This window comes from Dreissena polymorpha, chromosome 13, assembly GCF_020536995.1.
Source record: "Dreissena polymorpha isolate Duluth1 chromosome 13, UMN_Dpol_1.0, whole genome shotgun sequence".
In the NCBI taxonomy this organism is placed as follows: Eukaryota; Metazoa; Mollusca; class Bivalvia; order Myida; family Dreissenidae; genus Dreissena; species Dreissena polymorpha.
This window is the reverse complement of record NC_068367.1, coordinates 11,967,510-12,039,598: the sequence shown is the minus strand read 5'-3', so window position 1 is coordinate 12,039,598 and position 72,089 is coordinate 11,967,510. Positions and strand designations below refer to the sequence as shown.

The following is a 72,089-nucleotide window of genomic DNA, read 5'->3' as shown; positions in this document are numbered from 1 at the left end:
CATAAGCAGCATACAAACTGTCTTTATGCACTAGTTGAAACTCATATGAACAATTGTTTAAATTTTTTGGAAAAAAGCTGAACTTACAAGTTTACATCCATTTACGTTTAATTGTGAACCCCACAACTCATGTGATCCTGCACCCTGAATTGCCATCCTTTGTAATTAATGCCGATTCAAAAATTATTGTTATTTCATATGAACATTTAAGATTAAACTATACATTGTTAGGATCTTGAAGGATTTTACGAGAACGTCATGTGTCTATATCACTAAAATTGACCTTTTTGTAAAATTATGTGACGTCATCAATAGTCATTTCCAGTCAACATGCTCTTTTCGCTGAGAGGTTCAATACTACAGAATTTGTCTTCGATACACATGCCATTCTAAATATAGATGATTGACGTCATCGCTTTATACCGTGCAATATGTGTTGAATCAAATGTGCATACATAGTTCACACAATAACAATCACTGATTGGCCATATTAGGCAGAGTAGGCAACTGCCTGTGTGCCCCGCGACTTAAAGGGGCCCCGCGAGACCGCGATGAAAAAATATGTTTTACTTACTTACCTAGCCTAATCTTATGACTTGACTAAGCCAATTATTTTACATCAATGTTATGTTTCGATTAAAGGCTTGACATCGCGTTACCAAGTGGCACTTAGTGGCTTATTTATTATTTTGCCAAATGTATTTTTTGCTGGTGATTTCGTTTTCAATATGTTTATAAGGAGGCTACGGCTGGGGTAGAAATCAACACAGTGCTCTTTCACCCTATGAGTCTAGGCGTGTGTCCCAAACGTTTCACTGCCTATTGGCCACCAGACTGCTAATCCGGAAATCCGCAAGAATGAAATTATTTTGAAGGAGCATTGTTTCCATGTACTCGTGTATCAAAACCACGATCAAAACTAGATAACTAGACTTACATAATTATTAACATTAGAACAGTTGATCGACATCATTGGTGTGAAGCTGAATGCACATTCTGAATGAATAACAATAAGAAACAACACAATACTGTCGTGTGTGAATAACATTTTGATATACTTTCAGATTTTCATTCAGTCAACTGTTCCTTGAACATTTACGTCAGCAGAAACTTCCATGTATCTTGCCAATAGACTTTCAACGCCGTCGGCGCTCTCGTCAATAGAGCGAGGCTCAATTTAGCTATTCGTTGCTCCATACGATTAATTTTGTAAGATTTGTTTCACATTTCTTAAGATAAACAATGTTTCTCTTCGATATTTCTATCACCGGTATACGTTTGCCATGATGTTTTCTTCTGGTAGGTATTTGTTTTTAAATATGTAGTCAACGCACAGTCTAAACAGACTTTTATGAATTAGCCTCTTTAAACTAAACGTTCGGTACAATACTTATTGGCTCTAAAGTTGTTTAGTATAATCACTGATACATCTGTTTAATATGGACTGAACTTTTAACAGATTGCTACAAAATACAATACCTGACCCCGATTACTCGTGTTTTATTACATATGTTTAGCCAGGAGTAGCAAATGCTCTTTTTTCAAAGCGCACTGGTTTGCCAAAATTGTATTGATGCTAATTAATATGCGCCGTGCTCTGTGAAGAGGCTTTTGATGCATGTGCGTCAAGTGTCGTCCCAGATTAGCCTGTGCAGTCCGCACAGGCTAATCAGGGACGACACTTTCCGCTTTTTTTAAAGAAAGTCTCTTCCTGGCAAAAATCAAGTTCTGGCGGAAAGTGTCGTCCCTGATTAGCCTGTGCGGACTGCACATGCATTAAGCTCCCTTTTCACAGAGTACAGCCCAATAATGTATTTATCAACAAAAATCTTTGTTGATATAATGCGTTGGTTGTAATCAATCCTTGGTGAACCTTTAGAGTTAAGGAGCCTTTACACGTTTTGGTAAATTGACAAAATTAAAAAAAAATGTTTTAGATTCTCAAATTTTCGTTGTAGTTATGATATTTGTGAGGAAAAAAGTAATACTGAACATTTACCATGCTCTAAAATATTCATTATATGCATCTTATGACGCTCTAAAAAACTGGAAATAATGAAGCGTTGCAACGCGAAACAATTGAATAATTTGGAGAGTTCTGCTGTTGTTGCTGTTATATTTTGTGATACTACGAGGATTGCTTATATAAAGTATAAAATAGATCACTCAATGTATGACCACGGATTGTCGAGTTGTCTAAGCGGTACACTTACTCCAGGGGTCAGCGGTTCGAGCCCACTTGAGGTTTACTTTTTTTATATTTCTTTTATTTTTTACTTGAGCTTTTAAGATCCAATGTTTAACATAATACATTAACATTAAAAGCATCAGTGAGTGCACTTTTGATTTCAAGTAAAAACAAACAAACAAAAAATGAAAAACCATTACATCCATAAACTCACACGTTAACATAGTAAAATCTTTAGAATTCGAATAGTTTAAATATGCATATGACAAAATTATGAAACAGCTTCATTAAGTAAACATCCACATCTAGAAGGTCACAACACAACGGAAAGATGAAAAGTAATATTCTGAAAACAAACAATTCACAACTTGCATTAATTAAACAGATTCAATATAGCGGACATTTAAACATACCAATAAATCAATAAATATAGACGAAGAATGGTCTCCAGGGAGTGAGATATTTCACGATGCTTAAATCACCACGTTCACGTATAAATCACATAACTCATCATTAAAACACGCATTAAAATCACAATATGGAAATAACGGAAAAAATAAATTAAGCTCCTTCAGATTTAAGTGCAAATCTTCATCCATTGAAATTCAAGCATACAAGTAAATCATTTCTATCAAGCATGTACTGAATTGACATTTTTATTAGATGATATTTTGCACACAGCATCGTCAAGGCCTGTTCTTTAAAATGCATTGATTGAGTCGTAATCGGAGCTACTCTGTCAAACATTTCAAAGTCCATTTCAGTTTTGATTCGTGTTTAAATTAAGAAATTGCAACACCTTAAATGAAATCAAGAATTAGGGCAATAACTGATAAAGCGTGATAATATGCGTATTGATAATAAGCTTACAATAATCCAGTACCAATATACTTAATCTTTTTGGAGGGCAATGCTATACTCTTTAAAAACCTGAACATCATTTATAAGAAGACACAATTCTCTGTGTGGGCACTTGCCATGACTTTATTTTAGAATGTTTCTTTGTGCATGTGGTATGGAAAACATTGACGTTTAACAGAAATGCACTCATTTGCTTGAAGGTTGAATACTACATGAGCCTTTGACAGATGGCGGGAAACCCTCATCCACTGGTACGAACCCGGTAAATAGATGGCTGTAAAACAGTGACCGCAGCTTCGCATCGAGTTCTTTCTTGCATAACGCATGACCCCCCCTTTTTTATTGTCTAAATCATTGCGGCTTGGAATGCTCTTTAAGAAAAGGTATGGTTATGGGGGTCTTTATGCGCAAAAGTTTGACTTTATTTTTTGTTGAAGTTATTGCTTTTACATTGAATTTGTGTAGGAAATCGTTTGGTATATTGTCACCATAATATATTATATTAAAATATGTGCAAATCTTCTTACAATAAATGATCTCAATCTTAATGTTTTATTTATGTTCCATGTCCAATATTGACGATTAGCATACATGCCATAACAGCGGTTTTCCTCTACATAAAGTTGGTACCGTAAAACGGCATCATTCCCAATGAGACCATTTTTCCCAATTTCAAAACTAAAATTTCCAATTTCAACATAAAAATTCCCAATTCACAAAAAAAATCAATTCACAGAAAAAAAATCACAGAAGATTTGCTTCTGCACATGTTGATCCTTTTTGTCAACACATTGCAGTCTACACAATGAGGTCAGTATACCGGCTAAGCGTGTTTTCACAACACCCAACACTTAATCCAGTTTTGTTTGGATTTTCTGTTTACTCAGTACTGTATACACAGTACAATAATGAATCATCGAAAAGACCGTTACGATAAAGATACAAAATGTTTAATGGATTTTTTTTTAATTTAGTTAAAATGAATGACACAATTTTAAACCAAAATTAAAAGATTTCAATTGTCTCTACGCTACATAGTTTTTACACAAAAATCAATTCGCCTACGCTTTCCATGCACAGTTTCCATGCCGTAACGTGACGTTTTAAATGAGCGGCTTAATTTTCGCGCGCTTTTGTCGAGACAAAGGAAATATGCATTTGTAATGTTTATGTGAATTTTGATAATGTTGCATTAACATGAAGATTAAAAAGTGTGTTTTGGATTACAAATTTAATTTCGGTCATTTGAGAATGCAACCAAACATTTACAGTTTTAGTTAATTAATCTAATGATTATTGTAAAAACGTATACGTGTCGAAATAAATGTTTTGACAATATTAAGCATGAAATGTACAATTTCCACGAGGAATGCAGCAGGTTGCCATGATCAGCAGTCTTCTAAGTAACTGCCATGATTTTTTCGTGGAGGAGTACACCGCAATGACTGATAAGTGTGGTAAGTATAGCAACGCCAACACACTGCCACAAAACCACTGACATTATCGATTGATAGTGAAAATGTGTTGTTCACGCACAACTGATTCACAATCGTTGGCATCATAAGTGCCTTGGAGCCAGACTCTAATACTGCTCGTTAAGTATTATGTAACCAATTTTGGTGAAATATGAAAACAGCCAATCAAATTATCGGTACTGAAAATCACTCGCGCATTTATAAAATTTGGACTTTAAAAATTGGGGAATATGTATTAAATATCGAGTCCAGTGCATACCGTAGTTGTCAGATATTGATAATATCAGCGTTTCATCGATGGTCAAGTCTACTGACGCAAACGCGGTTCAAGCAGAGGCATGTCATCCTACGGAACCTGACGCTTCGAGTCCTGATTTAGACAGTTCATACTATCAAGCACGGTTTCAGTTAAAAGAGTGTTAAGTTTAATAAACTAATTGTTTAGTGGTAATAGAAACATCATCAGATTTCGTAGGAAATCACTCACCGCATCGATGTCAATATGCAACTTATTATTTGTACATGTTTTAAAACGTTTCCAGCATAATTAATAAATTTCCCAATCTGGATGAAAATACCGCTAATTTTCCCAATTTGACCGGTACCGGTAGCATTCCCAAAGTGGTGAGGAAAAACGCTGCATAAATTTTCAGACCAATCACTGGACAATGAGCTCAATTTTCCGGGACTTTTGCCGATTTTCCGGGACATGTATACATATAGCGACATATATAGACATATGTGCATTTTTGGTACGCTTTTTTCGAAAGCCTACAGTATATGAAATACACTAGATCTATTAACGTCAAATTAAACATTACTACTTCCGTTACCAGGCACAAGCAAAGTGTTTTTCGTGTTAGAAAAGACCACCAACTTGCTTTTGTGTACATGTCACATCATCTGCAAGAAGAAAAACTAAGAGTTAAGTGTATAATTTCCTGGGATACATTTAAGGTGTCCGAAAAATAAGAGCGTCCGAAAATCTAGTGCAACAACGGCAAGTCACAATGGTGCTAACATTGCGAACGCAGTTCAAATTCACTTATTATTTGTATTGTTATAATTACTGGGGGAACAAGACAGAAATAAACCTAGTGAGCATGACAATTTTATATGCTTAATTTTTTTACTCAATTTCTTTGTCGGTTAAAACGTGCGAACATAACCTGCATTTAATTTTTAACTCGACGATGTTGGATTTCAAATGTGTGAACAATTCCTTTGCCCTTACGCAGAGGGAAATTATAACGTAGTATATTAAAGCCACTTAACAACCACATTAAACAATTCCGCCTTTTCGGCTTGACTGCAAACGTGAGACAATCGATATGATAACAGGACCCCTGTTAATTGATCGATTTTGACACGTAGCCTGGTCACCTTTTTGGTAGGCATTGCCGTGGAGACGCTGCGGATTAGTGGGAACACAGATTCATTTGAGGTGCAGTTAAGCCTAAGATAAGGTACATGTATATATGGATTTTGTAAACTCCGGGACATTTGACAGATTTCCAGGACTGCGAGACACGTTCTTCATTTCCGGGACTATCCCGGACAATCCGGTACGTATGACATGTATGAATTAGATAAGATTCAAACAATTTGCATGGTTTATAAGATGCTCATATCTTTTCGATCTTTTTGGGATTTTCGTAAAGTGTGCACCCAGCCACAAAAACAGTACATTTAAAGTATCAAAGAAGTTCAAATAAAGCCCCCTTTTGGAGTACCATGTACATGCAATTAAGTACCAGCTTCATATGTACTACAAACTTTCAGCAAAATACTAACAATGTCCAGGTGGAAGTACACTTGGAGTTCCGTCATAAATATTTAAATTATGCTTCAAATATACTTCGCCCAGGGAAGCATTTTTAAAGTACACTTCCTGTACTAAATATTCCGCCCGGAATTGAGACGGAATTTTATTGACAGTTACGCCTGGAAAATTGTTGATTCCGCCCGGAATATAGTGGTTACAAGAAAGAATGTTTTCCAGGCGGAAATGAGGCGGAAACGAGGCGGAAATGGGGCGGAATTTGGGGCGAAATATGCTAATGAGGCGGAAAGATTTCCGGGCAGAAATTATTTTTGCACGTGACACGGGACGGAATTTGGGGCTGAATATGCTAATGAGGCGGAAAATATTTCCGGGCGGAAATTAGACTGGGATGGAAATTTCCGGGCGGAATTTATTTATTGTGAATGATTCCGAGGGGGGGGGGATTATGAGCTTAACTCCGATATATACATAGGTCATGAAGCTGCTGATGGATTGACGTACATTAAGAGGTCACAAAAGCTAAAACAACTTTTTAAAAATCACAAAAAACATGCACCTTTCAATCTTTACCCAGATACAGTCAGTCATTAGACAAACCTGTTTTGCAGATGACAACATACTTCATTGATCGAACAAATTAACTCATTCACTGCTTTAATAAACGCAATACATTGACTTTAGTGAAATAGTGGCTTTAAACTAAATACTTAAAAATCAACAATTATATGCTTGTTGGTTCACTAAAACATTCACTAATTTAATTTAAGGTATACAAAAACTTTATCTCAGGACCTCTAATGGAGCTATTAAACACTAGGTTTCTATTTCACAAATGACAAATATCTCGATATGGCAAAAAACATTCAATAAGATATATATTAGACACCTTTGGCTGCATTGTGTTTTTTATTCAACGTGAAATTAACTGCAAAGATAACTGGCCTGAGCATTCATTTTAAATGTTATAGTTAAAACCACCCGCCAAAACAGATATTACTGTTAAACAACTATAATAAACACAACAATATAAGAAAACAATACAAAGTAAATATTTAAACAAACCTATTTAGTAGTTCAGAGCACTTAAAAAGTTCCATCATATTATCACTGAATCACTCTTTTCAGCCTTTTTTACACACTGAATGTTGACTTCCACATTTTACTTAATTATTTCAGAATGCTCATCAAAGTAAGATTAATTCATCATATTATTAAAACTTCAAATTAAGAAAGTCCAATCATTGCTTTGAAACTGCATTTCAAATGTTCAAGCTAGTAACAGTTCTTGCAAACACCCGCTCTTATTTTCAAAATTCTGACTCACAATAAATGAAGCAGTGTCTGTCTTATCAGGCTGTATATGAATCATATTACCCATGAATTCTTTGTTTACAACTGGGGGAATACAAAGATAACAGCCACCAAATTGACACCATAAAACAAAACACTACTGATAAACAGGGATACATTTACTGCATTTCACAAAAAAATTCAACTTGCATCATACATCCCTTAATCAAATTTACTCAGAGATATTTTAAATACATATTAGTAGATTTACATGTACTTTAAATGTTGTTAGGTAAAATAATCATAACAAAGTGATTTAATTAAAATGTCCTATAAAAATAAGCCTGAGCCAAAATATATATAAATTCATCCAGAACAGTATATCTAAGTTAATTATTTTCCTCCAAATTTTGAGAAGTGAAAACTTGCAGCTGAATTTGTGGATTAGTCCCTATTTTTTCAGTCATTCCAGCCTTAAATTTGTGCATGGGTTAACTATTGTATGAATTGAATATAAATGTTATTTTCCTTGTGTTTCCTGCAATACCCATTTAGAAAATGAAATCAGAACTATGTTTATTAATTATCTTATAGTCCCATTTTGAAATTCTTTATCTATTAAGTCCAACATTGTGCCCCAGAGAAATGTATAAGCATGAAATTCCGCCCGAGTTAATTTTCTTAGTCAGAAAATTCACCTTAGATAAATGTTTAAGTATGAAATTCCGACCGAGTCTTATTTCCGCCCGGAATTGCTAATGAGTTCCGCCTGGAAAAAAATCAAGAGACATGGTTTTTTGGGGGCGGAAATCAATTTCCGCCTCTAGTCCGCCCGGAAACAATAGTTTCCGTCCCAATTCCGCTTCATTTCCGTCCCATTTCCGCCCCAAAATTTCGTACGGGCTTGTAATATAATGATAGGAAATTAAGTAAAATATTTGGGTTTACTTAATGTAAGAAATATTGAAAATTTTATCAATGGCGAGTAAACATGACAGTCACAAAGTGCAGTCACAGAATGAAAGATTAATGATTTAGATATGTACAAGCTAGTTCAAAATATTGGAAAAGTTTATCAATGGATGCAAGTTTAAAGAATAGTATATTTAAATATGGTGTTTGTTTAACGACAATAGAGGGATCGAAGCTGTTGACACAAGGCCTGGGCTGTGTTTGCATTGGTCAAGCGGGGTTGTTTGTACATGAAAATTCCACATCATACGTGTAAATACTTGAATAATAACTTCTCCGGTCCCAGGTTGTAATCCTACCAACCAGCAATAAGCACGTATAGAACACTGACCAATCGAACTTAAAATTGAGTTTCATGAGGTAAATGTTTGATAAAAATAAGGAGACCGCGCTGAGATCTTGAGGTGTACGGATCGAGAAAGATCCAATCATGTAGCCATTGATCAGACTGTATTTGTATAACTGGAAAATATTAGTTATGTTAGACATTAAATTGGACTAGAAACTGATATATGGTGTTGTTGAATATTTCATCCCACATTATGCAGAGAAATTAACATTAATAGAGAGGGACGAACTTGTCCCATGCGCGATACAGCAAAATGGTAGTTAATGCAAATCTTGTCATCATGGCAATACGCGCATGACGAGAAATCGAATGATAGGCTACACACCAATGATTTAAGAATGATGAACATTGTTAGTAACTATGTGTCGTCCATGAACAATGAACGATTACGCGACAACTTGAAGCACATCTGAAGCTGTCCTAGCTCATACTGGACAATGAAATACCGTTGAAGTATCAATATTGGAAGTACCACTGAAGTATCACAGAAGAACTATAGTAAGAAGTACCATTGACGTATCATACCAGTACAACTGAAGTACATTAGAAGTATATATAGAGTATGATTGAAGTACATTTTAAGTACCATTTAGGAAGTACTATTGAAGCATTACATTAGGTAAAACAGAAGTACATTTAAAGTACAATTAAAGTATTTATTCAGTACAAATGAAGTACAATCAAAGTATCATTTGGAAAGTACTTTTGAAGCTCTCGATCATAAGGTATAACAGAAGTACATTTCAAGTATCTCAGAAATATCATTGAATAACCAAAAAGTACTGAAACTAATTCTCAGGATATATCTAATGCTTTAAGAAAACAAGAGCACCGCATAACAATGTGTTTATACACCTAAGTTCATGCTTTAATCAAAATCGCAAGCTTTTCTAACATGCTTGCGAAAAGCTTGCAGCAAGCTTACGGAGGAAGCTTGCGTAAGCTTAGAATTGGAACCTCGCAGCAAGCTTGCTGATAATTCTTGTTTTGCAAGCTTGGGCAAGCTTGTGATTCATTAAGCTTGCGCAAGCTTAAAATTGGAATCTTGCAGCGAGCTTGCGCAAGCTTGCACGAGCTTGCTGATGATATTTATTTGCAAGTTTGTGTACAACCATCCAATCTGAAAAAAGTGAAGAGTACAAAATAAATTAACAATTTATATTTTACGGTTTATATTCCATAGTACTAGTATATACATATCTACATAATTGACACATTTGAACATTTCAACAAGTAAGTGCCCTTCTAGCATTTGCACATTTACTGTTAATTATGTCATTGAAAGCTGAATCGGAAAGGCACAGTGTACCATTTTCTTTTTTAAATGCATTTAACACAAAATGTTTCACAGCCTGTGTGGCAACACAAGGCAAACATGTTGTTGATATTCAAGTATAATTGGCCTTCCCAGACCCATTGGTGCTGGACTTTGCAAGTTGTTCCCTGCTGAAAAGGACATCTAGCAGAGCAATTGTTAACTTTTGTGGATATGGCTCCAGCATGCCGTTTTCGTGAAAGTTGCCCCTGAGTAATGTATACTTCGTGCTCTGGATGAAGGTGAACCTTTTTAACACCATAGCTCTGAAAAAAAAAAGAAAAATTAATACCACTGAAATGTATAGGTTATTCCTTTTTATATCCTTTTATTTCAATAAATGTGACTGCAACCATAATTAGCAGGAAGCAATTTCATGAGTTAAAATATTAAAAGAATAATTAATATGTTTCATAATAATGCTCGATTTTTGTTTGAAATTGTGTTGTTTTTCTTCAAATTGGCACACAACATTGACTTCCCATAATCCTTTTACATTTCCCACTGGAACACATACATAAATATAATTCAAATTATATTATTCAATAATCTAAATTAAAAAGGAATGCAAAAATAAAAATATAAACTTTTTATGCTGTTCTGTAGTTTTCCAAAAGCACAGAAATTTAGGGAAGAATCATCAGAGACCAACACACAGTAACCAGCCACTTTGAACCTCTTTAACAAACTTATTGTTCATTTCCACACTGTATTAATTACACAATGTTTTTTCACACAATACTCCCTTACTATCAGAATTGCATGGTATTTTCTACACTACAATTTTAAGTCCTCATGTTGCTTGGAATTATACCTGCAATTTAGGTCAGTCAGCTGTTTAAACCTCTTGATTCAAATAAAAAACTTCCTGTAACCAAACAAAAGCCTGCTGAGCAGTTGGTTTTATAATCAGGTTCTTGTATGAGGGCTCAGCATTGTCAGGGAATTTTGGGGCTGCATAAAACCAGGTACAGGTCAGTTTGGGGTCAGTGTTTATCCGATTAAACATTGTCATTTATGTATCATTTCATGGAGTTTGAGACTGGGAAAATGTGTTTTAGAAATTTAAACTACTATACATTTCTATTATAGTTTAACATGCATATAAACTAATGATTCATTTTGATGACATAAAAACATAATTTAAACAGTATTGTGTTAAACATTTAAAATGATGAAAACCACCAAATCTTGTTATTTATAAAACTTTAATGAAATAATAATTAAAGAAGAGCAAAATTAGCCAAAAATAAGATAAATTAAAGGTGAATTGAAATATCAGCAATAACAATTTTAAGTCCTCCAATCTATGAAGGTATATACCATTGGAGTTCCACTTAAATATAAATGAAAAAGTTTCAAGTCTTTAAAGTACAAATGGAGCCCCTTGTATGCGTGTTAGATTCTCTAAGTGTCTAAAGTATCATTGAAGCATAGCCATAGTAAGTGTTAAATAAGCAATATTTATGAAGCATCAACAAAGTTCCTAGTACTTCCCAAGAAGTCCTGCGTGCTTCAAGTAAAGCATGTGTGTGTATAAGAAAGTACTACTTAAGCCCCTGATGTATCATTCAAAGCAGGCTTTGGAAGCATCATTGAAGTTCTTAGGACTTCAGATGAAGCAGGTCTATTATCAGAAGCACATTTGAAGTCCCTGAGGCTTCATTTGAAGAACAATTAGGAAGCATAATTAAAGTCCCTGGGACTTCAGATAAAGCAGGTCTATTTATCTGAAACACGTTTGAAGTACATTTTAGGTATATCTTAAGCAGGGGACTTATCTAAAGCGCATTCTTCTTTTCTGGCTGGGATGGATACAAGATCACATATAGAAAACAATAACAAAAAATGAATATAATTTATAACTGTCAGTGTTACTGGGTCATTGTAAACAACACATTTCATGTTTCGACAGTTCAAATAGCTTGTTCGATGCCACCTAGTCCAACTTGTTGACGCTCTCAAATATTAAGCTACTTTTTATATTGGTAATATTTGGAGCGTACAACGGCGGAAGGACCAGAACAATGGTGGAAAGTTTTCCTTCTTTGTCTATATTGTTGCGCAAGGATTTTTAGCGCAACATTCAAGCTCCGATATCAGACACTTAATATCAACGGATTGCAATAATATTTACATACCTATGTAGATAATTCATTTCTCGATAATGTTCCGTAAAAATTATGTAATGACACTTTGAATTTTGCACGCCTGAGCAATTGATATCTAACCACTATTCAAATTTTCAATATCTCTCGATTCGCTCGCTGTGTAGATATAAATCGATTCTGTCTTTTCGTAATTGAGAATTGGTCTCCCATTCGGGAAGGTATCACGAGTATCCCGGGTAAAAAGCGGTCCGTCTAAAATGCGTATATGACTCATATCCGCGGATATGACCGAAAAGTGCGGATATGGACGAATATAAGCAATATCGACACTTTTTCTGCAATGTTCATGTCAATGAAAAATACACAATATGTATTTAATATGCATAGTTAAATATCTTATATTTGATTGTTACTATATATTATATTTTATTGGTACGTAAAAATATGCACGTTATTTTATTTATTCAAATGAACAAAGGATATCGTAGTGATACTTTTAAATGTTTCAAGAATGATTATAACTAGTAAAGTTGCGCTGTTATTGAAAAGCAATGCATGTACCGCAAAAGTTTTAGATTTTTCGTTAATATTTCAACAGTTCATATTCAATATCCCGAAAAGTTAAAATACGAAGCCTATATTTTAAAGATTAATATTACAGCTGTTACATTCACTTATAAAACATAATATTAACGAAAAATCTAAAATTTTAGCGTGACATGCATTGCTTCGCAACAACAGCGCAACTATAATGGTTATAATCATTCTTGAAACATTTAAATGTAGCACTACGATATCCTTTGTTCATTTGAATAAATAAAATGACGTGCATATTTGTACGTACTAATAAACTATAATATATAGAGGACATTTGTTGGATTTGGTGGATTATCGATTTTAAAGTGATATTATGTTGGAAAAATGATAATGTCTATTAAATTGTTATATTTTGAGACAATACTAACATATTTAATACATATTGTGTATTTTTTTATTAAACATTGCAGAAAAAGTGTCGATATTGCCTGTATTCGTTCATATCCGCACTTTTCGGTCAATCCGCGGATAGGAGTCATATTCGCATTTTAGACGGACCGCTTTTTACCCGGGATACTCGTGATACCTTCCCGAATGGGAGACAACTTCTTAATTACGAAAAGACAGAATAACACAGCCTCGATGTAAAGCATCTGGTTTAACTGTGAAGAATAAACGGCGGAAAATACAGTTTGCGTTCGTCTGTCGTGAGCGCAGAGCTTTATATAGTAAAGCGATGTTATTATACTTTTCTGGATTAATTGAGCATTTTTTGTTTCTATAGTGACAATTTAAAATTTGCAAGTTCTGATATAAATAACATCATTTATTTGTATACGGTACATAAATAATAGTGATATAGATCGTACAGTATACCGTCCTTTGTAACGTAGAATGTAAGAACATATAACAACACAGGCAGAGGTGTGAAAAAGACATGCAAAAAAAGTTGCTGAAACTAAGAATACAAACAGCACCATACCATACTTAGGTAAAAGTCGGTGTTAAAAGCTCATGTTAAATAAAATTGCGCGTACACGTTACACCGTAATGCCTTCTTCTGATTCAGGTTGACTGGTCCCTTTTCACCCTTATATAATAGGGGCCGACATTCGGCCCCTTCCTAATTGAAAATAAGGTCATTTTTTCCCAAATTGATAGAGAAATTTCCCAAAATGTAACAAAAGACATATTGGTCATCCCCCAAATTGAAAGCAATGAGCTCTATTATGATTGAGAATGCACCACAATGTGTCTTTTAATACTTCTGCATAATAAAAAAGACTTTGTTTCAAAACTTTTTAAAACACGGTCTTCCCAAAATGAGCAGTTATCACGCATGAAATTCGCAATTTGAAAGGCTTAAGGGCCTCTTCCCAATTTCCTGATGAAAAGCTCTGGTTGATATTTAGTTTCATAACATGTCGAGAGGTCAGTGATTGTAATGCAATTTAAGCAAAAGTTTAACTCAAGAATTTATGCCTTTCTAACTTCTATTCGACAATATTTGAGGTAAAAATGGACTTCTGAACTAAAACTTTATGAGTTGGTAATGTTATTTTGCAATTTTACGCAACTTGATGAAAATTTAAACTTTCTGGTTTCCACCACATAATTGGTCCTTCGCCAATTAGACGTTTCAAAGAATTTAGCCCATTTAAAAAGTATCTCTAAATTCCTTGCGCGTCTTATAAATAAGACTAGATGCCCCCCTGAGTGGTTTCAGTCACGTGATCCGTTATGGCTACAACTGATCCGTTAATACATGAATTCTGCGGAGAAAAAAAAGGTATCACAAATACATTTTGCCTTCGTTTAAAAATAAGACTTTATAATGTGCTGAATCAGTTAGCAAAGGTAATATGTAATCAAACTGGTGTAAAAGAAGTCTCAAAACATTTATTGCTTTTCACCAGAACAACTTAATTACGCCACTGATCCGGTAATGGTAACTTGACTGTACCTTTAAAGATTTATTTCATTCCCGGAAAATCCGTGTCAAAATTGTTTATTTCAGCGTGTTTACCCACGCCAAGCCGATAAATCCATACACCATTCTTTCCGAAACGTTAACAGACAGTCGGACATGTCTGATAAAATGCTAGCTGGTCCGACAGATTTTCTGTCTTTGCCGGACGGAATGTAAATCTTTGATTCGCATAGAGGTTAATATTTCACTTTATTGGAAAAGCAGATTATAAAATAGCTACTCTCGGAGTACAAAACTGTATGAATATTCATAAGTTGGCTGCGCTATTTTAAAATCAATGTTTTTCCACTATTTTGTGTCGATGGAAAAATGTTTTGTATGAGAATATGTAAACTGTTTTGAACGTGTAATCAGGTGAAAGTCTCTCATAGTCTTGCGAACTTTGTCAATGGCCATAGTAAACCTCTGTAATATATAAAAACGTATTTTTGAAAAAATCAATACAGATCAATAAACAATATTACACATGATCCGTTGTATGATTTGATCTTTTTTGCCAAAACGTTGTCATATAAACATTCGAAATGCAGAACTTTCTTAAGTTTATACCACAAACATGACAGAAAAATCATTGTTTTCAAAAAACCACTCATTTGCTTTTTTAAGATGAATTTTGAGCATTTAAATATTTATTGATTTGAACTCTCAATTATTAACCATAAATTGTCGAAACTTTATTTGACAAGTTTATAGTCAACAGACTGTATATTGAACATTCGAACGTCGCAGTCTTATTTAAATTTTGTCTTTGATTAAGTTGCAATGCATTTACAAACATTGATAATTGTATTTTTTAAGAAAAAGAGTGTCAGGGTTCCTATGTTTAATAGGGGTCAGGTTTTGAAACAAAGAAATTTGTATGCGTTCTATAACGTTGTAGTCGTTCACTGTAAAAATTTCCCCGGTTTTGAGGAGTGAAAAAAGGTGTACGTTCTAATACGTTACAGGTGTGCAAAGGATATAGTTTTTGCACTGTCCGTAGGTCGGTCAGTCTGTCTGTCTGTCTGTCCGTCACACTTTTCATGTCCACTTTCTAATTCAAGTAATAGTTCTCATCCAATCTTCACCAAATTTGGTCTGAAGTTGTATCTAGATAATGTCTAGGCCAAGTTTGTACATGTTTGGGTCATGCCGGGCAAAATACTAGGTCACAGAGTCACTTAGTGCGTTTCAAACATTCAGCATGGCGTCTGCTCTCTAATTTAAGTAGTTTTCATCGGATCTTCCCCAAACTAATTGGTCAGAAGTTGAATCTAGATAATGTTTACGCCAAGTTCGAACATGGGTCATGCCGGGCCAAAATCTAGGTCACAGGGTCGCTTAGTGCTTTTAAAACATTCAGCATGGTGTCCGCTCTCTAATTCAAGTAGTTTTTATCCGATCTTCACCAAACTTGGACGCAAGTTTTATCTAGCTAATGTCTAGGCAAAGTTCAAACATGGGCCATGCAAGGCCAAAAACTAGGTCACAGGGTCAAAACTAGGTCAGGGGGTAACTTAGTGCGTTTAAAACATTCAGTATGGTGTCCGCTCTCTATTTCAAGTAGTTTTTATCTGATCTTCACTAAACTTGGTCAGAAGTTGTATCTAGATGATCTCTAGGCCACGTTCGAACATGGGCCAACTAAAAACTAGGTCACTTAGAGCGTTTTAAACATTAAGCATGGTGTCCGTTCGGATCTCTATTTCAAGTAGTTTGCATTCGATCTTCACCAAAAATGCAAAGAATTGGCAGAAAAAAACATTACAAACTGCAGCAGATGACATATGTAACAAACAACAAAATTTATTTATTGAACACCTGTTATGCAGTAAACTAATAATTTAATAAAATAAGAGCGATGTATATCTCAAAAACATTTACACAGTTATACCTATGAAGTGACAAAGTTACAGTTGGGGGCATCCGTGTCGTGTGGACACATTTCTTGTTAGAGACATCTTTGCTTATACACTGTTACTAATACTTTAAATATGCAGAGGAAATAAATGTTTAAAATTTATTCGAATTTTGTATAACAGGTTGTTTTTTTACATCTGACTCGTTAAGCGCATGCTATATAACGTATTTGATAAAGGGAAGTCACTCTAAATGCAGTGTTTTTTCACAGTTTTGGGAATGGGGCCGGGTCTCTTTGGATTGGGAAAATTCGCGGCGTTTTGACTAAAATTGAAAAATAAGTGTTGTTGTTGTTGTTTTGCTAAAAAATGTTTCAAAACTGAAGATACAAGTGTGTCCAGTATTAGATCTATATTTACTAATGTTGAACTTATATGGATGGGAGATGAACAAAATATTGAAACCTTTCATTGGGCATTTTTAGCTCCCACTTGGGAAAAATACATTTTTTTTTTCCAATTGGAATGGGTCCAATTATCGGACCTGATTTTGAATGAAAACAAGAGATGTGTTCGTCAGAAACACAATGCCCCCTATTGCGCCGCTTTGAAATATTATTTTTTTGACCTTTGACCTTGAAGGATGAGTTTGACCTTGCACTTCCACCACTCAAAATGTGCAGCTTCATGAGAACGGCGCTTTGATTTTTTTTTTTACCTTCGACCTTGAAGGATGACCTTGACCTTGAACTCTCACCACTCAAAATGTGCAGCTTTATGAGATACACATGCATGCCAAATATCAAGTTTCTATCTTCAATAATGCAAAAGTTATGGCCAACATTTAAGTTGTTTTTTTTATCGGACGGACGGACAGACTGACATTCACACATACTGACATACTGACTGACGGACAGTTCAACTGCTATATGCCACCCTACCGGGGGCATAAAAACACTAAAATGTCATTAATGTGTGTATTTTTTTTATGATTTTTACAGAAAACTTCTTTATTGTAATTGGGAAAAATGTCATCTAGATTTGATTGGGAATGATGCCGTTTGCTTTGGGGAATGCCTCCATTTTCCAGAGGCGCAGACAGTGGTGAAAAAAACCTGAAATCAGAGTATATGAGTTATAGACATTGATTAAAACAGTTGTTATTTTTTCCCCAAATATGTCTCTTTCGTACTCTATTTTCCCCTTTCACCCAGCGTCCAGTGTCTTCCCCTTTTATAAAAAAAATACGGGCAAAAGCCCGCGAAGCTGGCGTTGACCGTTCATACATATGGAAATTTAGACATAAAATTACATAAGAATACCACATAGGGATGGGTCTCAAAAAAAAATTGCCACGCGACATATATTTTCGCGATGCTATTTATGACCTTGAACAAATCTAAAACAATTTGACATATGCTAAATCACATGTTAATACATACCTCAGGAAAAATTATATCAATGACATCATAATTGTGTAGCGAATCGCACTAAATATTCTCGCATTATTTTTTTTTCTTCGCAACCGTTCCAGATTTAAGTCATTACTCAATTATCTCACCTGAAACTCATCTTCAGTGGGTATAAGCCGAAGACTGGTTCACTACATATAGTGACAGTCTTTACCAAACACAATTTTCGTGAACATAACCCGTCTTAAATATATTGCCGAAGCTCAGATTACTGTCGAATTTATTTGTTTTGATCTTTTCAATATCTGATTGTTATTATAATCCTGACAAATCACAAACGCTTGTTTTAAGCATTATAGTTGGCATCTCTATTCTTCCAGTATTCTCGCGGTATTTCAATAACGACACCCTACTGTTTATTTGTCAGAATTTGTGACGCATTTTCCTTTCGCTCTCAGAAAGAAGTTTTACGTGTGATCATGAGCAATATTCTGGTAAGTTGTCGTTGTTATCCATCAGAAACACATTTATTCACAAAATTTCAAGGTATTCCGATCTAACTTTTTAGTCTTTTAGCTTTAATTTTAAACGTATTTACACCTCGTCTGTTCGCACTTTTCCGATATCCCGAAAGGTTACATATCACTATAATAAGTTTAAGCCTAAAACCACAAAATCCGATACCGTTGGATTTTCGTACCACAATCTTACGTAAAAAATCTTTCAGATTCGAAATCAACAAAATACATTTATAAATTGTTTGCATTATTGATCAAATTTTAAGATATTTGTTGGTTTTCCGTTTTTAGAAGCTGTTCTGCCAAGGCAATATATGGGCATCACACAAGCCATTCTATCCAGCAAAACTGATAGTTTTGGTTTACAGAAATCAACAAAGGAGGGATTCCTGAACTATCAAAATTTCCAAGCTATACACACAGTTATTATCTGTGGTGATCTTGATTGGTTCTGTTGGTTTACTTGGATGGAACATGTGTGAACTTTTATAGAACTTTGAAAAGTCTATATCTGTCTATCTATAAACAAAAATCAGCAATGGTATAATAAGATCAGATGTGCAAAAAATGTCAAAGGGTTGTTAAATTAACAATTTGAAGGCAATCATGCTGAACAAATATGAAAGTTCCCATGCAAATTTAGTCTGTATATCGACAAGTGTCTGCCAATAAATGTCAAACTAGTAATACAAAACTTACCACAAGTATGTAAAAGCACTAAGTACCTGTTGTGATCATTTTTAGTAAGATAGTGTAATTCTAAACAGTAGCAAATAGCTTGTTTAGTAAATGCATAATGCAATTAATATGATTTCCTTTCTATTGTGTAATTAATAAATTGGTTGTTACTTGTTAATCCATGATAAATGTTTTATGGCTAGTACAAAACCAGCAATGTTAATTTTGTAAAAGGTTATAAAATAACACCACTTTGTAATTTCATATAACATATAATAACATATATTATATTTCATATAATAATATTTCATCAAACTAATTATTGTTGTTCACATGGATAATAATTATCCATGTAATGAATGATTGTTGATTTCAAATATTGAATTGACCAAAAGATTAAACATACACATAAATGGAAGCCATAGAGCTATGCGAAGGCTTGCTTATAATATTCTTTAAAATACAACATGTTATTACGTAGATATGTAGTTATGTTGTTGTTGCAATTGGATTGCAATTGATGTTTATTAGATTGGAATTGATGTTTTTGTTGTATTACGTAAATTGCCCGTTATGTTTTAGTCTTTTTTTTATTTTGTAAACGGCAACTCATAAATCTCTTTCACGTACATTAGTTATCTCTAGAAACAAAATGCCCTGTAACGCCACAGATGCAAAGTCATTATGCTTTCCAAAGTATATCGTAGACAACGTTAATGTGGTATAGAGCACACTTGCGTTGCATACATGTGTACGATATTATTAGAATATTGATGATATAGAACTGCCAGTACATTTTTATTTGGTGACGGGTACAATGATTGTTGCGCACCAAACCCGCCTTTGGTTATGATAATGAGGCAAAGTCCTCCTATTCGACATTACTTTGCAAATTTACATGCCAAATTGGTTCATGTTTCAGGATAAATTGATGTCACGTCGATCGATATGTTGTTTTTTTCAATTTGATCCTTCTTATCGTCGAACTCAATTCAGGGTTTAAGCACCGGAGATATGTCGAAGATTGTATGACATTGCATTCGATAAAGGTGTTCATCAAAGATACTGTCGATAAAAACATTGACATTTCATCTCAACGTTTTTTTAGGGAATTTCATTTTTTTTATTGAACGTCAAATCAGTTGATGCTTTCCTGAAGAGATAAGCTAGTAAACCTATAAATAAACAAAATTAATAAATGAAAAACCCTACCGCCATGTTATTGTGATATCAAAAACATATGTTTGTGCCTAAAACAAAGCTATCTCTTAATACCTTTTGTATAAAATCAATTAATAAAACAAGAATTTGGACGGGTTAATAATTTGATGTTCAACCCTTGATGCTCATCTCACGGTGACACTATGTAAATAAGGTCTCTTTGTGTTTTGACTCTTGGCTAAAATATCCACAATATATCGGTATTCGGATATTCTGCAGTCTGTCCGGTATGATGCCTTATGCGTACGACGAAACCATACTATATGTGTATATACGTAGGCAAGTTGTAGCACTATATATTCCCATATTTTAACCGGATTCCATGAATTTAAGTGCATTTTGCGTAAATTAAAACATATATGCATGTATATTAAATCGTTATTATGCTTACAAGCTGTAGCACTATTGAATGTTGAAAATAGGTGCACATTGGTTTGGTAAGCTGGATAAAAGTAGATTATACGCATCAAGAATGGCGACTTTTGATATCATATGATATCAGAAGAGTCTGATGTCACATTATATAAGAAGTGATCAATCATATATTATTTTTATTATGCTATTTTCCATATTTAAAAACAAGACCGTAGATACATAAAATAAACAAACCGCACAAACAAAGCGATTTACCGAACAGCATGGAGTACAAAATAGGATTTTTGCAACGAATTAAACAAAATATTATACTAGTATGTCTCTTCGTGTTTTGACTCTTGGCTAAAATATCCACAATATATCGGTATTCGGATATTCTGCAATCTGTCCGGTATGATGCCTTATGCGTACGACGAAACCATACTATATGCGTATATACGTATGCAAGTTGTAGCACTATATATTCCCATATTTTAACCGGATTCCATGAATTTAAGTGCATTTTGCGTAAATTAAAACATATATGCATGTATATTAAATCGTTATTATGCTTACAAGCTGTAGCACTATTGAATGTTGAAAATAGGTGCACATTGGTTTGGTAAGCTGGATAAAAGTAGATTATACGCATCAAGAATGGCGACTTTTGATATCATATGATATCAGAAGAGTCTGATGTCACATTATATAAGAAGTGATCAATCATATATTATTTTTATTATGCTATTTTCCATATTTAAAAACAAGACCGTAAATACATAAAATAAACAAACCGCACAAACAAAGCGATTTACCGAACAGCATGGAGTACAAAATAGGATTTTTGCAACGAATTAAACAAAATATTATACTAGTATGTCTCTTCGTGTTTTGACTCTTGGCTAAAATATCCACAATATATCGGTATTCGGATATTCTGCAATCTGTCCGGTATGATGCCTTATGCGTACGACGAAACCATACTATATGCGTATATACGTATGCAAGTTGTAGCACTATATATTCCCATATTTTAACCGGATTCCATGAATTTAAGTGCATTTTGCGTAAATTAAAACATATATGCATGTATATTAAATCGTTATTATGCTTACAAGCTGTAGCACTTTTGAATGTTGAAAATAGGTGCACATTGGTTTGGTAAGCTGGATAAAAGTAGATTATACGCATCAAGAATGGCGACTTTTGATATCATATGATATCAGAAGAGTCTGATGTCACATTATATAAGAAGTGATCAATCATATATTATTTTTATTATGCTATTTTCCATATTTAAAAACAAGACCGTAAAAACATAAAATAAACAAACCGCACAAACAAAGCGATTTACCGAACAGCATGGAGTACAAAATAGGATTTTTGCAACGAATTAAACAAAATATTATACTCGTATGTCTGGTGTTGTTTTACATAAAGATACCCCGTGGTTGAACTTTGACTAGCAAATACGAAGATTATGTAGTATGAACCTCCAAGACAATAAGTAGTACCATAATTGGCACTTATTGACAGCTAACAGTTGACCCCAAATTGATGAAAAACGAAAAATGTGTATACGTTTAACCCATTTATGCTTAGCGTCCTGAAAAAAAGGACATTGCAAACAGCGTAGACCCAGATGAGACGCCGCATGATGCGGCGTCTCGTCTGGGTCTGCGCTGTTTGCTAAAAGGATTTTCAGTAATAAATATTCTAAATATAGAAATAAGTATACTAGACATCCCTAATTTTGGAAATAAATTGATCCAATTTAGAAGGATGGGAGAGTCCACTAGGCATAAATGGGTTAACAGAAATTATTGGTTCATGACAACGATCATTTCAACTGAATAATCTCACGCAGCTTTCGGCCATTCGGGTTAAACATCATCTACCGTATGTGTGTGTATAATCTCGAAGTCAATGAGGTCCATCCGCCACACATGATGCAGAAATGATATATCTGATATATCAGGTAAACATGCCTTCGTACCCAAATAAAGAAAATATAAATATCAACACTTGGCAACGGATCAACGAACATAAGATGAATTTAGTATGTACAAAAACATCCATAAATTTAAAGTAATTTATATGAAGTGAAAATCGAGGTGTCCGAAAACTCTTATTTACAAAATAGCATTTGTTGGGCCAAAAAGAAGTTGTCCAAAAACTAAGATTGTCAAAAAACTTAGATTAATTACTGTACTGATTTCAACACACGTTTAATCAATGAGCAAAACATCGAAACACGAAAGCGTTATAATTTGCAACACGGAACAAAACTAACATCAAATTACATTATCTATTGAATTGGCACGACGAGAGCAAACTGAAGTCTACATCAAACAGTTTAATGTAAACGCTCACAAAACACAAACTACGCAAACATTCGTATTCAAACTATCAAAGTCAGCCACAGTCTGCAAAGGAAGTGAGTTTTTGGTCTACTTTGAACACCATGCAATTATGCATTAAATATAAAAAGCTAACAATTACTCTTGAGAACATTGAGATGATAAAATGGTTTGGAAAATATCACATACAGATGATTTTGGGCTTGCATTGAAAAGGTTTGTCTCGTTTGAGATGTGAGTTTGTATTGAAGGTTATGGAGCAGCAACGAAGTTGAATAAAGTATTACTTTATAACATAAATGGACCGTGCTCTGTGAAAAAGGGGTTTAATGTGTTTGCGTAAAGTGTCGTCCAAGATTAGCCTGTGCAGTCCGCACAGACTAATCAGGGACGACAATTTCCGCTTTTATGGTATTTTTCGTTTACAAAAAGTATCTTCTTAGCAAAAATCAAGTTTAGGCGGAAAGTGTCGTCCCTGATAAGCCTGTGTGGACTGCACAGGCTAATCTGGAATGACACTTTACGCAATTGCATTAAAACACTTTCCACAGAGCGCGGCTCAAATATTTTTGTGTACGAAGTTTGTCAGTTGCATAACATATTGTCACTCTAAGACGCGGATTTAGTGAAATTAATCTCTCCAAGCAACATCGTTTAAACAATTATGTTGTATAATAGTATGTATTATTCTGCAGCAAACGCAAAGAGTATGCTAGCGAAAAATGATTGATATTCTATTCGTCACAGCGGAGTAGTTTGGATTGCAGATTTTTAGGTAAGACTTTATTAGTTAAGCATTTAAACATGCACGTTAATGTTCATTGCTAAGGTGGCCACTGTAGAAATTCTGTTAACGTGAATTTTAACAATGATGTTTTCTAATTACTTTAGGTACTATTTTAGGTACGTTTATGGTGTGTACTAATTTGCACGTCTCATATCCAACAATGTTCAAATCAGATCCCATTGCTCATTCATCAATTGTGTTTTAACCCCTGACAAATTGTTATATACTTTTTAAGAAAATTTAAGAAAATAGTACCACGATAACGTGGCTTCCGAATGATTAAACATGGCACTGAAGCCCGATAATCTCAAATGTAGGCGGGGGTAGGAGGGGGGGGGGATTGCGTTTTGAAAATGGGCGGGGTTAATAGGACTTGTGTTATAAGTCAGTGGTATATTATCACTAAACATTATGTTTGGTCAGCGTTCCCAATGTAATTGTGCACTGGTGGCACAATAAAATACAATATAACATACAGTATCGGGCTTAGTTTCATAAAATTGATCTATATCGGTGTAGCCATATTTATATGAAAAGTTATTCTGTATAAACGTATTCTACAAACACTGCACAACGAAAAACGTACAGTGGAAGTAACTTAATAGCAAATAATACCAATTAACTCATATAACTTCACAATATAACCCCTTTCAGCAACGCTGAAGCCACATGAAATACGGGTACAGTATTAAGCATTTATTGCAGAATAGTTGTATTAAACCGCCAAGCTAGTTTCGTATGGTTGCTTTAACTACATATTGTCAAGAAATATGTTTATTAATTAACCATGCAATTTACTAGCGTATACCGCATGCAAAGCATATAAAATTGTTTGAAAACAATATATAAAGGCGACCGTTGAAGCGTTTCATACTTGTTCAAGTACACGTAGTTAAAGCGATACAGATGAAGTAGACAAACTTTTAGCCGAACGGACCCACAGATTGACTGAAAAAGCTTTTGACGAATACATTTACTTTGCTCAGAACGAAGCGCATAATATTATATATTTATACCACGACAAACTTTTACGTATAACTTATAGAGGATCTGACAATTTACTTGGCTAATAGACCCTGAAAAAAAACACAACTATAGTTGCGAATTTTGAAAGTATACTAATAGTTCGTTATTGTTTTTTGTTTCATCATACCAGGATACATTTGTTTTTTGTGTTTTTAATTTCTGTCCGCAGAGAACTCACATAGTAAATACTGCGAAATCAGTTTATTTCGTGTTCTTAAAATTTCATGGTTAAAAAGTGATTTTCGCGGAAAATTAATTTTGTGGATTTCTAAGTTTGGAAAATCGATGAAGAATTTTTGGCGGTCATGTGCCGATGTGTTTCTGTTAAATTCGATCAACCAACAATTTGAAAGAAAAACAAGATGTGTGTGTGTAAAAACACTATGTCCCCCCGTCCGATATTTTAACTTTGACCTTGAAGAATGACCTTGACTTCACCACTCAAAATGTGCAGCTCCATGAGATACAAATGCATGCCAAATATCAAGTTGCTATCTTCAATATTGCAAAAGTTATGGCAAATGTTAAAGTTTGACGAAAACAAACCAACAAACCAACAAACAAACCAACAAACAGACAGGGCAAAAACCACACGTCCCCCAGTATAGATTAAGATACATAAAAATGGCCCAAAAATAATAGTGAGTTCACACTATTCAGTTTTAGGTCAAACAGAACCGTCTGTTTCAGTTTAACACTTGTTCAACCACAATTTGTTTACTCTGTAAACCAAAGCAGCTAAGATTTAACTATCTTAAATAAATTGACCCAGGCTACTTTCGGATAGATAACATAATGACCTATATATATGCTACGCCCATCCACTGCCTGTGACTCAAGTCACGACATTTAGCAAGCGTTATCTTGTTCCTATGATAACAAGAACAATCCCGCGGTCGAGAAAGATGGGGCTAAACTAGTGCGATGTGTGATTTAGTGTCATTAACCAGGACCATGTGCTTCTATACAAGTGTTGACATATTGTTTAGGATTTGTTAAATTTATCTACGAAATTTTCTACCACGGTTTGTCTAATTGTTTTCTTATGTGTTCATCAATAATAAAGTGGTAATTTATTTTTAACGATTATAATATAGGTTGTTAAAACTGCATATGGGTATTGTGTTTTAATGTAGAATAAATAAACACAATGCCTCTGCTATTGATACATTTGTGGTTTTTTATACTTCTTGATTACTACGTATTTGAACGTATAAACACAATAAGTTTTCGTTTTATTTTACACGCCATATTGACGTTGCAAGGATCAACAACAATATCTTTCTTTAAATTAAATACATGTTTAATGTTTAAAAGATGGTAAAACTTTATATTGAATGCTTACAGTAACAAATACTCAAAATCAAAGAATATTTTACACAACATTTCGTAAATAAAGTTAACCCATTAAAAAGCAGTGTTCCTTATACCAATAGCCAAAATTTCAACGCTAGATGTTGTATGATAACATATTTTAAATACATACGAAATGCTCGTTTTTTTGTGTCAAAATATATTCCATTTTAATTTCCGATATCGATTCGTACGACACACGAACTTATACTTGGTACATGAGCATGTGATGAATATTTTTTGCCGCAAAAAAATACACACAAAGCATTTTGTATCTTATTAAATGTATCTTGAGAGTTAATGGGCTTTAAATGTAAATCAGTGTCAACAGTAGCAATACATGTATGGACCTTATATTGAATTTAACGCGATTAATGTGTGGTTACGTTGATTTGACTAAACTAGGAACCAGGTTATTGCTTGCACATAAACAAGTCTTTTTCATGATGCACACACAAAACTTACGGTTAATTTTTAATTTATTCACCAATCAGCTTTAAACGTCGATATTAAATACCTTACATAGTTTTGAAGTTGTTATTTTATAAGAGACACAACATTCAAATATTGGAAAGCAGAAATAGAAATAGAACTATCCATTTAATGTTCAAGCGATGGAACAATTCAATTAAATTTCAGCAATCCGTTGCATACATACCTTTTTGTGTGGACTATATAATAGGATGAACGATGATAAATACTGCTAATGTTTACTATTATAATTGCTAAAATATTTTTAAGCGTTCTAACAAAACAGTGGCGATTTAATGCACCTATGCAAAATGCAAATAATGTATTTATTAACGCGAGGAAAATTCTTATTCAGGGCGGATAGTTTTATAAAACAAGGCAATATAGATGATTTCGTAATTTATAATTTAATTATACGTGTTTGACGTGTTGAATAATTTGCAATTGTTTGACATAACTGTGTCTCCTAAGTTCGATTGATATTGTAATGCATGCCCATACATTAAAAAGAAGTTAGTTCTTTGTTTTTTTAATAAGATTCACTCTTAGTTGGACTGGTTTTGTGTTAATACAAATGTATCAGTATTAGTATGCATTTGAACAGATCTCTGGGGCAACCGCGGTTATTGAATATGCGTACAGTCTCTTCTGAACGAAAATCCATACTATTTGGAATTTCAGATAATCCTGCGCAGACTGATCATGATAATATAGGACGAGACCATACGCACATGCATTAAGCCCCGTTTTTTCATAGCACGACACGTATATTCGATAATTTAAAAATTTTGTTTCAGTACATGCTTTTGAAAGACAAAAAGGTTATTAGTTATAAGTAAATTTTCATTTTGACGCTAGAGCATTGATTCTTGGCTTAAGTAGTATTTTAATCGATTTACTCAATTACGGTAAGTAAAGTAATTACGCATTAGTTTTTTCTGTAATTTAAAACTATGTGTATTATGCACAAAGCAGGACAATGAAAACATAATTAATTGCTTTTATTAGAAGCAATCAAAATAAATTATTTTAAACCAATGTCTCTGGTGTTAAACTAGAATTTGTTTTTTAAAATATTCTGCGCTCTGTACCAAAGGTATCCGGACTGTAGTTATTTGATTTACGGTTAACTATTTTGAAGAGTTTTTTTTTTCGAAGTACTGGCATGACATTATAGATAGGATCAACGCTTTTTTCGTCTTTACAATAGTCATTGACAATGCGCTGCTACATGTATCTAGTCATCTGAAGTGTCTAAAGTACGACGGCATAATTCTACGCACGTAACAAAAAACTGTTAAGTGGGTTTGAAGTAAATAAGTTTTTACGTGTACCGCTTTCGCATATTCACGTTTTTAAACACTTACGCATCTTTTGGCACCCGTAGAATCGTTCAAATAATTGTAGCAATATATTACATTGGTATCTTCTTGATGTTTGTTTGTTGCGTGAGACAGTTATTAATTTACCATAATTATGATTAGATCTTTACTGAAAATAACGTCATTTTAACATTTCTATCATTATTTTTTGTGTGCTTTTTCAGAGACAAACAGCCATGGCGGTGTACAGTATTATGCACATTCAGAAGTGAAAAACCCAAACTCAAATGTTTCGTAGACAAGAAACAAGTACGAAGATATTGAACACCGCGTAGTATAAAACATATAACGCTTATAAAGGCCACATGACTTTACGCGCTGATGATTACCACTGTACGATAATGAGCAATAACCAATAGGCCAATGAAGAGGGATCTTGAAACATAATTACCGCTGGTTAATCAAACAAATATATAAGAAATATTAATTTCTGAAAGAAATACTACTGCCATCTTGGAGAACAGCAAAACTCATAACATGCAAATTTGAAATTGTTGAGAACAAAACGCATAACACGTGTATGATTAATGTATAACTCAATGCGTTTTCAAATTATGCGTTGTTGCTATCAAGTTAACGGCAATGTGTGCGAGTAACGGAATTACCAGAATATTTGGCACGTTTCATTGAAGATTTTCAAAAGTTCTTAACAGCAAGTAGTTTCGATATTTAAAATTTGCATGTGGGATTTGTTCTGCATGGTAAACCACTTTTTATATATTCATTTGGCAGTCACACTCGAAGTATTCCAAAGATAACTTGTAAAAGTTTTATCAGGTTTCCGTGGTGTTTCGTATATTTATGATATAAACTAAAATCAGGGCTAAAGGCTCTGTTCTGTTAACATAATGATTGTCTTAGATACCGTGACCCATTAAAACAAACAGATCAGATTGACAAATTTAGTGCAATTGAATGTGCGGAAACTTTTGGTGAAGTGGTGGTCATTTGAGAGAAAGAGTGCTTTACAAAGTTATCGCTCCATGTGTTAAATTTAATTGCATAGGAGTTTTGAAAAAGCATTAAAATGGATAAATAGATCGCCTTAAACAGAAAGAAATAAACCTTAACAATATTACTTGCTGAAAGTTTGGATTTTCCGATAAAAACCAACATTATTCGAGCACAGGTACGTACATTTTAAACTGTTTCACATGAACATGGTTAGCAGGAATTTATTGTCGAATTTAAGAGCAACAAGATTTATATAGATTGTGTCAGGGATTGTTGCAATGCTGACTGTAATATTTACTATCTCGTGGATAATAAAATACCATACGGAACAATGCCGTGATCTTTGATTTATGACGAATTTTTCTGTGTGGTACGTTGAAGGCTATGAAACACAATTTTGTCCGAACAAATTCAGATGTGAAGAAGGTGTATCATTGAAAGGCCACATACAAGCAAACAAGATCTGACGTTAAGATACGAAGCGGTGGAGTTGATTCTAGAATCTGAAATTTGGAACTTCTAATAATCTTCACAAGCGAAACACAGCTAGATTGGAAATGAAATGGAACATAAGGTAAGGATAAGCAGGAGCTTATATTTCGTTACCATACATACGTCTATTGTTTGTATGAATACAATAACAATAGGCAAGGCAAATAAACAACCAATCGTACATTGTCTTTTGAAACATAACTTGAGTTTGAGGCGGTGCTCCCACTTTAAGCAGGCAGGTCAACCCGGTCACCTATAGTTAGCTGGACCAACACGAGGTAAACAAATAATGGCTGCTGCCTACGTCGCAACTTTATTTATGCAAGTTTTAAAGAATATGAAACTAAATAAACATTTAAGGGACGGCAATTGTTGTCCGCTAGTCATTTATATAAGGAAAATTACACATTGAATACAAAGCTTAAGACAATATATGAAATTAGAAGGTACAGATAACTAATTATTCAAGCTTTGGTCACCGATCGGAACGGTAAAATCACAATATTGGGGACTAACCAGTGTTTTTGCAATTTTTCGCTAAGCCTTTTTTTCGCGCATTCAGTAATTGCGTATGTTACCTTTTCATGTTAATATAAATACGAAAAATAAATATAGTATTTGTTGCTTTTGTTATGATATCCCTTAAAAATGAATTATAAATGTGTATGATAGTGTATAATGTAACGTTAACACCGTAACGGAAAAATTCCTTTATGCAACGTAGGATTTCAATTAAGTGCACTTGAGATTTAAACTAACCCGTGAAGCGATATCACTGTTTGAAGGATTTCTCTTTATGGTAACTCATGAGTTGTTATCATTCTTCACCCAGTGGCAGTGGTTTTATTAGAGCGAAAAGAGATTAAATAGGCCAACGTTTTGTATATTTTTGTTTTATGGGAATCTTTTGCCTTAGGTTTTCTCCAAACAAGTAAACATTGTATTATTGTGAATTTTATTTATAATCTCCCAGACGATTTTGCATATTATTCATAGCTAAATACAGGTAAGGTCATTTAAATGTTATGAGAGTAGTATCAATAACAGTATAGCTATTTATGTTCGAATACTTGTGTAAAGAGTTTCAAACACAGTTGTTTTGTTATTTTAAACTAGCTTGTCTTTAATGTTAAAAATATAGTTCGTTAAAAAAGACAATGCTTTTAAAACTATGATGATAATTGTGTCGATCGTTGTTTTTTTTTACAAATTGATTTTATAAATGTCATCTCACGAACACATCACACGAAACCATTTTAAAGAAAATATCTCGTAAAACAAAATATCCGATATGTTGGCCTAAAGATTCATAAACGAGCGGTGTGTTTGAAGACAGTTGAAGGCGAATTATCACGTTGATATGTAAATGAAGTAAAGTTTAAATGACTGATTGACAATAATCCAATGTGTTAAGAAATCTGCATACATTTATTATTTCAGCACGGTATTTAGATTTATGGTCACATTAATGCAGATGGCTAAACAGACGCGTCCCATTAAACCGCTGTAATGGGTTCAAATATAGTTATAAATGCAAATCGTCTGCAAACAATTTTATAGTCGGGCGGAGCCACAGTTGGGTTTTGATTTATTTTATGGACTAATTAAACTTGAAAGAAGGAAAACTTTCAAAACCTTTGTCTGATATTAAATTCTGGTCGTCACTTTGCTATTTCTTGATATATATTAAGCCTTTATGGTAATAATAACTAATGTATGTCAACATTCGACAAATATTTGCCCAACGTTTTATAAGATCTATTATGTAAAATCCTCCTGCAAATGGGTGATGGTAAACGTTGCATTGTGTCTGTGTAGTTAAGATGGCGAGTAATTGTATTTTTTATTTAAAAAAGCGGCAAATATTCACATTGGAGAGTATTATGTCGTTTTATATATGAATTGTAACCTTCACTACTTTTACTACATTATTCCGTTATATTTAGGCACTGGTTGTTTGGAGAGTAACGACATGATAAAAAGTTTTTTAAGCAAATGTTGATCAGCATGTGGTAAAGTGTGGAGTTCGATGTTGATCAGCATGTGGTAAAGTGTGGAGTTCGAAAACACAAGTTTGTCATAAAAACTCGTGTCGTCTACATTGATAGTGTAAGCCGTTTAAATGCATCAATTGTTGTTTTTTTTTTCAATAAAAAACTGCACTAGTATTACACAAAAATCAGGGATAGCTGACTAACAACATTTATATCCTTTTATCTGTTTATTATACTACTAAATTTTGGTGGCATACATTTTTCTTGATATTTAGTTGAAGAGCTTTATTGTTATTTTTTTATAAGTAAAACACAATGAAATGCAATGCACGTATAACATATATAAAATAAATATAAGAAAGCGCATTTAACAAGAAGACAACATAATTAAGCATTAATTAACTGTACATAAGTATGATGATGTTAGCTCATAGTATCGGTTGTATCGGTAGCAAATGTTATGCAAAAAAACTGAGTGTAAGCAAAACCGGACATACTACATTTTTCGAAACGTGTTATTTAAATAAAATGAACCGCGTCATGCGAAAATGCTTCTAATGGCATATGCGTTCTGTTCGCTACCGAGACCATTGAAATCTTGCGTGAGTCTAGAGCCGACAGGATAGCTCCTAACAAGACTGCGCTTCTGCACAGGCTGTTCTGTAGCTACCCTGGCCGCATTCGGTGTAGGACCCATTTTCGCAATTAAGCAGCCAAACTTAAGAGTTAATAAAACAGCCGTCTGTTCGATCAATTATTAAAATGTATATGAACATGACCTACCTTGCAAGCCTACAATGACCGATGCTACAATAAAACAATATCTTAGACTACTAAAACTATGTCTAAAACAATTATTGCAATTTGAAATATAAACCTTCACGTTTCCTTTAACTTCTGTCATACATTTATATTTGAGGTTATATATCAACAGGGTTGTGCATGCACATAGTTCTGCGGATTGCATAGGCTAATTTGGGACGACACTTTACGCATTAAACCCCCTTTTCAAAGAGCGCGCCTCAAATATTTACATTATACCGATGGGACGTCCTGTTTGGCTTCACAATCTATATATAAAGCATCGGAATTTTGCAAACGTTTTTTTTTTCTATAGCATATTCGTACTTTAAGTGACCACTACTTATCTGGTTTAAGGGAGGGGTTAAAACAGATCAGACCAAATTCGAACGAAGGAGTTATTCAATGTATTATATACATAGCGCTGTTGTTTCCGACCACCAAACATAACGTATACGTCATGCATATACCAGAAACCGTATTTGCTATTACTATTCACTGTTTCCGTAACATTGAGGAAACTTGCACTAATATGTGAATAACTAAATACTAACATTTGGTCAAATCTTATCATCATGCTACTAAAAACATCGTTAACTTTACACATAATAAGTGGTTATTTGTTATGGTTTTAAATAATAATAAATTAATAAAGGAATTTTTTTTAAGGGCATATTGAGTAATTGAACTAGTATCGATGTTTGTATTACAATGCATCCACACTATCACAGTATTGTAATATTCCATATATATGATCCACAAATGTAAACGTTATGTTAATTTTTCAGATGGCTGCTGTTCGCAGGAGGCCTAGTGCTCATTTTGGTCACGACTGTACAGTTTATGCATATTTCCAAACAATTATCCCTCAACAAAAGGGACGCTTTAATTCACCAAAGAACGCACACCTGTCCCGACATACTCCCGCTTCTCGGCGGTGTGCGAATATTCTCTGACGAACGAGAAGTCCGCCATATTGCTTTTCTGAAAGTACATAAAGCGGCCAGTGGTACTGCTACATCTATATTTTTTCGGTTTGGGACTGAGCGTAAACTCAATTTTTTGCGACCAACATGGCTAAATATTGTAAGTTCCTCCGAAACAATCATAGACCGCCAGCTGAGAAATCCGCTCGACAAACCCTATGACATCACAACTAGTCATGTGATTTATAATCGGAAGGCTTTTGAAAGCTATTTGCATAATGATACCGTATATATTGGTATTATTCGAGAACCGTATTTACAGTTTAAGTCCAGTATGAACTATATGGCACCGAACTACGTGTACAATATTTCCAGCGAAGATCCCATTCAACTTTACCTCAAAGACCCGATGAAATATGAAGTGGCACCAAATCCGCGAAAGTCATGGATAAACAATCGACAAGCTGCCGAATTTGGCACTCCAGATGACGTCATTATGAAGCGGAATATAACTGCAATGTCCGACTACGTCAAGAAACTGAACAAAGAATTCCATCTAGTGATTATAGCAGAATACTTTGACGAATCTATTGTGTTAATGAAAAGGTTGTTGAATTGGAAAGTTTCGGATATTCTCTACCGATGGTTTCATACACGCGGATGGGACCGAAAATTAACGATCCCACGTGCACATGACCGTCGGTTATACCGGAAGTACGCTTTCGCTGATTACGCAATCTATGACTTTTTCTATCAGAAACTTTGGCGGCAAATCTCAAATGCTGGTGATGATTTCTTCGCAGAAGTTCTCTATTTCAAAGAAATTCGAGAAGAAATGGACGATTTCTGCAAAGTGTACCCTAATATCACGGACACCGTAACCTTACGAGCTAGTGAGTGGTCCCCGGAAATCCTCGTGGACAAGGAACTGTGCCGTAAAATATACTGGGAAGAAGAAGATTGGGTGAAATATATAAACTCGGACCAATACTCGTACAAGACAAGTTGACAAGTGATATAAGTTGATATTAATGAGTATATGAACTCTAAAATTCATATTTATACAGTTTATCATTTAATCAAATATTTCCATCACTATGTACGCTGTGTATACTGCTTTGTTAGTATATTACTATTATACTGTGAGTTAATTAGCAAAAATGCTTCAGTAATGTGCAAATTATGAGAACAACTTTAATGTTTTTCTCATGATGACTAAGCGTTGATTTTGCACCACGGTAAAATTAATGTGTAAAAAAATCTAAATTCAATGTCTTTTCAATACTTTATTTTAGCTCGATTGCATCTTAAGCCTTAGGTCTATCCTGGATAGAAACAGCACGCTGTGTCTTTAGGGAAGTTCTTTAGAAGACTCGTAGAGTTGAAATCGAACCCGGGACACAATACAAACTACAATGACCTAGAGCTATATTGATCAATCTCGTTTGCAAAAAAATAAACAATTATTTTTATTCCAACTGTAATTTTCGTATGAAACATTGTAAAGATAAATTGCAACACATTCTATGTTGTTGCGTTAAATGCATATGAAAGGGCACATAAACAATACATAAACAATGTCATATACTTGCGCGACATGACTACAATGTGCATAAATCGACACGTTAAAATTACACAATCATTTCAATGCTGTTCGAATGAAGTCTGGAAAACGCGAGATCCAAATAGAGTTACATTAATTAGATCGTCCTGGTGGTTCGATGCAAGCCATGGTCGGACCCAATCGAATTTCTGCGAGTTGGTTCGATGTGATATATGATTTAAATCAGTCAAAACTGCGCGGTGGTTCGATACGAGGTTAATGGCATGAAATAGAAAGTAGTGCCTATTCCTAAAGTGTTCCCTTTCTCTTCCTTTTCTCTTCGGTTTTAAAAGCGATTTAGCGATCGCACCCATGCTTTCATGATTATTTTCTGTTGACTATGTGTGTCAGCAAAATTTTGGTGCATTTCATTGGGGATTACGTTGAAGATGAATGTTTAGGGTGCGTTAATTAAAGTACGGGGCTTTTGTGGAAATTTTTATCCCGAAACTCCAACGATGCTTGCATATGGGCAATTTTAATTTCTTAGAAGTTGCGAAATCATAATTATTTTGTTGACTGCATTAATTGAAAGAGAACTTTATGTGAACGATGATACCGGTCGTGCAAAATTTGATATATAGGAAAGATCGTCGTGTTAACAAAAAGGAACATGTGGAACAATAAACATTTTATTAATTTAAAAAATTCATAGTTGACACCACGTAACTTCTACACTTGAACCTTTTTGTAAGCTGGTTCTAGAACTTGTCGAACTGAAACACGTAGGAACATACCACTGACCAACTCATTAGCCACAGGCTATTAAACTGTCTGTATCCTCCGTACATACCACTGACTAACTCATTAGCCACAGACAATTAAACTGTCTGTACCTTCCGTACACACCACTGACTAACTCATTAGCCACAGACTATTAAACTGTCTGTACCCTCCGTACATACTACTTACCAACTCATTAGCCCCAGGCTATTAAACTGTCTGTACCCTCCGTACATACCACTGACAAACTCATAAGAAACAGGCTATTAAACTGTCTGTACCTTCCACACATACCACTTACCAACTCATCAGCCCCAGGCTATTAAACTATCTGTACCCTCCTTACATACCACTTACCAACTCATTAGTCCCAGGCTATTAAACTGTCTGTACCCTACGTACATACAACTGACAAACTCATTAGCCACAGGCTATTAAACTGTCTGTACCCTCCATACATAACACTGACCAACGCATTAGCCACAGGCTATTAAACTGTCCGTACCCTCCATACATACCACTAACCAACTCATTAGCCACAAGTTATTAAACTGTCTGTACCTTCCGTACATACCACTTACCAACTCATTTGCCCCAGGCTATTTAACTGTCGTTACCCTCCGCACATACCACTGATCAACTCATTAGTCCCAGGCTATTAAACTGTCTGTTCTATCCGTATATATCACTGACAAACTTATTAGTCACAGGCCATTAAATGGTCTGTACTCTCCGTACATACCACTGACCAACTCATTAGCCACAGACTATTAAACTGTCTGTTCTATCCGTATATATCACTGACAAACTTATTAGTCACAGGCCATTAAATGGTCTGTACTCTCCGTACATACCACTGACCAACTCATTAGCCACAGGCTATTAAACTTTCTGTTCTATCCGTATATATCACTGACAAACTTATAAGTCACAGGCCATTAAATGGTCTGTACTCTCCGTACATACCACTGACCAACTCATTAGCAACAGGCTATTACACTGTCTGAACTATCCGTACATACAACTTACCAACTCATTAGCCACAGACTATTAAACTGTTTGTACTATCCGTAAATACCACTGACCAACTCATAAGCCAAAGACAATTAAACTGTCAGTACTATCCGTACATACCACTGACCAATTTATTAGCCACTGACTATTAAACTATCTGTACTATCCGAAAATACCACTGACCAACTCATTAGCCACAGGCTATTAAACTGTCTGTATCCTCCGTACATACCACTGACAAACTCATAAGCCACATGCTATTAAACTGTCTGTACCTTCCGTACATACCACTGACCAACTTTTTAGTTACAGGCTTTTAAACTGTCTGTACACTCCGTACATACCACTGACCAACTCATTAGCCCCAGGCTATAAAACTGTCTGTACCTTCCGTACATACCACTGACCAACTCATTAGTCACAGACTATTAAACTGTCTGTACCCTCCATACATACCACTGACCAACTCATTAGTCACAGGCTATTAAACTTTTTGTACCCTACGTATATACCACTGACCAACTCATAAGTCACAGGCTATTAAACTGTATGTACCCTCCGTGCATACCACTGACCAACTTATCAGCCACTGGCTATTAAACTGTCTGTACCTTCCGTACATACCACTGACCAACTCATTAGTCACAGACTATTTAACTCTCTGTACCCTCCATACATACCACTGACCAACTCATTAGTCACAGGCTATTAAACTGTCTTAACCCTCCGTACATACCACTGACCAACTCATTAGTCACAGGCTATTAAACTGTCTATACCCTCCGTGCATACCACTGACCAACTTTTTAGTTACAGGCTTTTAAACTGTCTGTACACTCCGTACATACCACTGACCAACTCATTAGCCCCAGGCTATTAAACTGTCTGTACCTTCCGTACATACCACTGACCAACTCATTAGTCACAGACTATTAAACTGTCTATACCCTCCGTGCATACCACTGACCAACTTATCAGCCACTGGCTATTAAACTGTATATACTCTCCGTACATACCACTGACCAACTTATTAGTCACAGGTCATTAAACTGTCTGTACTGTCAGTACATACCACTGACCAACTCATTAGCTACAGACTATTATACTGTCTGTACTCTCCGTACATACAACCGACTAACTCATTAGCCACAGACTATTAAACTGTCTGTACTATCCGTACATACCACTTACCAACTTATTAGCCACTGACTATTAACCTGTCTGTACTCTCCGTACATAACACTTACCAACTTATTAGCTACAGACTATTAAACTGTCTGTTCCCTCCGTACATACCACTGACAAAATCATAAGCCACAGGCTATTTAACTGTCTGTACTCTCCGCACATACCACTGACCAACTTATTAGCCACATGCTATTTAACTGGTTGTACTCTCCGTACATACCACTGACCAACTTATTAGCTACTGGCTATTTAACTGTTTGTACCCTCCGTTCATACCACTGACCAACTTATAAGCCACAGGCTATTTAACTGTCTGTACCCTCCGTACATACCACTGAACAACTCATTAGCCAGAGGCTATTCAACTGTCTGTACCCTCCGTACATACCACTTACCAACTCATTAGCTACAGGCTATTAAATTGTCTGTACCCTACGTACATACCATTGTCCAACTCATTAGTCACAGACTATTAAACTGTCTTTACCCTCCGTACATACTTCTGACCAACTCATTAGTCACAGACTATTAACTGTCTGTACCCTCCGTACATAGCATTGACCAACTCATTAGCCACAGGCTATTAAACTGTCTGTACCCTCAGCACATACCAATTACCAACTCATTAGCCAGAGGCTATCAAACTGTCTATACCGTCCGTACATACCACTTACCAACTAATTAGCTACAGGCTATTAAACTGTCTGTACCCTACGTATATACCACTGTCCAACCCTTTAGTCACAGACTATTAAACTGTCTTTACCCTCCGTTTATATCATTAACCATCTCATTAGCCACAGGAAATTAAACTGTCTGTACCCTCATCACATACCACTGACCAACTCATTAGCCAGAGGCTATTATACTGTCTGTACCGTCCGTACATACCACTTACCAATTCATTAGCTACAGGCTTTTTAATTGTCTGTACCCTACGTACATACCATTGTCCAACTCATTAGTCACAGACTATTAAACTGTCTTTGCCCTTCGTTCATACCACTGACCAACTATTTAGTCACAGACTATTAAACTGTCTGTACCCTATGTACATAGCATTGACCAACTAATAAGCCACAGGCTATTTAACTGTCTGTACCCTCCGTACATACCACTTACCAACTCATTAGCTACAGGCTATTAAACTGTCTGTACCCTATGTACATACCACTGTCCAACTCATTAGTCAAAGACTATTTAACTGTCTTTACCTTCCATACATACCACTGACCAACTCATAAGCCACAGGCTATTAAGACTGTCTTTGCCCTCCGTACATACCACTGACCAACTCATTAGCCACAGTCTATTAAACTGTCTGTACCCTCCGTACATACCACTTACAAACTCATTAGCCACAGGCTATAAAACTGTCATAACCCGCCATACATACCACTGACCAACTCATAAGTCACAGGCTTTTATACTGTCTGTACCCTCCATACATACTACTTACCAACTCATTAGCCACAGGCTATTGAACTGTGTTTACCCTCCATACATACAACTGACCAACTCATTAGTCACTGGCTATTAAACTGTCTGTACCCTCCATACATACCACTGACCAACTTAATAGCCACGGGCTATTAAACTGTCTGTACCCTCCAAACATACAACTGACCAACTCATTAGTTACAGGCTATTAAACTGTCTTCACCCTCCGTACATACCACTGACTAACTCATTAGTCACAGGCTATTAAACTGTCTTAACCCTCCATAAATACCACTGACCAACTCATTAGTAACAGGCTACCACTGACCAACTCATAAGTCACAGGATTTTATACTGTCTTTACCCTCCATACATACCACTTACAAACTCATTAGCCACAGGCTATTAAACTGTCTTTACCCTCCATGCATACCACTGATCAACTCATTTGTCACAGGCTATTTTACTTTCTTTACCCTCGATTCATACCACTGACCAACTCATTAGCCACAGGCTGTAAAACTGTCTTTACCCTCCATACATACCACTTACCAACTCATTAGCCACAGGCTATTAAACTGTCTTTACCCTCCATACATACCACTTACCAACTCATTAGCCATGGGCTGTTAAACTGTCTTTACCCTCCATACATACCACTTACCAACTCATTAGCCAGAGGCTGTTAAACTGTCTTTACCCTTCTTACATACCACTTACCAACTCATTAGCCACAGGCTGTTAAACTGTCTTTACCCTCCGTACATACCACTTACCTACTCATTAGCCACAGGCTGTTAAACTGTCTTTACCCTCCATACATACCACTTACCAGCTCATTAGCCACAGGCTATTAAACTGTCTTTACCCTCCATACATACCACTAACCAACTCATTAGCCACAGGCTGTTAAACTGTCTTTTCCCTCCATACATACCACTTACCAACTCATTAGCCACAGGCTATTAAACTGTCTTTACCCTCCATACATACCACTTACCAACTCATTAGCCACGGGCTATTAAACTGTCTTAACCCTCCATAAATACCACTGACCAACTCATTAGTAACAGGCTATTATACTGTCTGTGCCCTCCATACATACCACTTACCAACTCATTAGCCACAGGCTATTAAACTGTCTGTATCCTCCATACATACCACTTACAAACTCATTAGCCACAGGCTGTTAAACTGTCTTAACCCTCCATACATACCACTTACCAATTCATTAGCCACAGGCTATTAAACTGTCTGTACCCTCCATACATACCACTTACCAATTCATTAGCCACAGGCTATTAAACTGTCTGTACCCTCCATACATACCACTGACAAACTCATTAGTCACAGGCTATTAAACTGTCTGTACCCTCCATACATACCACTTACCAATTCATTAGCCACAGGCTATTAAACTGTCTTTACCCTCCATACATACCACTGACCATCTCATTTGTCACAGGCTATTAAAAAACTGTCTTTACCCTCCATACATACCACTTACCAACTCATTAGCCACAGTCTATTTAACTGTCTTTACACTCCATACATACCACTTACCAACTCATTAGTCACAGGCTATTATACTGTCTGTACTCTTCATACATACCACTGACCAACTCATTAGCCACAGGCTATTAAACTGTCGTAACCCTCCATACAAACCAATGACCAACGCATTAGCCACAGGCTATTAAAAAACTGTCTTTACCCTCCATACATACCACTTACCAACTCATTAGCCACAGGCTATTTAACTGTCTCTACCCTCCGTACATACCACTGACCAACTCATTAGTCACAGGCTATTAAACTGTCTGTACCCTCCATACATACCACTTACCAACTTATTAGCCACAGGCTATTAAACTGTCTGTACCCTCCATACATACCACTTACCAATTCATTAGCCCCAGACTATTAAACTGTCTCTACCCTCCATAAAAACCAATGACCAACGCATTAGCCACAGGCTATTAACTGTCTTAACCCTTCATACATACCACTTACCAACTCATTAGTCACAGGCTATTAAACTGTCTTAACCCTCCGTACATACCACTGACTAACTCATTAGTCACAGGCTATTAAACTGTCTGTAACCCTCCATACATACCACTGACCAACTAATTAGCCACAGGCTATTAAACTGTATGTACCCTCCATACATACCACTGATCAACTCATTAGCCACAGGCTATTAAACTGTCGTTACCCTCCATACAAACCACTTACTAACTCATTAGTCACAGGCTATTAAACTGTCGTTACCCTCCATACATACCACTGACCAACTCATTAGCCACAGGCTATTAAACTGTCGTTACACTCCATACAAACCACTGACCAACGCATTAGTCACAGGCTATTAAACTGTCTTTACCTTCCATACATACCACTGACCAACTCATTAGCCCCAGGCTATTAAACTGTCGTTACCCTCCATACATACCACTGACCAACTCATTAGCCACAGGCTATTAAACTGTCTGTACCCTCCATACATACCATTACCAACTCATTAGCCACAGGCTATTAAACTGTCGTTACCCTCCATACAAACCACTGACCAACTCATAAGTCACAGGCTTTTAGACTGTCTTTGCCTTCCGTACATAGCACTGACCAAAGCATTAGTCACAGGCTATTAGACTGTCTTTGCCTTCCGTACATAGCACTGACCAACTCATTAGTCACAGGCTATTAAACTGTCGTTACCCTCCATACATACCACTGACCAACTCATCAGCCACAGGCTATTAAACTGTCGTTACCCTCCATACAAACCACTGACCAACGCGTTAGTCACAGACTATTAAACTGTCTTTACCTTCCATACATACCACTGACCAACTCATTAGCCCCAGGCTATTAAACTGTCGGTCCCCTCCATACATACCACTGACCAACTCATTAGTCACAGGCTATATAACTATCTGTACCCTCCGTACATACCACTTACCAACTCATTAGCCACAGGCTATTAAACTGTCTTTACCATCCATGCATACCACTGACCAACTCATTAGTCACAGGCTATTAAACTGTCTGTACCCTCCATACATACCACTTACCAACTTATTAGCCACAGGCTATTAAACTGTCTGTACCCTCCATACATACCACTTACCAACTCATTAGCCACAGACTATTAAACTTTCTTTACCCTCCATACAAACCAATGACCAACGCATAAGCCACAGGCTATTAACTGTCTTTACCCTCCATACATACCACTTACCAACTCATTAGTCACACGCTATTAAACTGTCTTAACCCTCCGTACATACCACTGACTAACTCATTAGTCAAACGCTATTAAACTGTCTGTACCCTCCATACATACCACTTACTAACTCATTAGTCACAGGCTATTAAACTGTCCTTACCCTCCATACATACCACTTACTAACTCATTAGTCAAAGGCTATTTAACTGTCTCTACCCTCCATACATACCACTGACCAACTCATTAGTCACTGGCTATTAAACTGTCTTTACCCTCCATACATACCACTAACCAACTCATTAGCCACAGGCTGTTAAACTGTCTTTTCCCTCCATACATACCACTTACCAACTCATTAGCCACAGGCTATTAAACTGTCTTTACCCTCCATACATACCACTTACCAACTCATTAGCCACGGGCTATTAAACTGTCTTAACCCTCCATAATACCACTGACCAACTCATTAGTAACAGGCTATTGTACTGTCTGTGCCCTCCATACATACCACTTACCAACTCATTAGCCACAGGCTATTAAACTGTCTGTACCCTCCATACATACCACTTACAAACTCATTAGCCACAGGCTGTTAAACTGTCTTAACCCTCCATACATACCACTTACCAATTCATTAGCCACAGGCTATTAAACTGTCTGTACCCTCCATACATACCACTTACCAATTCATTAGCCACAGGCTATTAAACTGTCTGTACCCTCCATACATACCACTGACAAACTCATTAGTCACAGGCTATTAAACTGTCTGTACCCTCCATACATACCACTTACCAATTCATTAGCCACAGGCTATTAAACTGTCTTTACCCTCCATACATACCACTGACCATCTCATTTGTCACAGGCTATTAAAAAACTGTCTTTACCCTCCATACATACCACTTAACAACTCATTAGCCACAGTCTATTTAACTGTCTTTACCCTCCATACATACCACTTACCAACTCATTAGTCACAGGCTATTATACTGTCTGTACCCTTCATACATACCACTGACCAACTCATTAGCCACAGGCTATTAAACTGTCGTAACCCTCCATACAAACCAATGACCAACGCATTAGCCACAGGCTATTAAAAAACTGTCTTTACCCTCCATACATACCACTTACCAACTCATTAGCCACAGGCTATTTAACTGTCTCTACCCTCCGTACATACCACTGACCAACTCATTAGTCACAGGCTATTATACTGTCTGTACCCTCCATACATACCACTTAATAACTTATTAGCCACAGGCTATTAAACTGTCTGTACCCTCCATACATACCACTTACCAATTCATTAGCCCCAGACTATTAAACTGTCTCTACCCTCCATAAAAACCAATGACCAACGCATTAGCCACAGGCTATTAACTGTCTTAACCCTTCATGCATACCACTTACCAACTCATTAGTCACAGGCTATTAAACTGTCTTAATCCTCCGTACATACCACTGACTAACTCATTAGTCACAGGCTATTAAACTGTCTGTACCCTCCATACATACCACTGACCAACTAATTAGCCACAGGCTATTAAACTGTATGTACCCTCCATACATACCACTGACCAACTCATTAGCCACAGGCTATTAAACTGTCGTTACCCTCCATACAAACCACTTACTAACTCATTCGTCACAGGCTATTAAACTGTCGTTACCCTCCATACATACCACTGACGAACTCATTAGCCACAGGCTATTAAACTGTCGTTACACTCCATACAAACCACTGACCAACGCATTAGTCACAGGCTATTAAACTGTCTTTACCTTCCATACATACCACTGACCAACTCATTAGCCCCAGGCTATTAAACTGTCGTTACCCTCCATACATACCACTGACCAACTCATTATCCACAGGCTATTAAACTGTCTGTACCCTCCATACGTACCATTACCAACTCATTAGCCACAGGCTATTAAACTGTCGTTACCCTCCATACAAACCACTGACCAACTCATAAGTCACAGGCTTTTAGACTGTCTTTGCCTTCCGTACATAGCACTGACCAAAGCATTAGTCACAGGCTATTAGACTGTCTTTGCCTTCCGTACATAGCACTGACCAACTCATTAGTCACAGGCTATTAAACTGTCGTTACCCTCCATACATATCACTGACCAACTCATCAGCCACAGGCTATTAAACTGTCGTTACCCTCCATACAAACCACTGACCAACACATTAGTCACAGACTATTAAACTGTCTTTACCTTTCATACATACCACTGACCAACTCATTAGCCCCAGGCTATTAAACTGTCGGTCCCCTCCATACATACCACTGACCAACTCATTAGTCACAGGCTATTTAACTATCTGTACCCTCCGTACATACCACTTACCAACTCATTAGCCACAGGCTATTAAACTGTCTTTACCATCCATGCATACCACTGACCAACTCATTAGTCACAGGCTATTAAACTGTCTGTACCCTCCATACATACCACTTACCAACTTATTAGCCACAGGCTATTAAACTGTCTGTACCCTCCATACATACCACTTACCAACTTATTAGCCACAGACTATTAAACTTTCTTTACCCTCCATACAAACCAATGACCAACGCATTAGCCACAGGCTATTAACTGTCTTTACCCTCCATACATACCACTTACCAACTCATTAGTCACAGGCTATTAAACTGTCTTAACCCTCCGTACATACCACTGACTAACTCATTAGTCAAACGCTATTAAACTGTCTGTACCCTCCATACATACCACTTACTAACTCATTAGTCACAGGCTATTAAACTGTCCTTACCCTCCATACATACCACTTACTAACTCATTAGTCAAAGGCTATTTAACTGTCTCTACCCTCCATACATACCACTGACCAACTCATTAGTCACTGGCTATTAAACTGTCTTTACCCTCCATACATACCACTGACCAACTCATTAGCCACAGGCTATAAAACTGTATGTACCCTCCATACATACCACTGACCAACTCATTAGCCACAGGCCATTAAACTGTCGTTACCCTCCATACAAACCACTTACCAACTCATTAGTCACAGGCTATTTAACTGTCTTTACCCTCCATACATACCACTGACCTACTCATTAGCCACTGGCTATTAAACTGTCGTTACCCTCCATACAAACCACTTACTAACTCATTAGTCACAGGCTATTAAACTGTCGTTACCCTCCATACATACCACTGACCAACTCATTAGCCACAGGCTATTAAACTGTCGTTACCCTCCATACAAACCACTGACCAACTCATTAGTCACAGGCTATTAAACTGTCTTTACCTTCCATACATACCACTTACCAACTCATTAGTCACAGGCTATTAAACTGTATGTACCCTCCATACATACCACTGACCAACTTATTAGCCACAGGCTATTAAACTGTCGTTACCCTCCATACATACCACTGACCAACTCATTAGCCACAGGCTATTAAACTGTCTGTACCCTCCATACATACCACTTACCAACTCATTAGCCACAGGCTATTAAATTGTCGTTACCCTCCATTTATACCACTGACCAACTCATTAGCCACAGGCTATTAAACTGTCGTTACCCTCCATACAAACCACTGACCAAATCATTAGCCCCAGACTATTAAACTGTCGTTACCCTACGTATATACCACTTACCAACTCATTAGACAAAGGCTATTAAACTGTATGTACCCTCCATACATACCACTGACCAACTCATTAGCCACAGGCTATTAAACTGTCGTTACCCTCCATACATACCACTGACCAACTCATTAGACACAGGCTATTAAACTGTCTGTACCCTCCATACATACCACTTACCAACTCATTAGCCACAGGCTATTAAACTGTCGTTACCCTCCATTTATACCACTGACCAACTCATAAGTCACAGGCTATTAGACTGTCTTTACCCTCCGTACATAGCACTGACCAACTCAGTAGCCACAGGCTATTAAACTGTCTGTACCTTCCGTACATACCACTGACCAACTCATAAGTCACAGGCTATTAGACTGTCTTTGCCCTCCGTACATAGCACTGACCAACTCATTAACCACAGGCTATTAAACTCGCTGTACCCTCCGTACATACCACTGACCAACTCATTAGCCACAGGCTATTAAACTGTCTTTACCCTCCGCACATACCACTGACCAACTCATTAGTCACAGGCTATTAAACTGTCTTTTCCCTCCATACATACCACTTACCAATTCATTAGCCACAGGCTATTAAACTGTCTCTACCCTCCATACATACCACTGACCAACTCATTAGCCACAGGCTATTAAACTGTCTCTACCCTCCATACATACCATTTACCAATTCATTAGCCACAGGCTATTAAACTGTCTCTACCCTCCATACAAACCACTTACCAACTCATTAGCCACAGTCTATTAAAATGTCTGTACCCTCCATACAAACCACTTACCAACTCATTAGTAACAGGCTATTATACTGTCTGTGCCCTCCATACAAACCACTTACCAACTCATTAGCCACAGGCTATTTAACTGTCTGTACCCTCCGTACATACCACTGACCAACTCATTAGCCACAGGCTATTTAACTGTCTGTACCCTCCGTACATACCACTTTACAACTCATTAGCCACAGGCTATTAAACTGTCTTTTCCCTCCATACATACCACTTACCAACTCATTAGCCACAGGCTATTAAACTGTCTGTACCCTCCGCACATACCACTGACCAACTCATTAGCCACAGGCTATTAAACTGTCTGTACTCTCCTTGTGATCATGGAGAAATCTCAAGAGGCTGAGTCTTTCCTGTGCCATTGTGAATCCCAGCAGGGCGTTTCGTTCGATAATATCATTCGTTGTTGGCATTATATGTAGTTACTTGAGAACAGTCACGTACGTTGCACGTCCTGGAAAATCTTTAAAATGGAAACTTTACAGAGCTAAGATTATGCCATCTGCTCTAAAGGACAGTGCGCAGCGAATGAAGTTGTAATCCAAACATTACTTGTTTGAAACCGACTTCATGTTGTGATGACGCCCGTGTTTACATCGGCTGAAGTATAAGACGTCTACAGTTGCGCTATTGTCTTCAGCGTTCCTAGTCAATAGCGAGTGTTAAAGACGTACGTGCCGCCGGAAACCTGGCTTATCAAACCTATCATTGATACAGTTGATTTTCATATCCAGCGATTCAAAGTTCTGCTGATAGAATAGGTCTCTTGGTGATGTCGAATACTCGGAGTCGGGGTCGTCCGTTTTTATAGAAATCGACATTTTACGTCTCTTGTGTAGTGTGGATTCGTTGATATTTATTAGTAATAATTTTAAAAAATAGCGCGAATAATGTTGATCAAGTAATCAAACATTATGGAAATGTTATATGTATTTTTCACTGTTTGAATCAGTGAATATACCAATGTTAAATCGCTACGTAGTTCTTTCATGCAAAACTTAGGAAATCATATAATGAATGTAGTGAACAAATAATATCAAAATTTTCCCTCAAACAATACCAACCAACGATAAAGATAAGATTATAGGGTAACAGCTTTTGAAAGTGGAGAAGATATATAAATATGCAAACAAAAACTCAATTTTATTTCGTTGTCGGGGCTTTTAAATCAGTTAGTTTGGCATTTACTATCTGGATATAAAGGTTGTATTCAATATTCTATTGGGCGTATATTGATGTAATAAATTTTCATTCTTATGCTGATTTATAGAGCTACATGACAACTACGTTTGCATATGGCGTTTTAGTTTAAATAACGATTGCATAAAACCATAAACAGGACATAAAAAGCATAGTGTTTGAATAATTTTAGATTCTGTAATAAATCAATACCGGGATGAAGAAAGAACTGTGCCCGACTATAACTGGGCGTTACAAATCCTAGTTAAAAATAGCATTGCGCGACCGACTGGCTTTGTTAACAAGTTCAGAGTCTTAAAGGCTATGCACGCATAAATAATCGGACTTCCCTAAGCCGTTGGGGTGGGAGGAGAGGACCCTTATCACACCTTGTCAAAGTTGCCGCATTGCTTCCAAAGATTTGTAAATATTGCTATCGCAACTGCATCATTTCATGTATGCTGTACTTGTTGTAAAAGCGGTCAATAAGGTATCTATTATTGTTGGACATAACACTTGCTAAAGGAAGATATCCATGAGCAGCTCTAAAGAGTAGTTTCAACATATGCGTCCCGTTCTGAGAAAACTGGGCATAATGCATGTGCGTAAAGTGTCGTTCCAGATTTGCCTGTGCAGCCCGCACAGGCTAATCAGGGACGACACTTTCCGCTTTTATGGTATTTTTCGTTTAAAGTCCGTTCTTACCGAAAATCTTGTTTAGGCGGAAAGTGTCGTCCCTTATTAGCCTGTGCGGACTGCACGGGCTAATCTGGGACGCCACTTTACGCACATGCATTATGCCTAGTAAAATCAATGAAAACGGTTATATTCAACAATCAACAAACAAAACATTTGGGGATAGGAAATAGCGTACATTTGCAATGTATTCGGAGGCGAAACCGGCAATAGAAAAACAGACCTTTACATTTCAATATTTAAATGTTCCATGTAAACGAGAAATATATTTTAAACAGTATTTGGCCTATCTCCTTATTACGAAAATAATGTTGAACATTTACGTTTCTACATAATTTATTTGAAAATAGGGCATACTTGATAATGTTGTTGTTGTTTTTCATTTGATAGTCGCTTATCAAATGCATATGGTATATTGCATATTTTTATTTTCAATTTGTAATTCATTTGTATACACGTAATTAATCAATACACAGCACATATTACAAATCGTATGCACTTTTTAATAATATGTTGCTGGTATTTTCAGAATAAAAAGCATATAGAAAATATACACCACACACGTGTACACGTAGATTTATATTGAAACAGACAGCTTGCGTATACGTAGATATACATTTTAGTATGATAAATCATGTTTTTAATGATAAATATTTTAATGAAAAATCTAGCAACGAAATATTTTAATGAAAAATCTTATCTTATATTATATGTATGCAATATATCACACAGATACAATAAAATAATGTGACAGTAACACCGTACATCAAACCTCTTACGCAATTAGCCTCACCCGGTTTGTAGAAAATAAATTATTACGCCAAGTAAAATAGGAAACATGAGCTACGTAGTTAATGAAAAATGTTAATGTTAGAGTTGACATGTGTCCGTGCATATGTAATTATACTTTTTTTTAAATAAAATACTGTACTGTTTTTTTTACGGTGCAAATATATGGAAAATCCCGGTATGGCTTCTTTCTATTGAATCCACACGATCTCTCTGCATTGTTCCAATAACGATCATTATTCGAGTCATTAAGTATCTTAAAACCCCAATTAAGTTATCAGCGTACTTTTGCGTCTTCAGGTAGCCTAGCGTTCGATCGTTTAACCTGTGAGTACTTTTACATGTTCTATGTATAGATAGTAAGCCAAACAGTATCTTTTAATGCGAAATAAGCAAACCAAACTACCACAAAACCCCGCTATTGGTGCAGGTGTGATGCAGCCAAGAAATGCGTACAAAAGAAAAGCATTTGCAATGTTTTATCTCATTAACATCCCTGATAATCTTTCTCAAACACAAACCAAGTTCAACGCCAATTTTTTGTTTAAAGGTATTTCTTGATGAATTATTACACAACAATGTGTAAATGAGTGGCACGCAGTAACTGTTGCTTTTATTCATTACAATTCCATACGATGGTTGACTTCAATTATTGATTTAAATATTGGTAAACTATTAACATTTAACGGACCTTTGGTAATGTAACTTAACGCGACGACACTTCATAGGGCAGTATAACATTCCAGATCTTAAGATATGATTTAGTGACTATCGGTAAATTAAATTTGTTGGACATCTTGACTTATTTTTTTTGACAGAGTTGTGTCAGCTCACGCCTAAAGCCGTGTCTTCACCAACACTGTCGATGGTATAATGTGTTTAAATTGTGCAATATCATATACGGAAATTAATTCAGAAAATGTAAAATTATTTGCATTAGAATCAAGTACATACAACTGGAGCAGTGTTAACATCTTTTCAGCAAACTTATCATATTTCGTTCGTTTTATTGGAGGGTATAAGTTGTACAGTATCATAGCAGGAGATTAATTACGAGTAATTAACCGAGTTAAAGCAGTCATGTCTTGACTAACGTTGTGTTCTTGATCTATTATATAAATGTGTTAAGGCAAATTAAATGTGCAGGATCTTTCATTCAACAGAAGGATATGTATTACATTACACGGCTATAATACTTTCATCTTTGGTAAGCATTCCGCGATAAATAATAAATAAAATGGTCTTAGTAAATGTATGTTGCATATTAAAGAGGCATACCTTAACTTTTGAACGACTTTATCATTTTGTTTTTCAGATACTTTGTTTGTCAGATAATTCTCCTTCTGTTTTGGTTATGTTAGAAACAGTCTGGTTTATATTTTGAAATTTGTAACGCGCATGGCGTATGTACAATTGTTCAGAGATAAAATAATACAATTCTATGGACAGTCAAGTGTCTTTTAACCCAAAAAGTGATAGATTTTACAGAAGCAAACAGTTATGCATACGAACATAACATAATGTTTACCTAAAAAGAATACAACAATAAACCACCTGGATTCGATACGAGGTACATGTATACCGGATGAATAGGCTACCCTCTTGAAATCTCGACCACATATTTGTAGTAAAACGCGCTAGGCAGTTCATTTTACATGTTGACTTACATATTAACGAAAACAGCATAAACATCTCATCGTTTCGCGTTTGCAAAGCTTTGAATATTTAAATGAGGATTACACGCTCAGAAACACACTAGTACATGCAATATTGTAAGCATATAGTCTTAGTTCACTTCATTGTGTACACGGTTCTTTAATGATAATTTAACGTGATACACATGTCGGAAATCGCCACTTCGATAATATGAGTCCACTTGCTTTAAGTGTTAAAAAAAAAACTATTTGTAAAATAAACACTTTTCGCGATCGTCGGATACCCACGTTTCTACACATTCCTCTTCTCTGCCGGAAATTCGGTATCAACATCCCATTTAAATATACACATACCAAACACTGTAAATTGAGATCGAACCAAACAGTGTTTACATCTAATCGTCAAGTATTTGTTTATGTATTCGAACATTGCTTTCATGTTTACTAATAATTTGGAAATCGGTACGATCATCAAAGCGAAATATAGGTAGCTTTTGATATCTGATTGATTTTGCATTGAGTATGACCATTCAATATTCTGCAAATATGCATTTACAGTTTAATAATTAAACGTTTTGTTTTAGTGACTAAAAAAGGTGGCGGATTGCAATCAACGCTTCAAATGGGGAGTGAAAAAACAACACAACAAACACATGCAACAGTAGCAAAATGAGAGACGCTATTGAACATATAGCACAAACACGTTGCCATAGGGAAATCATTCTGTTTCAACGAGGTTTTACGATGTTGATTACTTCTCTATAATAATATTATCAAGGAGCAATAACACGTCGACCTGCACTAGTAAAAGGGACCGTGATAACTTGAAAACGCGTGAATTTAATTTTGTTAAATACTAATTCTAGAAGGATTTATCAGTACCATTTGGGATAAAGGCGATGGCTATCATATATAAAATACGACCGTGGAACTGTGTTAGCTTCGAATAAACGTGCACAACGGAGAGGAGATCAATACTTATTATTTACATAATAACTGGGCTATGTTCTTGCCAGCGACCGTGACAATTGTATTGAGTAAGATCACGTGAATAACTAAAATCAATATCACGATTTATTGTCGATTCTGGAGAGCAAATTAATTTGATATTTACTTTTAATGTGAGTTTATAATTGAACTATTTAACGGTATTCGACGGTTTTATTGATGCAATTGAAGATATTACCCGTGTTTCCCAATGCATTGTGCTGCTAACTTTAGTGGTAGTCACTGAAATAGAAAAGTTATTTTCTGTTTTTAAAATAAGATTTACTACGATAACCGATTCTGATTATGTAAAGTGTTCACAAACATCGGCATCAAATTGAAAAAAATAATCGTAGTTAGCGCGTACGTTTTACGATTTCGGAATTTAAGTTATTTGCGTAGGAAATTCATACAGTTTTGATCTAATTCTTGAATAGTGTCAGCTTAACACAACAATAATATATTATATCTGGAAGCTCTATTCCCATGTCGAAATGTTGTGCATGTTCAATTGGTTTTGGTATTTAAAGTATATAACTGAATTTATCTAATTCCAATTTTTATTCTTCACAAAATTTGGAGCGGGAATTAGATATCAAAGCATGTTTTAATTATGATGGGAAATGGTTGTTGTATAGTTTAATAAGTTACCGCCCGGATGAATGTCATTTTAATACGGCTAGATGTGGACTTCCGTGTATAAATGCAGAGAAGAGCCTGCTGTGTACTTCAATAACAGCAATCAATCGGCACTGCAACTTTATAATTAAAGATAGTCGTTTAGTGACGATATTCGTAAGAAGCATATGCTAAAAGGGATCTGTGTATGATACAAAGACCAGAACACGCTGAGTGGGTTTTAGATGTTTGGAGTTTCTGGGAACATATTTAAGGAAGAATAACATACGAAGACTGGAAATGAAATGGAATTTAAGGTATGTAGAAGCAGGGACCTATTTCGTTACGATAAATATTACTAATCAGTCGAACACTACGCTATCTAGTAAAGAAAAGTTATGTTGTGAAATCCACACTATTCACGACAGATTTGTCCCTACGAAACATAAACACAGTTTTGGTTAAACAACAAGAATTAGTGAACGGAGTAAACTTGGTATTTTTTAATTTCATAGTAACACACATTTAATTAATGGCATTGTGATAATATAGGTTATATATTTTATTTATCTTTCCTCTTTCATATGTATATTCGTGTGAGGAAGTAAAATGCCGACATCCAAATCATGTACATTCTCTCAAATGCGATCTATATTCGACGAATAGTGTTGGTCTCAAGTTATAATAATGCGTAGTCTGGGTTTACACATGTTTAAAGTGATATTATGCGCATCTAACAATATATGCTATGTTTATACGTGTCTATCGCAAACGTTGTTTATTTTTGGTGTTTTTAGTTCATATACACTTATATTTGTTAATGCAGCATCAACATACTAAAACAATATCCCGGAAAGAGAAAAATAATGCATTTGAATATCAACCGTACTTTCGTTTTGACAACTGACGACATAAATGATTCGATGTACGATGTGAATTTAAATTTAGTTTTAGTGCAGATTCGTTCATACGACACACGACCACTAACTACGATCCTAATAAAAAGACAGTTCCGCTCGGCTTAGAGGACCGTATAGTCATGCACAATATCGAATAGAATTTTTTTTTTAAATATAAACAACTGGTAACAAGATGAGATGCAGATAATTGGTTAGTTACCACATTTTAACAAACTATTTTGACCTGTTAATTCTTTTCAGCTCAATTCAACAGTTAAAATGCGCATAATATCACTTTAATATATACAATCTCGGATGGTCCTTAAAGTTAGAATCTTAGCATATGCATAATAAAAACGAGCAGGGACGGAACAATAAGTTTTACTATTATATGACATTGATGTTTGTATTTATGAAATGAACATATTTACTAAACAATAGCGCCGTAAGTTGTGCCGAAATAATGCGACGTGCTTTGCCTATTTCTTTAGAATTATGACAAAACCTATTAAAATCATCCAAATTTTGCTGTGAACATGTCCATTTAAAATATTGGATTACCTAAGCGCTTGGTTAGCTAGGGCGTAATTATGAATACTAAGGACTTGTTTCAGAATGAAACGTAGTTTCAGTAGAATGCGTCATTGAAATCTGGTTTAAATTATACTGTGAATAGATAACAATGTCAAACAGATTGCGGTTCGCGATAACTCATTCACAGTCACTTATCTTCCTTTCAAACAATGAAATCTTATCAGGCGTTTTGTTTGACTCACAAATAAGCTAAAAGTACACAACCAAGTTAGACAGTAAATAAAGACTGTTAAAGGTGTATTATCGAGTTGATATGTAAAAGTACTAAGCGAAGCTATAACGAATCTATTACAACTGTCTACTGTGTAGAAAAAGCCGCGTACTGCATCGTATAGTATTTCTTTAACAGTTAAAGCCTCTATAACGCTCAAAATCAAACGAAAATTTCGTAAAGTAGTTCGTAAAATAAAGTTTACACCTAAGGCCAAAATTTTTAATAAATTGATTTTCGGATTTTTCTTTTCTAAAAGTGTCGGGTAGGAGGAGGGAAAAAAAAGATGAGTGACCAAATATGAACTCATTTTAAAAATGTTATGGTATGAAGTTCTTTTTACTAAGCAACCGCAGTGATTTTTTTCAAACATGTTGATTTGCTAAATGATCATACTCAGACTGTAGGTCTTGATTTTCAATTTTTGAATCATTTGAATTTTAAAAATATCTTAACTGGTTCAAATGTTATGCATTTTTTTCACATGACCAACAATAACTTTTTGGTGTTTTTTTTGCTGAGCATTTTAATCATAGTACCTGTGCTTTTTTGGACTTAGTGCGTGCAACAAAATAACTTTTTTTGCTTTCATTTGAATTTATTTTTCTGTTTTAATTGTCTCATTTGGTTGAAACTTGTCATCTCTATGTATTTTTGTCACAAGGAATCCATTTTTTTTTCATTAAAAATACTTTATCTCAACAAACAACAAATAAGCTATTGAGGTTTAAAAGAAACATTTAATAGTTTATTGTCCAGTAAAAATCAAAACCGCAGACAACATAATAAAACACGTTTGCTCTCAAATGTATTTAACAACAATAATGTTACCTGCAATACATGTGTTGTTTAAAAGAACAATTTCTTCTAGAGATTGAACAATATGTCATAATGTTCATTAATTGGAAAAAAAACACTGGCGTTCTGAGGTAATGCACTCTGGCCGGGCAAAGACATCAAGATTGAACTTTCTCTCTACAGTCTGTGTATCCTCTCTGATAGGCCATACAAACTCTCCTGCTTTTCTTTCTTGCAAAACTATTTTATTTCCATCACTAACCCACTTAAATTGTGTATAGTGATATTAAGCAGTCTGTCAACATCGAATATAAATTTGCCTGCTAATTAGCATTCAGATGGTGTGAATAGATATAGGCGGAAAGAGGGTCGGAAGTAAATCTCGCTCTGTTTCATATTTGCAAATAATGTACACAGAGTTTTCATTCGTGAGCGTGACGTTTCATACGGACAGGCGCAAAAATTTAAACCATGACAGTTTTAAAGTGAAAACACGATTCAACACTGTTCAAGTTACCGTTACCGTTTCAAGAGCATAGACAGTTATTTTTTATTGTCTTAGAGCTGAATTACATTTTTGTAAGGTATGTTATTATAAATTTATGCACGTATGTATTTAGATTCTAGTTGATGTTCTAACAAATCCTTAAATTATGACCATTCGTTGCATTACATTTTTGCATGATGATTTGTTTTTAATATATTTTTGATCATTTCGCTGTTATGCATGCGTTCAGAATTTATAATAATGTAAAATTCGTAAGATATATAAACAATCGTTTGAAGTGTGTTTTGTGTCGTTTTTGATATTGTAAGGGACGAACTTTTAATCTTTGTTAGGTAACAACGATTCGTCCTTATCTGACTCGTCCCTGAAACGTTCTGGAGCTAAATTTAGCTTGAACCTTCTTTAACATTTCTAGAACGCCCCTTAATTATCTGTAAATTACTTGTAAATTAATTGATTTATAATTGTTCAACATGTCGATAAATTTCATGAAGTCCTAGGTCTCAACCTGTTTATAACAATGCTGATAATACTACTCTTTTTTTTCATTTGTCATATAGTTTTACTGGTTAGAACTTGTTTTTTTATTCCCTATCTTATTTTCGAACTAAATGGTTTTTTAACTCCACACAAATAATATATATTAATTATATATATTAATAATGTTAAAAGCCCTTCAATTCATATTTGTTGTGAGATTTTCTTTATTTTTCTTCAGACTAACAATGAAATTAGGTACTATTCACTGTATAATTCTAACATCAGTACAAGATTAATGTGTATTAACATTATAACTAAGAGCTTTGGTAAATATTTGTCTGCTTTTATTATTTTCATTAAAACAAATTAGTTTTTAAGAAAGATCTAACGAGACCCGCAAATATTTTTCAAAGACAAAGAAGAAAATCGACATTGGATTATTTTGTGAAATACTGAGGTATTAAGTCCAAGTAAAATAACATCTATGACTGTTACTCTGTGCAATGTAGTTCTCGACGCTTTCTTCCGCTGCTGTCCAAGGATGTCTTGTTAGATTCAAAATAATCAGTTATCCTGATAGGTTTATATACAAGTCCGAAAACCCCTTGTTTAATATTTTGCATTCTTATACGAATAAATATACCACTCTGGCCTACGGCTACATAATATATTTGTATGCTTAAGAACTCTGCTTATTCAATATGTCCCTTATAAAAATTAATTCAAAATATTTTGAAATAAAAATAAAATGTACAAAGAAAAGAAATATAATTGAAAGTTGATAGGCGTAAATGGGTTTCGCATTTCGGGCACCTGTTGAATTAAAATAGTTCTTTTCTTATTGCTTTCATAATAATTTTTAGTCATTTTTATACTATCAATTTTATAAAATCGTAAAGAAATAATAAAAATATTTACTTACACATCGATTTTATTCAGGATTTCATTTGACGGTTGCATAATTATTGAGTTAGCAGCATTGTGTATTGTCTTATTGACAATTACGTAGCGACGTCACCATCTATGTATAAAATGGAGTTAGCAGACTTTGCTGGTGAAAGCGTTGTAGCGTTCTTGAACAAACAATGATGGCGTAGTTCCAGCACAATTGAACTTTTTCTTAAACCCGGCACCCGTTTCGTGTTTAAAAGCCACCTTTTGGCATCCGAAAAAAATCGAGATTAATTTTTTTTTTTTTTGGGGGGGGGGGGGGGGTTCGTCAAAAATAAAGTCTGCGGGTCCGAAAATCTTTTTATTAAAAATTCTGGCCTAAATAATCAGTGTTCCTTATAGCAATAGCCACACTTTCAACGCTAGATGTGGTATTATTACATAGAGTTTTGTAGATACAAAATGCTCGTTTTTATTTATTTGTGACACAATTAATTCCATTTTAATTTCCCGCGAATATATATATATTCATACGACACACGAACACCATGTTATTGTTCAAGCTCCGTATGAATAGATATCCTTGGGGGAAATTAAAATGGAATTAAATATGCAAAACAATAATAAAAACGAGCATTTTGTATCTACAAACATCTATTTTACCAGACCACATCTGACGTTGAAATTTCGGCAATTGCCATAAGTTATGTAGATGGCTGAAGATTCGCATTCAGATAGACTCTTAAAGGTGCAAAATGAATTAGAAAAAATACATATAGCATAGTAGAGCGTTTGAGGAAAATAGAAGTGAAGTTAATTAGGGACAATCAAACAGCCAGTTCAAAAGTATGAAATTGGAAAATAAATCTTTCTCTAAATCTTGTCTTATCTTACATATTTGTTTTTAATTTATCGAAACGGATTGTTTGTTTGGCTGTTCTAGTTACCACACTTGATTATATTAATTTATATTTGGCCTCTGATATAAATAATTATTAGGTCATGTTACGCTTGTGCACACATACATGTTTATTTAATAAATTAAAACGTAGATTATAGAAATATAAAGAATTATAACTCCATAGACTGCTGTATCACCCACTTTGATAATTAAAACAACTTGTTCGTTTTCATACATATAGTTCCTTCTTCCTGCAAAATAACCGGATTCAAATTAATTACTACAACTAAGTACGGAAGTAACACAATTATTGCTATCAAATTATCTTATGTACTTTCAAGGTGTGTGCTGCTCGCAGCTTGCATTATGATAATTTTGTTGACGAGTCATCAGTTCATCTACGATTACAAACAATTCTCCCTCAACGAAATCGACGCATGGATCGGACGCGCTGAACAAAACACGACACCATTTTCCGAATCGTTTCCGCTTCCGAGTGGCGTGCGCATATTCTCCGACGGAAGAGAAGTCCGCCATATTGCATTCCTCAAAGTTCATAAAGCGGCAAGTGGTACTGCAACAACTATATTTTTTCGGTTCGGATCTGACCGAAAACTCAGTTTTCTGCGTCCAAAATGGCTGAATATTGTAAGTTCCTCAGAGAGTATTACTGACAGCCAGCTGATCAATCCTAACGACAAACCATTTGATATTATTACAAGTCACGTGATTTATAACCGGACGACTTTTGAACGTTATTTGCAGAACGACACTGTATACGTCGGTATTATCCGAGAGCCTTACATACAGTTCAAGTCAAGTATGAACTACATGGCGCCGAAATACGTGTACAATATTTCCAACGAAGATCCCATTCAACAATATCTCAGAGACCCGATGAAATACGAAGGTGAGCTTAATCCGCGGCAGTCATGGATAAACAACAGACAGGCAGCCGAGTTTGGCACTCCAGATGAAATCATAAAAAAGCGGAATCTCACAGCTATGGCGGAATACGTCGCTAAACTGAGCAAAGAATTCCATCTAGTGATTATAGCGGAATACTTTGACGAATCTATTGTGTTGATGAAACGCATGTTGAATTGGAAAGTAACGGATATTCTTTACAGGCGGTTACACATCCGAGGTTGGGACCGGGAAATAACGTTCCCGCGCGCGCATGACCGTCGGTTATACCGGAAGTACGCTTTCGCTGATTACGCAATCTATGACTTTTTCTATCAGAAGCTTTGGAGACAAATCTCCAACGCTGGCGATGATTTCTTTGCAGAAGTTCTCTATTTTAAAGAAATTCGAGAAGAAATGGACGATTTCTGCAAAGTGTACCCCAATATCACGGACACCGTAACACTACGAGCCAGTGAATGGTCCCCGGAAATCTTCGTGGATAAGGAACTGTGTCGTAAAATATACTGGGAAGAAGAAGATTGGGTGAAATATATAAACTCTGACCTATACTCGTACAAGAAAAGTTGACAAGTGCGTGTCCCTTAGTATTTGACGAAGGGGAATGAACATATTGATACATTTTTGGCTGTTTTGATTTTAATTGCCACTTGTTACAGTAAGTTTCTATGTTGGTTAACATCTTTTGTTGTGCAAATGTGGAGGCTGCAACAGTTGTTATTTGATTCGAAAAATGAACTAGGATCTCGTTGCATAGTCCTTATTCGCGAATTAATTCTTGAAGAAAATGTTGCTTTTATTTTCCATTAACTTAAGAAATGTACGTTTTATTTTTCTGAAAAAAGATTATATCACATGTGTTTATCTTGATTATGGCAAAGGAACTGTTCTTATTTGGTATAAGAAAATACGATTTAATTGTGAAAACACTATTTTTTAGGTGGCAGTAAAAAGATTTCCTGTTATTGTTGCTTAATTCTATGCATGTGTGACATAAAATCGACAGGACATAAAATATTAAACAAAGATATTAGATAGCGCGTATTTAATGAATTATTTGAGGCTATGATTTGATCGCGTAAGCGCTGATAATAGTTTACAGCAATCTTAGTATCTACATCATAGCGTAGCCACTCGATTGCCAACCGTGTTGACATATGAATAATATTTGACGAGTAGCCTTGTACTTTCTTCGAGAGTTTGAATGCATTAACACACACATTTGGAATTAACAAAAAATCGCTTTACATATATATTTGCTATAATGTACAAAAGACCTTATTTAATGTGGCCCAATAATGGATTATACTCATATTTTGATGAAATAGTTTACTAATTAATATGAGAGACGGTATTTATGTTGACGTAGTAAATGTGTCTTAAATGAAAGTAATACCCCCGATACACCGACTCCGTTCAAAGTACGTTCTGAAAAATATGACTAAACGGACTCGAACTGTGTGAGAACGTAGTAGCAACGTGTTACGAACGTACGATCGTAGTAGCAACGTGTTACGAACTGTCTTCGAGCTTTGTGGACGGCCTGGAACGGGGTTTAACGGGAGTGGTGTTTCAGAACTTTGAGCCTACTCAAATTTTCTTCCCATCATCCCGTTCTACAATTAAACGTAGTAACAACGAACTGGAAACGGAATGGACGTACTAAGAACGGATAGGTCGTACTAAGGTCGGGTTAGGAACGTGCCTGAACGTAGTGCGATCGGACCGAAATTATCTGTACGATGCCACAACGATCGAGTCTGTTTCTAGTCCGTCCAATCCGTTCTCAGACAGACCGACCCCGTCCTCACTACGTCTCAAGTATGATCTTGTTTCATGTAAATAAATAGAAACTAAAAGATAAGTTCTTACAACGTTTGCAACATGTTCTATAAAGTCTCAGTAAGTTCTTAGTACGTTGTACTCGTTTTAAGGAGTTCGCAATAGGTTCCAAGTACGTTGTACTCGTTTAATGCAGTTGTTACAACGTTCAAACCGTAAATACAATACGTTCAGAAAATGTGCATATAAATAGAGGTAGTTGTCTCAAAATTCATCATTTGTGATATTAAGTTGAAACATGTACAATCTTGGAGCTGTTAATATTTTTAATGTTGGCTTCGTGCAATTTATGAACACATGTACGTCTGGTCGGCTGAAAGCGTGATACATAAATTAGAACTGGCAGGAACGTAGTCTGTTTTATAATCGCCGTTAAAAAACTGGCTGCAACTACGTCCTAAACGTACAAAGAACGTAGTGGGACGGGATTAGAACTGCATGTTAACGAGTTACCACTGCAAAACGAATAAAGAAGAACTGCGTACGAACGTGATCGAACTGGCTGAGGACGGGCTCGGTCTGACTAGAAACGGTATACCAACGGGGACAATGGGAAAATTGACCCAATTTGCACTTGATAATGACGAACTGGCAACGGGTTAGGACGGGATAGAGACGAGCTGCACGTAGCACGAACTGTGTATGAACGTCATTCAATCATATTGTAGATTTTTTTGCTGACCAAAACTACACGTTCAAGCAAGTTCACATCTCGTTCTGCATTTTCTTCAGGACGCATTCGAACTGTTTAAGAACGTGCTTGGTGTAAGGGCTCTTTTAAATGAAAACCAGCCGTGAATTTGCGTGCATACAGTTTCTTTTTGCGCTAAAATTAAAACAGGTTAAAATACCCGAAAATTTCGCAAAATGAGCAGCCAATAATGTTAAAATTTAAATATATGTTTAAATATAAATATATTAAACATGAGTTTGATATTCATTGATATTTAAATTGCGATTGCATTTTATTAAAACTTGATGATAATGACCCCTTACAATCAACTTGTTCAGTAACCGATATAGTGTATTTAATTATATTTTAAAAACCGGTGTTTTACATCTTTAGCTCTTCAAATATGAAGCAAAAGAGGTTTAAGAAGTATGGTTATACATCGAAATGGTAGTCGGGCGTACAAAAGATTGTTTGTTTCCTCGTTCATACATTACTATATGATTACGTGCCGACCCTTACATTTGTTTTTGTATTCAAGGTATAGTTTCGATCAATTTTGTTATATTCGCGCACTTGATTTTTACAGAAATATAAATAAAAAATAAAAAAAATAAAAAAAAAGAAATGTTACAAGGGTATTAGGAACAAGTTTGTTTCATTGAACCCTTAATAAAAGTATGAAAACTATTTTTGGTAAAGTGAACGCAAACAATGTTCGACCGACCGACTTACCTTAGGTTTTATTTTAATGTCAGTGGAAACAAACAAACAAACAAACGAACAACAGTTTTGCCACGCACACTTTTTAGTACATAATTTGGTCATAGAAGTACCATACCAATATTGTTGAAACGTTTGTTCTTCAATATCTTCCTAATATCACAATTTAAAGGCCGATTGACTTTTTATAGACATGCATGAACGTCAAAAGTGAACACTTTCTACACACAGCAGCCTATATTCATTACATATGAGCCGCGCTCCGTGAAAAGGGGGTTAAATGCATGTCCGAAAGTGTCGTCCAAGATTAGCCTGTGCGGTCTGCACTGGCTTATCAGGGTGCGGTCTGCTTTGGCTTATCAGGGACTAAACTTTCCGCCTTTACTGCATCTTTGCTAAGAAAAGACCTTCCTTCTTTAAACAGAAAATATCATAAAAGCGGAAAGTGTCGTCCCTGATTAGCCTGTGCGGACTTCACAGGGTATTCTGGGACTACACTTTACGCACATACATTAAAAAAACTTTTCACAGAGCGCAACTCATATATACTTATCCAGTTTATACCTTTGTCATATTAAACACGCACATAATCACGGTGTTGAAATATATGTGTGGTCCAACACCGTTTTTATTTCCCCTTTGCTTTATGTTAATTTTATTATGGCAAACTTTTTTACTAACGTTAAAAATAAAGCGCCTAATCCGTTTTCCCGTGTCTGCAGCGAAATGGTGGCATATTTAGGCATAAATAATTAGTTTCGTTGGTGGTTAGCTCAAATATAGACATTCTCCCGAAAATTATTATTTTTTAAACTGTTCATATAAACTTGTTTTACTAGCGAAAACTCGCAACCCCTTTTTTTTGCGAAAACTAGAAAAGTTTCGCACAACAATCTGGTGATCGTATGCAATGCTGAGCACTAACTTTACATTTTTGTCCTACAACCTGAGTGTGCTAGTTTTGTTCGACATTGGGACAAATGGTCTGAAAAATATTCCTGAAGAGTGCGAAATGAATTTGGCTTCTATAGTGTGCAGAACCTTGTCCCAGAATAATTAATTGAGCACAGTATAACTTAGAATATTAGAACGTTAATGGATACAGCATGACATATGTGTTTGCCCGAGTCAATCAAAAAGTGCGGGTAGCATATAAGCACAGCTGAGGCTGTCCTGTTAGCGCATTAGTTTGTAAACGCTCTTCTGGCGTCTGCGACTCGGGTTCAATTACAACTCATCACGGCTTTGAGCTAGGTTTGAAGTCACCATACCAGAAAAGTTGGGGTTTCATCCGGGCATTCCGCATTCTCCACACAGCACAAAGCCACAGCAGAGTCATCATTTAACCATTTGCATGCTGGGAAATGTGTCTGCTGAATTTCTAAAATAAGACTTTTCTTTGATTTTGTTCAAAGAATACTATCAGAATTGCAAACAGTTTGGATCCTGATGAGACGCCACGTTCTGTGGCGTCTCATCTGGATCCAAACTGTTTGCAAAGGCCTTCATAATTCGGTTCCAGCAGAGTCATCATTTTAATCTGTCAATTAAAACTAAGGCTAGCACAAGGAGCTGTAATTCAAAATTCGTACTAACTTTCATGAGTCTATTAAGTTAATAAGGTCGGATGTCGAGACAAACTCTGAGTTCTCATACACTGCAGTGATTGTGTCGCGCGGAAAGACAAACAGTTAAAAGCGGATCAGTGGTGTAGCAGTAAATATATCGCGCCATCAGTCACAGGGTTCGATCAAACCTACTTACTCTTCTTATGCACGAGAAATTCAACCGATGTTTAGTATAGAAGGTGCTTCCCACCGGTTTCACTGCGTAGGGCTAGCCTCGGAACATACATCCATGACTGGAAATTTAAATATTAATCGACTGCGATATACATATCAAAAATAGCATTGAAGTATGACATCGATTCTACTTTAATACTTCGAGACACTGGGTCAGGTAGACGAGACTTTATGTCTGTATTGATCGTACCAAGGTTCATGTAAAAAGGATTTCATCTGCAAATCGCTGTCAATAAATAGTTTAACTTACGAGTCTTTGATGTATGTTTCGAAATACACAAAGCCCATAAGGGCTTTATCAAATCGATTTACTACAAAACAACCACAGGGCATCGATATACATTTCTAAATAATCGTTAATAATACATAAAATAATAAAATATCATGCTCGAAGTTAGTATAGAGTATCAGAGAATGTGTTTGTCATTAATTACTGTTCCATACAACTAGTATTAAGGCCATGAAGCGTGAGGAAAATTATTCAGTCTTATTTGTTGTAATCCGTTGTGGTCTAAGCGGTAGACTTTTACTTCAGGGGTCAGTGGTTCGGCCGAGTTGGGGAAGATCTTTTTTTCTTTTTGTTTAAATTGTATTCTTGTTTTTTACTGCAGCTGTTGAGATCCATTTATGAATGTAAAGCATTAAATGGCAAACTTCAACACATGCCAAAATCTAAGAAAATGCCCCTTAAATATAAGCGCACTAATTGTAAATCTAGGGAAACTATATATCGACTCTTCAATTCGTTCATATGTCATATTTGTTTTATTTCGGAAAAACACTGAACGTTAATAAAGTGAACTGATTTTGCGTATCAACGCGAAACGTTGAGTACATTGTAAATATAGAGTTTATTTCGTATAAATATTCGGTCTCTATCTCGACTTTACTCGCTAGGAATATACTTAGCGGGAGCTGTAATTTTGTGACCCGCTAAGAAATTTCGCAGCGAGTAGATTTGAGAAAAAGATCGAATATTAATATGATATATACGCTTATCACGATCTTGCCGGAAAGTAAGCGGCATTTTAACCCCATTAATAAAAGTAATAAAGGGTATAAAGCGACGAACAAATTGCTGTATCGGCATGGACGTCGCCGTCTTGTTGGTCGGATGATTACCCCCTCTATATAAATACATATTGATCCAAGGTGAAAGGAGGATCGGGGACTACCCGTAATGGTTTTCTCAAGCGGTTTTCTCAAGTATCGATTGTCAGAAATGATGTCTATTTCTACTGACGATATCGTGTTTATTTAATCTAATCTTTTTTTTCTCGTGATAATTCTAAATACTCGTATTGGGTACTGAATAGGTTATCGACTGACAAAAATGCGCAAAGTCGATAATCTTTGAAAACCAATAAAATGTTTTTGTTTGACAAACCAGACTGTGTTTAGGTCGTTGAACTTTGAAACTGTTTCTTTACAATACTTTAAATTACACGCGCATTCAACAACCGAACATATCTATACATATCTAGCATAATTGCTCACTGTTTTCAAACACAAGTAAACGTGGTTTGATAATGTATGTAAACAAAAACGAAATATTTATTTTGAGAAGTTAAACGAGTACTTGTATAAAGATGGCCATAGTAGACATGTGATAGTTATAGCGAAAAAAGATTATAAGTATCAGTGCAGACAATTTCAACGTAATTTTATCAGGAATCAATATCTTAAAAGGAATGAAATGCGATTTAAAACACCAAAAGAATGTGTGAAACTTTTAAAAAAGAAGTCATATAATAACACGGGTGATAATATTGACAAACATTCCTTTTTGAACATTTAAAAAATGTATCTTCTTAAAAAATAAGTGACCAATAAGAAGATATACACGAATATGTTACACGTCACAATACAAATCACATGATGTCAGGGACATTTGACGAGCAGGATATTTAATCTACAAAGGAGGGAATACGAAAGGCAATTCAATTATTGCAAATAAATAAATATCATTCAATTGATATTCTACGAATATTTTAATGTGGGAAAGGATGTCGTTTTTGCACCACTGGAAATATGATTTAACTACATTCTTGAAAAGCAGTAATTTCCAAACTCTTGGTCAAATAGTGAAATCATACATATTTTTTAAAAGGTGACCGATTTGACCTTAACAATTATCGAGGTATAACATTAGTGAGCTGTTTCGCCAAATTGTTTACAGTCGTATTAAACAAACGGCTTAAAAAGTGGGCTATTGTAAACGATACGCTCACCGACGCTCAGTTCAGATTCAAAACTAACCATAGATCGGTGGATGCTATTTTTCTACTAAAGACATTTTCGGTCGGTGTATTATGAAGTGAAATTATGTGTTAAACATATTTGAACGTTGTCGGACTTCTTTTATTGCGAAGTTGGATTATTTCAAGGGGAGACAACCTCGCCTGTTCTATTTTCTCTTTTCGCTAACGTCATCGAATACTTTTTGAGTAATAACAACGAAAATATGAAAACGATAGACCAACTTTGTATGTGTTATTGTTTGCAGATGATGCTGTATTTTTTTACGAAAAAACGAAGATTGCAAAAATCGTTAGATAATCAGACGAATATTGTGATCGATGGAAGCTGAAAGTCGATGCAGAAAAAACAAAAGTAGTCATATTTAAAAAAAGGGTTGACATGATTAACAGAACGATTCTTTTTTATAATAATGAGCACATATAAATGATAAAATCATGTAACTATCTCGGCATTGTACTATCAAGTGGTGGGTCATTTATACAAACTACTCAAACTTTATCATATAAAAGCTTAAAGGCTATGGTGTCGCTTTTTCAATCACCATAGACATGCATATTCCCGTTTAAATAATGTTGAATGTGTTTGATTCGCACGAAACTTCAATACTGTTTATGTGTGAAAGGTTTGGGGTTTTGAAAATGCTGGGGATACTGAAAGAGTTCATAGAAAAATATGAAACTAATACTTGGTGTCAAAATGAGTACCCCTAATGAAGAAGTATGCGGGGAACTAGGGCGATACCAGTTATCGCTATACATGTACGAATTATACAATACATTTTATATCGATATAAAATTGTGTATACTCTCAAATAAACTTATTGTACCTTATAATTTACACTATGTTTCATGAGAAACGGTGCTGAAAATATAATTCGGTGTAACAATTGGATAGCCAAAGTACCAATCTTTTGCACGACGGTTACATTACACTCACCCCTGTGATGGGCTCAGAACGGACTATTTTGATGAAAGCGTCTCATTCATGTCATGATCGTTCCAAGCGTTCATCATGAAGGTTATAGTATACTAAACAATCTTTGCACGACGGTTACATTACCATCTCATACCATAATATCTTATATCAGTCTTAATTCATTATTATAAAATTGATATGGTTTATTGATGTTAACAAACCTACATACATACATACGTCGAAGCAATGCCTAACGTCACTCAATAAAAAATATGTTCAATTGTTTACATTTGTGAAGTGCGTGGAATGATTCCATCTGCGTAAATGGGCAATAAAAGAGTTCAAAAGAGTTGCATTAAAACTCGCAAGTGTTTACACGATGTATCGTACATTTAAAATTCCTATTTCATTATTTTACGCATTTGATCCTAAAAAATCCAAATCAAATAAACTTTGAATGCGTTTGTTCTGTTTTACCCAGTTTCTGGGCAATATGGCATGCAGAGGTGTATGTGAGAGCAAGGAACGACAACTCTGCGTGGAGCTTGCCGAAGTACGGGGCTTGCTTCAAATTACTGGTTTTTAGATGGTCGCTTTAGCGACCGTCTAAAGTGCTTAGTGTGAAATTCAGGTCGATACGGCCTAAGTATGATTAACCCAATACCCGCTTGCGTATCCGCGCAAGAAAGAGTTGTATAATTTATGCAAGAGGTTTGAGTTCTCCAATTATGTGTATTCACAAATGGAAACATTATATTAATATCGTGTTACATTCAATATTTTCGAACGGTGTTTTATAGAAAAGAATCAATAAACAATGATCGTATTGTACGTGTCGCGGAGGAGATTGTTTATGAATGATTAAAATAGTCCACTTTCTGCTGCGTGTGCGTGACAGTATTTTCGCTCAGCACATTCATAAATCTGAGGCTGGCGATAAACAAAGGGGAGTCCGTGTGAGAATAACGCAATAGTATAAGGTTACGCTTGTTTATATTCACATGTCTCAATTAACAATACGTTGACCACGAGTTCAACAATTATTACAGGGATACGATAGACAACATAAAAAAAATATTTCATTATCGCTGAAACTGTTAAAAAACATTTAAATATAACAATAATATTCTCTAAAAAATGTAGTCTTGCAGTTTTGAAATAAGGTTTGGAATTTTGTTTTCTAAATAACTTAATTCAAAACAAAAGTTTAATTATAGTGTTTTTTACTTGTTAGTCGCATATTTACCGCATTATAATGTGTGTTATAATAGGCAAACCATACATTAGTAAAATTTAATCTGCCTTCGCACATAGAAGGAATGGGTCAATTAGGTGCTGCGTTTCCTTTGCTTACTTCAGTTAAAGGTCAATTATTTACGTAATAGCAATCACAAGGCTCCGGCTTCAAAGGAATTGCGGAGCGTTCTTACATAATAAAAGTCGTAGTCGCATGGTATTTGCGTTTTGCGTCCTATTTGTTCACGTGGTTCTTTTTCGCGGGTGTTTTGGCATTCATGATGAGGCTATTAATAGATGCGCCTGTCGATAAACAAAGGAAAGTTTACGGGTTATAACAACGCAATAGGTTACGCTCTCGCATACAACTCAATGACGTAGTACAGGTCGTAAATTGAGAGATTCGGGAAAAAGTTGACGCTTATTTATATTCTCAATTTTGTAAAACGTTGAACATAAGTTCAACAATAACTTCAGCGATACGATAGACAAAAAAAGTTTCATAATTGCTAAACCCGAATATAACAAACAATTTATAATAATAATACGAATGCAATAGTAGAAGGTTAGTAGAAGGTTAAGCTTGTTTATATTCACAGTTCTCAATACATATACAGCTGGATATGAGTTCATCAATTATTACAGGCATACTATAGGCAACCTCGAAAATGCTTTTTAATCGCTAAAACCGAAAACAACTTAATATATTATATTAAATATATTTATAACAATAAATGTCTTTTAAAAATGTAGTCGGCGTATACGCTGACTTTGAAATACAGTTAGCAATTTACTTTTCTAAATAATAAAATACAATTAAACAAAAGTTAAACTATTGTGTTGTGTTTTTCACTTGTAAGCTGCATATTCACCGCATGAAATGTGTGTTAGCATTGTCAAACCACTCTTTCGACACATTTAAATCACACGTCAATAGCGCCGTCATGCGAAAATGGGTCTTATGCGTTTCGGCAAGCGTTTGTTAAACCCAACATGTGCTTTTGCGCAGTCAGGCCATAGGCGATGCTGTTCGCTTTAAAATCACTCAATATGTTATGTTTCTCCTTACCAGAAGGAGGGATAGTTGAGTGGGCTATTTATGTGATGGGCTCATATGGAATAAGACCCATTTTCGCATGACGAGGGTCATTACAAATCTCATTGCGAATTGAAAATGCCACATTTAAGAACAATGCTTTTTGATACAAAATTGAATTGAAAATAGCAAACTTGTTAATAATGGCAGCCTATCCACACATTAAGGAATGATTTCCAGACGTGCTGACAAAGTACGGCAAACATTGGGGTATGATAATTAAACGATTTTCTCTTATCGTGACACTATACTATTTCGCTAATGATTGTTTTCTCATCTTGGAGGCGAAAGTGAAATTCTGCGAGATGGATTGTAACGCGTAATTGTAACAGGGCCACAATTTGTGTCGTTTGAGCATACATAGAGTAGTCCGGAATTCCTTACACTGAACAGTGCTACATCCTTTAAATTGAGCACATACGCAGTGATGTAGCAAAAATTCAGAGGTTGTATCTCGAATCAGCTTATTAAATATTCGAAAATATTCATGCGTGTCTGTTGGCGTTATGTAAAAGTCACTAAGATGAAAACTGAAACAGCTACGCCTAAAAGCGCATTAGTGCTCTATACCTATGTTTATGTTAGCGTTGTTGACACCGTGTGAACTGCTCGGGTAACAAGTAAAGCATAAACAGCAATATTTATATACTTTTATTCCTTCATATACAAGATACGAAGATTATTGTATATTTTGAATTTGTATATGGTGTCAAAAATCAAAAGTTTTGTACACGGAACTTTCATTATGAATTTATATTCTTGGTGAGATAGTCATTTGATATTAGAAAAAAAATATTCCTTTAATATGATTGTGACTGCAAATTTTCTTTATATTAAGTTATCATTACCATTTTCATCATACTTTCTATGCTTTCAGAACTTCCAAAAAGCATGTTGTTTTTATTTTGTCTTAGTTATTTCTATGAAATAATAAGGATGATAAAAAGTGCACACAAAACTCGACCCGTGCGCTATGACACACACTTTATAAGGTTGAATGGCGTGTGTTCATTTCAAACTTGCGATTGATTTTCAAAAATGAATTGCGTGTTAAATTATGCAATAGCGAACATCTTCAGTGCCTTCAGCGCTTTGATTTTTTAGATGTTTTGATGTATCCAGAATCAGTAGATTCAAATGCATGTATTCCTTTATTTAAAACTAGACTTATTGATATGTACATAGGTTTGTGGCGAAATGATTATAATATGAAAAGTTCATTAAATTTATACAAAGAACTGAAACATCGATTTGAATTATCTGATTACTCTAACATAATCCAAATTTTAATGAAATTAAAAATATTAAATATTAATAATAAAAAATAAATGTGATATTTCCAATGCAAAAAAAACGCACCTTAAACGTTATTTGAAATGATCGTATTTTTTCATTCATCTATAGAAAAAAGCTAAATTAAAATTACTTTTGAATACAAATGTTTAGTTTATATAAACGTTTTATAAAATGCCATTTTACTATCAATTTCAAATCAATTTTAAATCAAATTCAATCGTAAGTTGATATATTTTGTAAAGGGATTGTGTATGGCTGTTAACAATGTATACAACAAATCTTATAAAAATAAATGCAACTAACGTTGTTGAAAAATATATGGGATCTAACCGCAACTGTGTTGTGCTATAAACTAAATGTGTTTTCTCCCTTGTTAACCCATTTATGCCTAGTGGACTCTCCCATCCTTCTAAATTTGATTATTTTATTTCCAAAATTAGGGATATCTAGTATATTTATTTATATATTTAGAATATTTCTTACGGAAATTCATTTAAGCAAACAGCGCAGACACTTATGTGACGCCGCATCATGCGGCGTCTTATCTGGGTTTACGCTGTTTGCCAAGTCTTTTTTCTAGACACTAGGCATAAATGGGTTAACATCACGTTATGCTGTGTATCTTAATACTGGGTGTTTTATCGTTTTTATTTCAACATCAAGTTGTGATCTTGAAAAAACTCCTTCCAAACTACTGGATTGTTTGCTAGTGTTTTTTGGCGAAAAGGAAGACCTTATATGTTATTCCTTGTTCCGTCGGTATGGCAGACAAATGTTTCACTTGTCCGGACCTACATTCTGATTGTCCTGTATGATCGGACTACCGTTAATGCCGAACCCCTTCGGCGATACCCCAGTTTAATTGAGGGCGCTTACTTTTAGTTACGGACGGAGAATGGCTTAGTAACAGCATACTGTAACCGTGTACACGTCTATCGACTAGAAATAGTCGTTTCAGTCAAATTCCAATTAAAATTGTGTATTCTTTTTTAAGTTGGTGTAGTATATCTACCGCTTCGATTATAATTC

General features: G+C 35.4%; 2 protein-coding genes across 3 annotated transcripts; both read left to right on the top strand.

Moving 5' to 3' along the window:
• Window positions 1-25,917: 25,917 nt before the first annotated feature.
• On the top strand, window positions 25,918-34,712 carry LOC127856163 (galactosylceramide sulfotransferase-like). Of its 2 annotated transcripts, XM_052392193.1 has the most exons (4): window positions 25,918-26,093; window positions 28,439-29,403; window positions 29,644-29,802; window positions 33,304-34,712. In XM_052392193.1, the coding sequence occupies exons 3-4, from the start codon at window positions 29,786-29,788 to the stop codon at window positions 34,448-34,450; spliced, it is 1,164 nt and encodes a 387-aa protein (XP_052248153.1). In that variant the 5' UTR covers window positions 25,918-26,093; window positions 28,439-29,403; window positions 29,644-29,785; the 3' UTR covers window positions 34,451-34,712. The 2 variants fall into 2 exon arrangements, with proteins under 2 accessions (XP_052248153.1, XP_052248152.1); XM_052392192.1 differs by having other exon boundaries at window positions 28,439-29,802.
• Window positions 34,713-50,447: 15,735 nt separating this feature from the next.
• Window positions 50,448-60,246, top strand: LOC127856404 (galactose-3-O-sulfotransferase 3-like). The gene is made up of 3 exons (XM_052392602.1): window positions 50,448-50,956; window positions 51,989-53,326; window positions 58,633-60,246. The coding sequence occupies exons 2-3, from the start codon at window positions 53,310-53,312 to the stop codon at window positions 59,786-59,788; spliced, it is 1,173 nt and encodes a 390-aa protein (XP_052248562.1). The 5' UTR covers window positions 50,448-50,956; window positions 51,989-53,309; the 3' UTR covers window positions 59,789-60,246.
• Window positions 60,247-72,089: the final 11,843 nt, after the last annotated feature.